General features: G+C 41.0%; 1 protein-coding gene across 2 annotated transcripts; it reads right to left on the bottom strand.

The window, feature by feature from the left end:
- Window positions 1–19871: 19871 nt before the first annotated feature.
- LOC124862227 (collagen alpha-1(I) chain-like) lies at window positions 19872–48320 on the bottom strand. 2 transcript variants are annotated; one of them, XM_047356041.1, is made up of 49 exons: window positions 48069–48318; window positions 46335–46526; window positions 46052–46074; window positions 45676–45711; window positions 44349–44432; window positions 43107–43175; window positions 42972–43016; window positions 42355–42408; window positions 42227–42280; window positions 42066–42119; window positions 41915–41968; window positions 41768–41821; window positions 36659–36703; window positions 36505–36558; window positions 36372–36416; window positions 35866–35919; window positions 35592–35690; window positions 35379–35423; window positions 35101–35199; window positions 34894–34947; window positions 34704–34811; window positions 34219–34272; window positions 34010–34108; window positions 33854–33907; window positions 33679–33777; window positions 33508–33561; window positions 33377–33430; window positions 33172–33279; window positions 33046–33090; window positions 32666–32764; window positions 32461–32568; window positions 26825–26986; window positions 26675–26728; window positions 26465–26572; window positions 26323–26376; window positions 26128–26181; window positions 25865–26026; window positions 25579–25686; window positions 25240–25347; window positions 25069–25122; window positions 24727–24834; window positions 24534–24587; window positions 24343–24450; window positions 24192–24245; window positions 22797–22904; window positions 22420–22693; window positions 22090–22280; window positions 21511–21753; window positions 19872–21385 (listed from the first exon to the last, which is right to left on the bottom strand). In XM_047356041.1, the coding sequence occupies exons 1-49, from the start codon at window positions 48148–48150 to the stop codon at window positions 21239–21241; spliced, it is 4329 nt and encodes a 1442-aa protein (XP_047211997.1). In that variant the 5' UTR covers window positions 48151–48318; the 3' UTR covers window positions 19872–21238. The 2 variants fall into 2 exon arrangements, with proteins under 2 accessions (XP_047211997.1, XP_047211998.1); XM_047356042.1 differs by lacking the exons at window positions 24343–24450; window positions 24534–24587; window positions 24727–24834; ... (3 more) ...; window positions 25865–26026; window positions 26128–26181 and having other exon boundaries at window positions 48069–48320.
- Between the last annotated feature and the right edge of the window lie 23769 nt (window positions 48321–72089).

Raw genomic sequence — 72089 nt, 5'->3', positions numbered from 1 at the left:
GGTGAGCAGGAAGCCTGACTGGAAGACATCGAAGCGGTTGGTCGTTGTTAGGAAGTTGTTTAACTGCTGAAACGCAGCTTTTTCAATTATCTTTCTGATGAAGGGGAGGTTTGATATAGGCCTGTAGTTCTGTAGTAGCAGCTTGTCCAAGTTGCTCTTTTTCAATAGAGGTTTGATAATTGCTGTTTTTAGGGCCTGGGGGAAAACACCTAACAAAAGGGACGTGTTTATTATTTGTGTTAAATCAGATGTTATTACAGGCAAAACTTTCTTAATGAAAGCTGTGGGTAAAACATTGAGACAGCAGGAAGAAGAGCTTAGTTGCATTACGATTTCTTCTAAGTTTTTGTCGTTTATTTGGTGAAATTGGGAAATTTTGTCAAAATCAGTTCTAGTTGGAGACAACTTTGGTACTGGAGTTGATGTGGATGTGCTGACTGCCCCTCTGATCTTTTGATTATTTTCAGTGAAGAAGTTAGAATATTCATTGCAGGCCCTGGTAGAGTGGAGTGTTAAACTACGACCCTGCTTCCTGGTCTGAACCCTGGGTTGTCAGAGTTTTGGAAAACTAATAAATTTGGCCAGATTCCTAGAAAGAAGAGCTGCTCCATCCAAAGTGGGGTGGATGCCGTCTCTCTGGATCAGACCAGGTTTACCCCAAAATGTTCGCCAATTAGAAATGTAGCCCACATCGTTTTCTGGAACCCACCTAGACAGCCAGTGGTCGAATGACAGCATGCGGCTAAACATGTCGTCACTGGTCAGATCAGGGAGTGGACCAGAGAAAATTACGGAAGCAACACTAACTTTGGTGACCTCCGACTGGCGTAACCGGGTGTCATTACCGCCAGCGTGAATAACAATCTTACTGTATTGCTTAGCCAGCAGTTTCAGGTAGGATTTGATGTCGCCCGTTCTGGCCCCTGGCAGCCATTTGACAATGGTCGCTGGTGTCTCTAGTGCCACGTTTCTCACTATGGAGCCGCCAATTACCAGAGTTAGGTTTCTCAGCGGGTGTGTCGCTGAGCAGGGAAAATCTGTTAGAAACGCAGATGGGTTGGTGGTGACCTGTGGGCTGGGATCTAGGACTATGCTTTTCTACGTACCAAACAGAGAGTCTCCAAACGTTAAATGCAGCAACAGAAAGTATGTGTTTTAACGTGCTTATGTATTAGAACAAGTCAGAGATATCACAGTAGAGAGAAATCAGATCAAACGAGACAGCCTTCACACACCAAACAATCCACTGAGTGCAACAGTGAAAACAGGAAGTGACAAATACGCCTTCCCACGCCTGCAGCTTCCACTCCCAAGTCACTGACTCGATGCTATGTGTTGGGTTTCCTTAGATAGAAAAACAATTTGAATAAATACCTGAATCTGACTGCACTGTTCGATAGTTAGGATTAATTGGAATGTATGTACCTGACTTGAAATCTGTATGATTCGAATGAATTGCTTTGTGAAGTGTCTTGAGAAGACATGTGTTGTGAATTGGCGCTATATAAATAAAACTGAATTGAATTATTGAACTAGCATAGAACACATTGCATTTAGGAAAAGAAGACATTTAAACAGAGGTGGGTAATAAATTAGTTACATTTACTCAGTTACATGTACTTGAGTAACACTATTGTTAGGTTGTTTAAACAAAATGCTTAATGTGACACTTATGTTAAAGTGAGACTGTTGTTTGAACACAATCCTTGATATTTAAATTCCTGAAAATGATTAAATGTTGAGTATGTCTAAGCAGGACGGAAGTTGTTTAAAGAATTTATTGAAAAAACAACTTAATGTACGCATTCAATACTAGGATCTATCACAGATATGTATCCAGAAAATATCCTAAACTAGAATTTGTGATAGATGTGTATTCAGATACCAGATCTCTCATAGATATGTATGCAGAAGAGATACAATACTAAGATCTATCACAGATTTTTTTCCGATGAATATCCTACAAGGATTTGCTAGGGATGTGTATACGGAGGGTTTCCTATTCTAGGATCTGTTACAGCTTTGATCTTTCCGTATACCCCTGGAAACATGTTGGACATGTGGCAGATACGTAAACTTGCCTATTGTGGGATCTCTCCGGATTACTAGGACTTTTTGTCCAGTGCTTGAACACATTGTTGGTCTCAAAGGCCCACTTCTATCATGATCTACATCTTATCTTTCTGACAGGTCCTTTGCTGTGTTTAAGGGGGAATATTATTCTTTCACATAACCTATTTGTTGTGGAGTACCTTAAGGGTTTATTTTGGGCCCTGTTCTGTTTTCATTAAATATTCTGCCTGTGGGTCCCTTTTTAGAAAGCATTATATTTCCTTTCATTGCTATGCTGATTATGTCCAAATACATCACCCTTTTAATCTGGATGATTCTGACCCACTTCAGGCCCTGTTTAGGTGTCTCAGAGATGTGAAAGACTGGCTGGCTCAGAATTGTCTGATCCTGAACGAAAACAAAACAGAAGTTACTATGTTTGGTGATCTTACTCCTCTTAGTGAGTCACCTGATATCTTTGGCCCTCTTGCTCCTAATTTCTGCTCCACTGTCAGGAATCTAGGAGTGTTTTTAATTCAATTCAGTTTTATTTGTACAGGTCCTTCTCAAAATATTAGCATATTGTGATAAAGTTCATTATTTTCCATAATGTCATGATGAAAATTTAACATTCATATATTTTAGATTCATTGCACACTAACTGAAATATTTCAGGTCTTTTATTGTCTTAATACGGATGATTTTGGCATACAGCTCATGAAAACCCAAAATTCCTATCTCACACTATTGACACGCTCAAGCAAGAGGGTAAGACACAGAAAGAAATTTCTGAACGAATAGGCTGTTCCCAGAGTGCTGTATCAAGGCACCTCAGTGGGAAGTCTGTGGGAAGGAAAAAGTGTGGCAGAAAACGCTGCACAACGAGAAGAGGTGACCGGACCCTGAGGAAGATTGTGGAGAAGGGCCGATTCCAGACCTTGGGGGACCTGCGGAAGCAGTGGACTGAGTCTGGAGTAGAAACATTCAGAGCCACCGTGCACAGGCGTGTGCAGGAAATGGGCTACAGGTGCCACATTCCCCAGGTCAAGCCACTTTTGAACCAGAAACAGCGGCAGAAGCGCCTGACCTGGGCTACAGAGAAGCAGCACTGGACTGTTGCTCAGTGGTCCAAAGTACTTTTTTCGGATGAAAGCAAATTCTGCATGTCATTCGGAAATCAAGGTGCCAGAGTCTGGAGGAAGACTGGGGAGAAGGAAATGCCAAAATGCCAGAAGTCCAGTGTCAAGTACCCACAGTCAATGATGGTCTGGGGTGCCGTGTCAGCTGCTGGTGTTGGTCCACTGTGTTTTATCAAGGGCAGGGTCAATGCAGCTAGCTATCAGGAGATTTTGGAGCACTTCATGCTTCCATGTGCTGAAAAGCTTTATGGAGATGAACATTTCATTTTTCAGCACGACCTGGCACCTGCTCACAGTGCCAAAACCACTGGTAAATGGTTTACTGACCATGGTATCACTGTGCTCAATTGGCCTGCCAACTCTCCTGACCTGAACCCCATAGAGAATCTGTGGGATATTGTGAAGAGAACGTTGAGAGACTCAAGACCCAACACTCTGGATGAGCTAAAGGCCGCTATCGAAGCATCCAGGCCTCCATAAGACCTCAGCAGTGCCACAGGCTGATTGCCTCCATGCCACGCCGCATTGAAGCAGTCATTTCTGCAAAAGGATTCCCAACCAAGTATTGAGTGCATAACTGTACATGATTATTTGAAGGTTGACGTTTTTTGTATTAAAAACACTTTTCTTTGATTGGTCGGATGAAATATGCTAATTTTGTGAGATAGGAATTTTGGGTTTTCATGAGCTGTATGCCAAAATCATCCGTATTAAGACAATAAAAGACCTGAAATATTTCAGTTAGTGTGCAATGAATCTAAAATATATGAATGTTAAATTTTCATCATTACATTATGGAAAATAATGGACTTTATCACAATATGCTAATATTTTGAGAAGGACCTGTATAGCGCTAATTCACAACACATGTCATCTCAAGGCACTTCACAAAGGGTTTAGACAGTTCTTTTAAATTTGAGGAGCAAGTGTCCACAGTTGTTTTGTTTTTATCAAGTACTTCAAATAGCCTAAGCTAAATCTTACATTCACCTAAAGACCCCAATATTTCTGTCCATGCCTTTATTGCCTTTAGATTAAACTACAGAAACTCCTTATATTTTGGAATTGAGAAATCATCTCTCCATGGTCTGCAGTTAGTCCAGAACCCTGCTGCATGTCTGCCAACAGTTACCAAAAGGCATAACCACATCACTACCAGGTTAAGCAGTTTTACACTGGCTGCCTGTATAAACTCACTGGTCACTTTATTAGGTACACCTAGCTAGTACTGGGTTAGACCCCCTTTTACCTTCAGAACTGCCTCAATCCTTAGTGGCATAGATTCAACAAGGAACTGGAAACATTCCTTAGAGAGTTTGGTCCATATTGACATGATAGCATCACACAGATGCTGCATTTGTTGGCTGCACATCCATGATGGGAATCTCCCGTTTCACCACATCCCAAATGTGCTCTATTGGATTGAGATCTGGTGACTATGGAGGCCATTTGAGACAGTGTCGGCTGGAGCTCTGGGTAACGTCATTTCCTGTTTTGGCTAATGCACTTGATGAATTGTTTGGTGTGTGAAGGCTCTCTCGTTTGATCTGATTTCTCTCTACTATAATATCTCTTACTTGTTATAATACATAAGCACGTTAAAACACATACTTTCTGTTGCTGTATTTAACGTTTGGGGACTCTCCGTGTCTAACACGGTTTCTCTAGTAGTGGTAAGGGGTTGCTAGCTTAGTGTTAGTTTTAGCTCCACCATGGCTACCCGTTCTGCTGTTTCTCTCTCTGAGTCTCCTCCTCTCTCCTGCTCTCTGTGTCAGATGTTCAGTTACTCCTCTGCCTCCTTTAGTGATAATTGGACGTGTAATAAATGTTGCATTTTTGTAGCTTTGGAGGCGAGGGTGTCGGAATTGGAGGCCCGGCTCCGCGCTGTTGAAAAACCAGCAGATAGCCGAGGCCCCTTAGCCAGCGAGGGTAGCTCCCCATAGCAGTCCTCCAGCAGAGCCCGCGCAGCCAGGGCCTCAGGCCGGCTGGGTGACGGTACGTAGAAAGCATAGTCCTAGATCACAGGTCACCACCAAACCGTCTGCGTTTCTAACAAATTTTCCCCGGTCAGCGACACACCCGCTAAGAAGCCAACTCTGGTAATTGGCAGCTCCATAGTCAGAAACGTGGCACTAGAGACACCAGCGACCATAGTCAAATGTCTGCCAGGGGCCAGAAAAGGCAACATCCAATCCTACCTGAAACTGCTGGCTAAGGATAAGCGTAAATACAGTAAGATTGTTATTCACGCTGGCGGTAATGACACCCGGTTACGTCAATCGGAGGTCACCAAAGTTAGTGTTGCTTCGGTGTGTAAGTTTGCCAAAACAATGTCGGACTCCATAATTTTCTCTGGTCCCCTTCCTGATGTGACCAGTGACGACATGTTTAGCTGCATGCTGTCATTCAACCGCTGGCTGTCTAGGTGGTGTCCAGAAAACAATGTGGGTTACATTGATAACTGGCGAACATTTTGGGGAAAACCTGGTCTGATCCGGAGAGACGGCATCCATCCCACTTTGGATGGAGCAGCTCTTCTTTCTAGGAATCTGGCCGAATTTATTAGTTCTCCAAAACTCCGACAACCCAGGGTTCAGACCAGGAAGCAGGGTCGTAGTTTAACACTCCTCTCTGCAGCTTCTGTACTGCTACCCACTCATTACCCTATTAAGACAGTGTCTCGCCCACGGCCAAAATTGAATAGGTTAAAAAATAATCTAAAAGGAGGAAATCATGGAAATCTCATAAAAATAAACACAACTCAGACTAAAAATAAAAATAAAACAATTAAATGTGGCTTACTGAACATAAGATCTCTCTCTTCAAAAACTTTGCTAGTTAGTGACCTGATTTGTGACAATCAGATTGATTTATTTTGCCTCACAGAAACCTGGCTGCAGCAAGAAGATTATGTTACTATAAATGAGTCAACTCCTAATAATTATTTAAATTTTCACATTCCTCGAAATACTGGGCGAGGAGGAGTAGCAACCATCTTTCAGTCCGATTTATTGATTAGTCCCAGACTAATCAATAGCTACAACTCTTTTGAATATTTAATCCTTAGTTTTCCTCATCCAAATTGCAAAGCACTGAAACTACTTCTGTTTGTTGTTTTGTACCGTCCACCAGGCCCTTACTCTCAATTTTTAGATCAGTTTTCAGACCTTTTATCTAATTTAGTGTTAAATACAGATAAAGTTATTATAGTGGGGGATTTTAACATTCATGTAGACGCTGAAAGTGATAGCCTAAATATAGCTTTTAATGCTATTTTAGACTCATTTGGCTTTGCTCAAAACATTAACAAACCTACCCACCTTTGTCTTCATTCTCTGGACCTTGTGCTGACATATGGCATTGAGTGTAAAGAAATAACAATATTTCCTCATAACCATGTCCTGTCTGACCATTTCTTAATAACCTTTGAGTTTAATTTAACCGAGTACTACACACCTGAAAGAAAATGTCATTATAGTAGACCATTATCAGACAATGCTGTAACAACCTTTAAAGAATCTGTTCCACTTTCAATTTCCTCATTATCACAGAAAAGCACAGTGGAGGGCAATAATTCTGTTTCTTCCCCTTCACAAATTGATTATCTTGTTCATAGTGTTACTTCATCATTGCGTGATGCATTAGACAATGCAGCCACCTTGAAAAAGAAGGTAATTATTCACAGGAGGCAGGCTCCTTGGTTTAATTCAGAGCTGCATACTTTAAAGCACAATGTTAGAAAATTGGAGAGAAAATGGCGCTCTACACACCTAGAGGATTCCTACTTAATCTGGAAAAATAGCCTACTGTTGTATAAAAAGACACTTCACCAAGCTAGAACAGCTTATTTCTCATCATTAATAGAAGAGAACAAGAATAATCCTAGGTTTCTCTTTAGTACAGTTGCTAAACTTACACAGAGTCATAGCTCTGTTGAGCCATCCATTCCCTTAGCTCTTAGCAGTCATGACTTTATGGGATTCTTCTTAAATAAAATTGATTCTATTAAAAAGAAAATCTTTGACATACTCCTGAAGATGATTACTTCATCCTCAGCAAGTGAGACAACATTGGAAATAACTGCAGAACCAGATTTGTGTTTGGACTGTTCTGATCCTGTGAAGCTTCCTGAGTTATCAGAAATATTAGCTTCATCTAAACCTTCAACTTGTATGTTAGACCCAATCCCAACCAAATTATTTAAGGAAGTGTTCCCTCTGATTACCAGCCCCATTTTGGATATGATTAATCTATCTTTAGTAAATAGATCAGAACCACAAGCTTTTAAGTTAGCTGTAATTAAACCTTTACTTAAGAAACCTTCGCTTGATCGAGATGATTTAATAAATTACAGACCTATATCCAATCTTCCATTCTTCTCTAAAATTCTTGAGAAAATAGTTGTTAATCAAATGTGTGAACATTTATACGGCAATGACCTGTTTGAAGAGTTTCAGTCAGGTTTCAGAGCTCATCATAGCACTGAAACAGCTCTGCTGAAAGTCACTAATGATATTCTTATGGCCTCAGATAATGGACTTGTGTCTGTTCTGGTTCTGTTAGATCTCAGTGCTGCATTTGATCCAGTCGACCATAATATTCTCTTAAAAAGGCTGGAATATGTTGTAGGGATCAGGGGAACAGCGCTAGGCTGGTTTAAGTCTTATCTGTCTGACAGATTCCAGTTTGTTCATGTAAATGATAAATCATCTTTAAACTCCAGGGTTAATTGTGGAGTACCACAGGGTTCAGTACTTGGGCCAATTCTCTTTACTATATATATGCTTCCAATAGGTCAAATTAGCAGGCAGCATAGAATAAATGTTCACTGTTACGCTGATGATACTCAGCTTTACTTATCCATGAATCCTGACGAGCCCAACCAGTTAGATAGACTACAAGCATGTCTTGAAGATATAAAAACTTGGATGACTTTAAATTTTCTGCTTCTAAATTCAGACAAGACAGAAGTTGTCGTCTTTGGACCGGAGTCTTCAAAAAAGAAACTACTTAGTCAATCACTTCACCTGGATGGCATTAAATTGACCTCCGGTAATAAAGTAAAAAACCTTGGTGTTACTTTTGACCAGGACATGTAATTTAAATCCCATATTAAACAGGTTTCTAGGATTTCCTTCTTTCACCTCCGGAACATTGCCAAAATTAGAAATATCCTATCTAGGAGTGACGCTGAAAAACTAGTCCATGCATTTATTACTTCAAGGCTGGGCTATTGTAATTCTTTACTATCAGGATGTCCACAAAATGCAGTTAAAAGCCTTCAGCTGATTCAAAATGCTGCAGCAAGAGTTCTGATGAAAATTAAAAAAGAGATCATATTTCTCCTATCTTAGCTTCCCTTCATTGGCTCCCTGTTAAATCCAGAATAGAATTTAAAATTATCTTCCTCACATATAAAGCCCTTAATGATCTAGCTCCATCATACATCAGAGATCTGATTAGTCCATATGTTCCTAACAGAGCACTTTGTTCTCAGACTGCAGGTTTACTGGTGGTTCCTAGAGTCTCTAGAAGTAGAATGGGAGGCAGATCCTTTAGTTATCAGGCTCCTCTCCTGTGGAACCAGCTCCCAGTTTTAGTCCGTGAGGCAGACACCCTCTCTACTTTTAAGGCTAGGCTTAAAACTTTCCTTTTTGATAAAATTTATAGTTAGAGTGGCTTAGTTTATCAGGGAGGGAGCCTTCCTCCCTCCCTGTTGGATGGAGTAAGGGGGAGTCAGGTTATCCTTAACCGGCTCAGTTATGGTTGAGGTGCAAACACACCCTCCATTTCTGCTACCTGTCTGACCCCTTCTCTTTTACGATGGTTGTGATCAGTCTGACAGAGAGAGGTATCCCAATCCTTGTGGTTTTTAGTATAACAGTCGCTACATGCATGCTCAGTATGAGGGATTGCTGCAAAGTCAACACCAGTGACTGTCCACTGTCTCTACATGCTCATCCAGGAGGAGTGAATGCTGCAAGTCACTGACTGGATGCAATCTGCTGGGCTTCCTTAGATAGAAACACTTTTTATCCAATTTGAATAAATAACTAACTTTGACTGAACTGTTCAATTGTTAGGATTAATTGGAATGTATGTACCTGACTCTTGTGCAGTGCCTTGAGAACATTTGTTGTGAATTGACGCTATATAAATTAACTGAATTGAATTGAATTTGAGTAAAGTGAACTCATTGTCATGTTCAAGAAACCAGTCTGAGATGATATGTGCTTCATGACATGGCACGTTTTCCTGCTGGAAGTAACCATCAGAAGATGGGAACACTGTGGTCATAAAGGTATGGACATAGTCACCAACAATACTCAGGTAGGCTGTGGCTTTGACACAATGCTCAGTTGGTACTAAGGGGCCCAAAGTGTGCCGAGGAAATATCCCCCACACCATTACACCACCACCATCAGCCTGAACCGTTGATACAAGGCAGGATGGATGCATGCTTTCATGTTCACGCCAAATTCTGACCCTACCATAGAGGCTCTTAGTCAAGACAATGGCCAGATTAAGGCTTGTGCTGTGGCAGCTTCCAGTCTCTGGAACAAACTGCCCCTTGATATTTGTAACGCAGAGTCTGAACAGTATTTGAAATCCCTCCTGAAAACCTTTCACATCGGCTTTTAACTTAAGTTCAGTTTGAGTTCCATCAGAGCAGTTAAGTTGTGATATTTATATATTTTAGCTTTCTTTTTATCCTATGTTATTGTATTTGTTACTTTTATGCCTGTCTTTAGAATTTATTTTGTTTATATTTACCTTTATGTGAATCATCTTGGTCAACTTTGTGTTGTTAAATGTGCTATATAAATAACATTGAAATTTATATTGACATTTCGGTCCAGGTCTCTTTTTTTCCACTTCCATTTATAAGGCTTTATCCCATCATCACATCCTATGTATCCAGATCAAATGTCTCATTGGGATTAAAATCTCTTCTTTAACTTATTTAGAATAGGAGAAGGGCCTCTCACCACATGCCTGCAGAGCAAAGAAGGTTTTCTCTGAGGAAACAGAGCCTCCTCTGTTGCTTGAAACTGAAGAGGTTAGCATTCCTCTCTCCATGTCTCAAGTAAAGTCCACAAGCATTGCAGAAATAATCCAGGTTCCCACAGTGAGTGCAAACCTGTGTGTTGGAGCTGGGTAGCTGCTTCCTTCAAAGTGAACAATCTGTGTCTTTGTGAAGCCCAGTGAATGCAGGTTCCACCCATTTCCATCTTGGTGCTGCAGCATGCAGATGATTTGATCGGCATCGCAGAAACAGTGCAGATCAGCATGGCATCTAAAGATGGACACATTCCCTTCATGTATTCTGGGTATTTCTGGATCTCCATGTTTTCTCATAGCAAACCGGCTATGGAAATTTGCTTCTCTATATAGAATTTAATGAAACTTGCGTGCTGTTTGGGAATATATCACAAGAATTCTCCAGCAAAAGGTAGGCCATGTCAGCTTGAAAACATTTTTAAATCCCATATATGAACAAAATGTAAATACAATAGATAAAATATGGCACTGTTTTTTAATATGCTTTTTACTATCAATCAAAAGGGAATTACAATTTTTAATTGTGTTAAAATTGAGCTACAGCATGCTTTATTCTGCTACATTTCCCCCTGCACGGGAGAGGCATTGATAGGATCCTGAAGCATGAGGGGGCTTAGTCTCTCGCTGAAATATATTTTCACAGCATTGAAGCATCATTCTTGAGGAAATTCAGCTAAGATAACATTGAACATGTTGTACCAGTTCTCTGCCTTTGTTGGGGTTTTGAATCAATGTAAATTAAACAAGAAATGTGTAAATTAATTTTAAATAGCCATTTTATATTATAAGCAGCAGAAGTAAAGCACTTTTAAAAACTTTGGAAAAATTAGTTTTAAGGAAAAATATACAAAATTTGGTAATGACAACATTTGTACTCTTTTTAGACATTCTTGAACTGAGGGAAAATGACTTTGCTCTGTCTTATAAGTATGATCCTCTCATCATCTCCATGTGTTATGTGCTATCTAAGTTTTTACCTTCTCAGCCTCCACATTGCTGTGAAAAGGTGATAAGTTATAAGTAAGTTATAAATATGGCTTTGTAACCCTTTCCAGACTGACTTGTTAGTGTTTGTTTATCTGTTCTCATCTGTTCTTGAATTCCTTTAGATAAGGTAACGATGTGTTACAGGTTCTAAAATGTTTTTTAAGTGATTCTTTGATTCTACAGACCAAGCAGTAATCAGTCACTAGAAAAAGTAGTTCATCAGTTATTGTTTTTATTTAACAATGGGGCAGGGGGGCAATTACGGTTTACATAGGGACAGGTTAGTGTGGACATTCTTTTCTCATCCTTAATAAATGAAATCTTTTGAAAACTGCATGTTGTATTTACTCCACTAATCTTTGCCTGATGTTAAAGTTTACTCGATTTAAAACATTCTGATGTGACAAAAAGTAAAAACACAGGAAATCTGTGTAGAGGCAAATACGTTTTCAATGCTCAGAATGTTCCTGCTTTCAACAAATACAAAGAGAAGAGTCATAAAGTAATCAAACTGATTGTATGTACACTACTTGAAATAGTATGAAAATGTAGCAGAGAGTGACAGTAGTCATTATGTCCTCCAGCAGTCTAAGCCTATAGCAGCATAACTACAGAGATAGATCAGGATAACCTAAGCCACTCTAACTATAAGCTTTATCAAAAAGGAACGTTTTAAGCCTAGCCTTAAAAGTAGACAGGGTGTCTGCCTCACAGACTAAAACTGGGAGCTGGTTCCACAGGAGAGGAGCCTGATAACTAAAGGATCTGCCTCCCATTCTACTTCTAGAGACTCTAGGAACCACCAGTAAACCTGCAGTCTGAGAACAAAGTGCTCTGTTAGGAACATATGGACCAATCAGATCTCTGATGTATGATGGAGCTAGATCATTAAGGGCTTTATATGTGAGGAGGAGAATTTTAAATTCTATTCTGGATTTAACAGGGAGCCAATGAAGGGAAGCTAAGATAGGAGAAATATGATCTCTTTTTAATTTTCATCAGAAATCTTGCTGCAGCATTTTGAATCAGCTGAAGGCTTTTAACTGCATTTTGTGGACATCCTGATAGTAAAGAATTACAATAGTCCAGCCTTGATGTAACAAATGCATGAACTAGTTTTTCAGCGTCACTCCTGGACAGGATATTTCTAATTTTGGCAATGTTCTGGAAGTGAAAGAAGGAAATCCTAGAAACCTGTTTATTATGGGATTTAAATTACATGTCCTGGTTTTTTACTTTATTATCAGAGGTCAATTTAATGCCATCCGTATTAGTTGATTGACTAAGCAGTTTCTTTTTCAAAGACTCTGGTGAAAAGATGACAACTTCTGTTTTTATCAGCATAACAGTGAAAATATTGCCTGATAGTTTTACCTAAAAAAGCATATATATAGTAAAGAGAATTGGCCCAAGTACTGAACTCTGTGGTACTCCACAATTAACCCTGTAGTTTAAAGATTATTTATCATTTACATGAACAAACTGGAATCTGTCAGACAAATAAGATTTAAACCAGCCTAGTGCTGTTCCCCTGATCCCTACAGCATATTCCAGCCTTTTTATGTTATGGTTTGTGAGATATAGGACCCCAGAATGCAGACCAGAAGGCAGCATGACGGTAAGTACAAAAGATTTAATAACAAAAAACTCACTCACTACAGGAGGCAGGAACAAAACGGGCAGGCAAGACAGGCATGGCATGATCAAAAAGACAAGACTTGGTTAGAGAACAAGACATGAGCATGAGAAATGTTTCCGCGACGACTAACTGAACAGGTGTGTATAAATGGAGCATGGTACAGGTGGAAAACAAAACTGATTAACATGGTGCAGGTGAACCGAATAAACTTAATTGACATAAAGAACAAAATGTGGCTGCGGCAAAAACAGAAACTCTAATATACAAACAAAACTTGACAAAACATGAACAAGACTAAAACATGACCAGAAAAATAATAAACAAAAGCATGATTCAAAACTTGAGCAGTGAAAAACATATAAGGAAAAAACCAGAAACCAAAAAACCCCAAATCATAACAGAACCCCCTCCTTAAGGGCGGATACCAGACGCCCACAAGAGTCCAAAATCAACCCAAACAGGGTGGGCGGTGGGGGCCTCGGCAGGAGTGCCAAAAACAGAGTTCAGGCGGGCGAGCAGGAGGTCGTCCCCAGCAGGCACAGAGTTCAGGCGGGCGACCAGGAGGTCGTCCCGAGCAGGCACAGATTTTGAGCAGGCACAGAGTTCAGGCGGGCGACCGGACCTGCACCAAAGACGTGGAGGCCGACAGAAGCGTAGAGACCGTGGCGGCCTGCGACGGGAAACTGCTGGTAGATCAGGAGGCCGACTGAGCAGAGTAGAGGACCTCCTAGAAACTCTGTGGAACTCCGGAGGCGTGGAGCCTGGCGAACCCTCAGAGGCTGAAGCAGAGCCTGGCGAACCCTCAGTGGCGTGAGCAGGAGCTGAGGCGACGCCTAGACCCTCAGTGGCGTGAGCAGAGGCTGAGGCGTCAGCTAGACCCTCAGTGGCGTGAGCAGAGGCTGAGGCATCAGCTAGACCCTCAGTGGCGTGAGCAGAGGCGTTGCCGGGGCCCCCGATGACTTGAGCCGGGGCGTCCCTCTTACGACGTCCTCTGCGCCATGTGGAGGGGGTTGAGGCTGACTTAGGGTCAGGCGTCATCCCAGGCTGTGGTGTGTCTGGCCTGGAGTCAGGCTGTGGTCCTGGCGTGGGCTGCTCTGCAGCAGCAGCACTCTGGAGACTTGACGTGTGCAAAGGTGGGCGGCAGTAAACCAGCCTTACTGCAGTCTCATAGCCCCTCTCCACCTGCCTAATTCTCTCCATCAACTCCGGAGAGGAATACATGAGGCTGGTCTTTCTTAAGCTCTTTATATGGCGAGCAAAAAATCTTAACCGCTGCTCCAGCTTGTCAGGTATTGCCTCAGAACACCGAGCTGGAGCGAGCAAAGACGGCATGGGCGGAGCTGCCGAACCACAGGAAGGCGCTCTGCGCCGACGTCTCTCGCGGCGGGAGGAAGCCGAAGACTTCACTGCTGGACCAGAGTGCGCAGCCAGGGGAGCAGGTGGAGAACGACGCTGAACCACCTCACGCTCCATCTGCTCCAGCAGCAGTGGAGAGGGTAGAACCTCCAGGTCGGTCGGCAGATTCCTCATTGCCTCCTCCTTCTGCCGTTCAACCCAGCGATCCAAGGCTTCTGCCTTCAGCGTGTCCGCGGGGTCCGTGGTTGGCGGAAACATTCTGTTATGGTTTGTAAGATATAGGACCCCAGAATGCAGACCAGAAGGCAGCATGACGGTAAGTACAAAAGATTTAATAACAAAAAACTCACTCACTACAGGAGGCAGGAACAAAACGGGCAGGCAAGACAGGCATGGCATGATCAAAAAGACAAGACTTGGTTAGAGAACAAGACATGAGCATGAGAAATGTTTCCGCGACGACTAACTGAACAGGTGTGTATAAATGGAGCATGGTACAGGTGGAAAACAAAACTGATTAACATGGTGCAGGAAAAAACCTGAAACCAAAAAACCCCAAATCATAACTTTTTAAGAGAATATTGTGATTGACTGTATGAAATGCAGCACTGAGATCTAACAGAACCAGTACAGACACAAGTCCATTATCTGAGGTCATAAGAATATCATTAGTGACTTTCAGCAGAGCTATTTCAGTGCTATGATGAGCTCTGAAACCTGACTGAAACTCTTCAAACAGGTCATTGCTGTATAAATGTTCACACATTTGATTAGCAACTATTTTCTCAAGAATTTTAGATAAGAATGGAGGATTGGTTATACAGGTCCTTCTCAAAATATTAGCATATTGTGATAAAGTTCATTATTTTCTATAATGTAATGATGAAAATTTAACATTCATATATTTTAGATTCATTGCACACTAACTGAAATATTTCAGGTCTTTTATTGTCTTAATATGGATGATTTTGGCATACAGCTCATGAAAACCCAAAATTCCTATCTCACAAAATTAGCATATTTCATCCGACCAATCAAAGAAAAGTGTTTTTAATACAAAAAACATCAACCGTCAAATAATCATGTACAGTTATGCACTCAATACTTGGTCGGGAATCCTTTGGCAGAAATGACTGCTTCAATGCGGCGTGGCATGGAGGCAATCAGCCTGTGGCACTGCTGAGGTCTTATGGAGGCCCAGGATGCTTCGATAGCGGCCTTTAGCTCATCCAGAGTGTTGGGTCTTGAGTCTCTCAACGTTCTCTTCACAATATCCCACAGATTCTCTATGGGGTTCAGGTCAGGAGAGTTGGCAGGCCAATTGAGCACAGTGATACCATGGTCAGTAAACCATTTACCAGTGGTTTTGGCACTGTGAGCAGGTGCCAGGTCGTGCTGAAAAATAAAATCTTCATCTCCATAAAGCTTTTCAGCAGATGGAAGCATGAAGTGCTCCAAAATCTCCTGATAGCTAGCTGCATTGACCCGGCCCTTGATAAAACACAGTGGACCAACACCAGCAGCTGACACGGCACCCCAGACCATCATTGACTGTGGGTACTTGACACTGGACTTCTGGCATTTTGGCATTTCCTTCTCCCCAGTCTTCCTCCAGACTCTGGCACCTTGATTTCCGAATGACATGCAGAATTTGCTTTCATCCGAAAAAAGTACTTTGGACCACTGAGCAACAGTCCAGTGCTGCTTCTCTGTAGCCCAGGTCAGGCGCTTCTGCCGCTGTTTCTGGTTCAAAAGTGGCTTGACCTGGGGAATGCGGCACCTGTAGCCCATTTCCTGCACACGCCTGTGCACGGTGGCTCTGGATGTTTCTACTCCAGACTCAGTCCACTGCTTCCGCAGGTCCCCCAAGGTCTGGAATCGGCCCTTCTCCACAATCTTCCTCAGGGTCCGGTCACCTCTTCTCGTTGTGCAGCGTTTTCTGCCACACTTTTTCCTTCCCACAGACTTCCCATTGAGGTGCCTTGATACAGCACTCTGGGAACAGCCTATTCGTTCAGAAATTTATTTCTGTGTCTTACCCTCTTGCTTGAGGGTGTCAATAGTGGCCTTCTGGACAGCAGTCAGGTCGGCAGTCTTACCCATGATTGGGGTTTTGAGTGATGAACCAGGCTGGGAGTTTTAAAGGCCTCAGGAATCTTTTGCAGGTATTTAGAGTTAACTCGTTGATTCAGATGATTCGGTTCATTGCTCGTTTAGAGACCCTTTTAATGATATGCTAATTTTGTGAGATAGGAATTTTGGGTTTTCATGAGCTGTATGCTAAAATCATCTGTATTAAGACAATAAAATACCTGAAATATTTCAGTTAGTGTGCAATGAATCTAAAATATATGAATGTTAAATTTTCATCATGACATTATGGAAAATAATGAACTTTATCACAATATGCTAATATTTTGAGAAGGACCTGTAGGTCTGTAATTTTAGTAAACCACCTTGATCAAGCAAAGGTTTCTTAAGTAAAGGTTTAATTACAGCTACCTCAGGAAGCCCCACTGGATCAAAGCAGTCCAAACACAACTCAAACTCTACAGTTACCTCCAATGCTGTCTCACTTACTGAGGATGAAGTAATCATGTTTGGGAGTATCTCAATGATTTTGTTTGATCAATTTTATTTGAAAAGAATCCCATAAAGTCATGACTGCTGAGAGCTAAGGGAATGGATGGCTCAACAGAGCTATGACTCGGCGTAAGTTTAGCAACTGTACTAAAGAGAAACCTAGGATTATTCTTGTTCTCTTCTATTAATGATGTGAAATAAGCTGTTCTAGCTTGCTGAAGTGTAGGAATCCTTTAGGTGTGCAGAGCGCCATTTTCTCTCCAATTTTCTAACATTGTGCTTTAAACTATGCAGCTCTGAATTAAATCAAGGAGCCTGCCTCCTATGAATGATTTTCTTCTTTTTCAATGGGGTTGCATTGTCTAATGCATCACGCAATGATGAAGAAACACTATGAACAAGAGAATCAATTGTTGAAGGGCAAGAAACCAAATTATTGCCCTCATCTGTTTTTTCTGTGATAATGGAGAAAATAAAAATGGAAAAGATTCTTTAACGGTTGTTATAGCATTGTCTGATAATGATCTACTATAAAGAAATTTTATTTCAGGTGTGGATTACTCAGTTAAACTAAACTCAAAGGTTTTTCAATAGAATTCCTTCACTTGGTGACAAAGGTTTGATTTATTTTCATTACATTGATTTTATGCTGTGCAAAATGGTACGTTTTGAAGATACACAGGGTAAATATCATGACCAAATGCTATGTCATATGCAGAAAGAGTCCTAGTATGGAAATTAGAACTTTTATTTGACCAGATTCCCCTTTATGAAGTGAAAACACATTTGGCTAAATGCCTCACACATTGCCCTCTAAAACTTTTGAGGAACAAATATGCTTTAACTTATTGAGTCCAAATTTGCAGCAGTTATAGTCCAGATGTTGATCAGTACAATGTGAGGCTTGTCCTAAGATTTCAAAAGGCTTTTCATGGTGTTTTGCAATTTTAATTTACTAAAGCATTTCGGCGGGGCTCGAAGGATTTGATTTTTCCTTTGTTTAACCACAACCTAATCAGACATCATAACAGTTACAATAATGGTTCCACTGGAAAAATATCCTTTTATGTCTTACCTTTATACATTTACAGTACAGACCAAAAGTTTGGACACACCTTCTCATTGAAAGAGTTTTCTTTATTTTCATGACTATGAATATTGTAGCTTCACACTGAAGGCATCAAAACTATGAATTAACACATGTGGAATTATATACTGAACAAAAAAGTGTGAAACAACTGAAAATATGTCTTATATTCTAGGTTCTTCAAAGTAGCCACCTTTTGCTTTGATTACTGCTCCACACACTCTTGGTATTCTGTTGATGAGCTTCAAGAGGTAGTCACCTGAAATGGTTTTCCAACAGTCTTGAAGGAGTTCCCAGAGATGCTTAGCACTTGTTGGCCCTTTTGCCTTCACTCTGCGGTCCAGCTCACCCCAAACCATCTGTGGAGGCCAGGTCATCTGGCGCAGCACCCCATCACTCTCCTTCTTGGTCAAATAGCCCTTACACAGCCTGGAGGTGTGTTTGGAGTCATTGTCCTGTTGAAAAATAAATGATGGTCCAACTAAACGCAAACCGGATGGAATAGCATGCCGCTGCAAGATGCTGTGGTAGCCATGCTGGTTCAGTATGCCTTCAATTTTGAATAAATTCCCAACAGTGTCACCAGCAAAGCACCCCCACACCATCACACCTCCTCCTCCATGCTTCACAGTGGGAACCAGGCATGTAGAGTCCATCCGTTCACCTCTTCTGCGCCGCACAAAGACACGGTGGTTGGAACCAAAGATCTCAAACTTGGACTCATCAGACCAAAGCACAGATTTCCACTGGTCTAATGTCCATTCCTTGTGTTCTTTAACCCAAACAAGTCTCTTCTGTGGTTTCCTAGCAGCTATTTTACCATGAAGGCCTGATTCACACAGTCTCCTCTCAACAGTTGTTCTAGAGATGTGTCTGCTGCTAGAACTCTGTGTGGCATTGACCTGTTCTCTAATCTGAGCTGCTGTTAACCTGCGATTTCTGAGGGTGGTGACTCGGATGAACTTATCGTCCGCAGCAGAGGTGACTCTTGGTCTTCCTTTCCTGGGGCGGTCCTCATGTGAGCCAGTTTCTTTGTAGCACTTGATGGTTTTTGCGACTTCACTTGGGGACACTTTCAAAGTTTTCCCAATTGTTCGGACTGACTGACCTTCATTTCTTAAAGTAATGATGGCCACTCAGTTTTCTTTACTTAGCTCTTTTTTCTTGCCATAATACAAATTCTAACAGTCTATTCAGTTGGACTATCAGCTGTGTACTGTATCCACCTCCTGCAAAACACAACTGATGGTCCCAACCCCATTTATAAGGCTTGAAATCCCACTTATTAAACCTGACAGGGCACACCTGTGAAGTGAAAACCATTTCAGGTGACTACCTCTTGAAGCTCATCAACAGAATGCCAAGAGTGTGCGGAGCAGTAATCAAAGCAAAAGATGGCTACTTTGAAGAACCTAGAAAATAAGACATATTTTCAGTTGTTTCACACTTTTTTGTTCAGTATATAATTCCACATGTGTTAATTCATAGTTTTGATGCCTTCAGTGTGAAGCTACAATATTCATAGTCATGATAATAAAGAAAACTCTTTGAATTAGAAGGTGTGTCCAAATTTTTGGTCTGTACTGTATGTACCAAAAGTTTATATTTAGCCTTCATAACTGTGGAGCTCTTAAACCCTTAGGGCTTAACGATTAAAGACGTGGTAAATCAGATTTTAACAAATGATATAAAAAGAAGGACAATTACTTTTTTACTTAAAGAACTGTCAGGTTGGTTTGGGAATCTTTCTTCCTTTAATGAATGAGATAATAATTCAAAAACTGCTGTGTGCAATTATTTAGGTTTTGTTTTTCTTATATTAAAATTAGGTTGATCTGAAAACATTGTGACAAAACAGCAAAAACAAAAGAAACCTGTATGGGCACAGCACTGTAAAGAAGTTCACTTCAATTGGCATAATGGTGGCAGTCAGTGAGTCAGTCAAGGAATTAGACAGGATTCAATGTTAGACCACTTAACATGCTTTATTTTAGCATTCAAAATAATTAAAAACATCTCAATTTATTATACATATACAAAATAGGTACAGATCTGATCAATCCCCATAGATGTGTCTTTCAAACAAACTTTTTTCTTTTGCCTTTATTTCTGGGGACTGTTTAAAATCTATGATTCTAATTTGTTGTTGAGGAAGGTCACCTGTTCCACAAGAGAAGAAGAAACAGAGTACAACAAATGCATTAATGAATGAATGAATTTATGAAACGTTGGAGTAAAAAGAAAAAAATTAAGTTTTAATGCCACCATGAGCAGGCAGAAGAGGTCCGTCTCATTCTGGACACCAATAATTATAGCTCTGGTTTCAGTTTTAGCACCGAGAGGGAGCTGTCATGCTAGGACAACGGTAACACTACATAACAGTGGAGTGATACTGGACAGCTAACAGACCTCAAAAGAAAAAATAGCACCTTAAGTTTCTAAGTTCTGATTCTGTTAAAAGTGTCAGTCAACCTCAACTGCCCCACAGATTGCCACAATGATCACAGGCTTCATTTTAAATACTCTGGGCCCTTTAAAATGTTGGAATTTGTTTTATTTCTGAGGTAGCCGTGATATTTTGTCCTGTCATAAAAGAGGTTTAAACCCATCTTTCTCTGCTGGTGTTTATAATGCAATGCTTTAAAAAGAAATTAAGATAATAACAGAAACCAGAAACAGAAATCCACCACAAAAACAAATCACAACAGGGTTGGGGGTGGGCGGGAGTCTGCAGGTGGAACAGAGAAGGCCAGAACAACAAAGACAAAGATGGCTGTCAGTTTCACCGTTTATTCATCAACACCTGAAACATGGTACAAAGCAATTAGATTCTGCCTGTTGCAACTGTCCTTTCATTCCTCAGAGCAGAGAGGTGTATAAAATACAAAAGTCACTTGAGCATTTCTGTGAAATCTGGAGAGGCCCGGCGTGGCCTGGTTTTGTTTTGAAATAAGAGGGGAGGTTGTTGTTTTTTTACACTTTACAGAGGCATATATTATTTTCTTGTTGCCAAAAAAAATCTCTTCTCTACAGGATCCTTGGTGTTGGTGATGGCATAAAAAAAGGAGAAAAAGTAAAAAAAAAAAGAAAATAGTGGTCCCAAACACAGTGATGCAGATGCCATAACACCGCCACTGTCTTGTTTTTGTTCAAGTGCGGGTTTTAGGCAAACTGGACCTTTGGAAACAACGGCCGAGTGGAGATTTTTCAGGCAAATGACATTGGAAGAATCTTTTGGTTTCTTTTTTGGGGAGAGATGACTGCTAGAAAAAAAATAAAACACACACACGCACACACACACACAACAACACTTTAAAGTCCAGATTTCTCTTTTTACAAGAAACAGACAGGTCCAACTTCAAGGCCAAACTCTTGGTCTGGAGCACCAACGTCCATAGGAGCAATATCAATGATGGGGAGGCGAGATGTTTTCGTCGTCTTGTAGTCAATGACTGTCTTGCCCCATGTTCCGGTGTGTGACTGTAAGAAAAGATGCAGAGATGGTGATTAATTTTAAAATATTAAAATAGCTTAAAAATACACCTAGATATTCTTTCTGCTGTTCTTATTCAATAGCTAGCATTGAAAAGGACAGGGTTTCTCACCGTGCAACCATCTTCCAGGACACTGTAGGTGAAACGGCTGTTGCCCTCGGCTCTGATTTCAATCTCGTTGGAGCCCTGGAGAAGGAGGGATTTCTTCAGGTTGCCAGCAGCAGCGTCCATGTAGCCGATGCTGTTCTTGCAGTAATAGGTGATGTTCTGGGATGCCTCAGTGGACATTAGACGCAGGAAGGTCAGCTGAATATTGACATCATCTGGCAGAGAACCTTCACTGCCATACTCGAACTGGGCAGGAAAAAGGAAAAAGGCTTACTGACGTCTGCCGGCTAACTGACTTACCAACTGGATTTGCAAAAGGAAAGATGGAGTGATGTAAGAATGAAAAAGAACTGGTAAGAAAAGTGTAACTGAGAATGTGCAGTGATGAAAATTAGGGAAGAGGTCCTAAGAAGGGATTCAAAAACATAGAAGAGTTAGTGTTACGAAGGAAAGAAGAAACCCCAGATGAGGTTTTGGACTACAATTTAGGGGATTGTGGATGTAAAGTAGAAACAAAATAGATGAAACAAACAGACGAAAAAAGATTGTGAGTTTAGAGACATTTGCAGCCTAGGGTTTTACCTGGAAGCCGTCATTCATAGCCTCTCCGAACCAGATGTGTTTTTTCTCCTTGATGTTTTTGCTTATGTACCAATTCTTCTTGACAACCTCAGGCTGAGTTGGTGACAAGCAGGTTTCTCCGGTGTCCATGTTGCAATAGACCTTGATGGCATCCTGAGTGCAGCCCTGGTCCGGGTCAATCCAGTACTCACCTGAATGGCAGAAAAACTAATTTCAGAGAACTTTGTCTTCTAGACCATCTTGTTTTACAAAAGAACTAGAGTCTGCATATGTATGTTATGCTCAAAAGAAACACTAGTATTCCACCCTTATCCAGCTATAGACACACACCACTCTTCCAGTCTGGGTGGCACATCTTGAGGTCTCTGCAGGTTCTGGCAGGGTTCTTTCTGGTTCCATCAGGGCTGCGGATATGTTCGATCTGTTGACTAAGGCTCTTTAGGGTGCTGTCCACCTCCAGGTCACGGTCACGGAGAACATTAGCGTCATCAGCACGGAACATGCGGAAGGGATCAGGGGCCTTCTCCTGGGTAATGAAACCAATGTCGAATCCACCACCAGGGGCACCAGGAGGTCCTGGGGGTCCAGGGGGTCCAGGAGGACCCTAACAGAAATAAAGAAAGATTTGGTTAGTTAGTTCGTAACTGCCAAGTCCTACTTTTGAGAAATAAAAAAAAGAGTAATAAGACAAATTCAATGATACTTACAGCAGGTCCCATCTCTCCAGAACGTCCACGGGGTCCAGGTGGTCCAGTAGGTCCAGGAAGACCAGACATACCATCCTTACCAGAAGCACCAGCAGATCCGGCAGGGCCCTACAAAAAGCAAGGAAAATTAGGAAAATCTAATTCTACAAAAAAATAAAGCAAATATACACTGCCTGGCCAAAAAAAAACCTCGCCACCAAAAAAACAAGGTCACACACTAATATTTCGTTGGACCGCTTTTAGCTTTGATTATGGCACGTATTCGCTGTGGCTTTGTTTCGATAAGCTTCTGCAATTTCACCAGATTTATTTCCACCCAGTGTTGCATGAATGTGTCAACAAGATCTTGCATTGATGATAGCTGCGCAAAGCCTTCTCCAGCACATCCGAAAGATTCTCAATGGGGTTAAGGTCTGGACTCTGTGGTGGCCAATCAATATGGGAGAATGATGTCTCATGCTCCCTGAACCACTCTTTCACAATTCGAGCCTGATGAATCCTGGCATTGTCATCCTGGAATATGCCCATGCCATCAGGGAAGAAAAGATCCATTGATGGAATAACCTGGTCATTCAGTATATTCAGGTAGTCAGCTGACCTCATTCTTTGAACACATAACTGTTGCTGAATCCAGACTTGACCCCAGATCATAGCACTGCCCCACTGGCTGGTACAGTAGGCACTAGGCATGATGGGTGGATCACTTCACCTGCCTCTCTTCTTACCCTGATGCGCCCATCACTCTGGAACACGGTAAATCTGGACTCATCAGACCATATGACCTTCTTCCATTGCTCCAGAATCCAATCTTTATGCTCCCTAGCAAATTGAAGACTTTTTTTTCCCAGTTAGCCTCACTGATTAGTGGTGTCCTTAAGGCTACACAGCTGTTCTGTCCTAATCCCTTGAGGTTCCTTTGCATTGTGTGTGTGAAAAAATTACTTTCACTATTAAACATAGCCTGGAGTTCTACTGTTGTTTTTGTTCAATTTGATTTCCCCACACATTTAAGTGATTGCCCATCATGATCATTCAGGATTTTTTGCCAGCCACATTTCTTCCATGACGACAATGGGCCCCCACTATCCTTCCAGTTTTTAATAATGCGTTGGACAGTTCTTAACCCAATTTCAGTAGTTTCTGCAATCTCCTTAGATGTTTTCTCTGCTTGATGCATGCCAATGATTTGACCCTTCTGAAATAGACTGACATCTTTTCAACGACCACGGGATGTGTCGTTCAAAAACCAGTTGGGGTTAAATAACTTGCCAGCTGAACCATAATTGCCCATGCAGTAATTCTCCAATGGACTCATACATATTTTCTTAGTTAAATCCAGATGGCAACTTTTTTTGGGCCAGGCAGTGTATTAAAGGCATAACAGTCACAACTCACTCTGGGTCCAGCAGGACCAGCAGCACCAGCAGGTCCAGCCTCTCCTGAGGGTCCCTAGGAGTTTATAGAAAAAGAATGCGACTCAGAAACTGATTCTGTTATTGGATACCATGAGTCTAGTATATATAAACTACACAGAAAAGTAACATACAGGAGGTCCAGGAGGTCCCTGTTGACCAGTGAATCCTCTGTGTCCCTTCATGCCTCTCTCTCCAGCCTCTCCGGTCTCTCCCTTGTCTCCACGAGCTCCAGCAGGTCCCTGTAAGGATGGAGAATTATAATTTTACTTTTTCTTTGCCTTTATATAATTCATTTGTTAATCTTGTTGCAAATGGTCCTTACAGCAGGGCCACGAGGTCCAGCAGGGCCAGCAGGGCCAGCGGGGCCAGCGGGTCCCTGAAAAACAGAAACCTCAATTTAACCTAGAGGCAGATAAATGCTGTATGTGTATGCATGTATAACATGAAAAAAATAATAAAAAGCAATTAGAATTAGAATAATAATGACTAGTATACATTGCACAATTTTCACTCACAGTCTCTCCACGGTCACCGGTCTTTCCAGCGGGTCCGACAGGTCCAGGGGCACCAGGGGGTCCAGGGGCACCGGGGGCTCCAGCAGCGCCACTCTCTCCACGGTCTCCCTAAGGCACAACATAAAATCAATTTACCTGGTCATTTTTATCAACCAAAATAAAACATCTGCCCCTCAAGACAGGATTTATCAAAAACCCCAATAACCCGGGTAACCCGATGACCTCAATCCGGGTTATCAAATAACCCGGATTGGTATGAGTTGAATTTGGACCTATTTAACTGGATATGAATTTGATGAATATTGTGACAGTTTAATTGTCTAATATTTATCATAAACATACCTTGGGCCCAGGGGCTCCATCACGTCCAGCTGGTCCTTCATTACCAGGGGTTCCCTGTAATGCAAACAAAGCCACCTTACAATGAGCTGAACGCTTAACTCAAGCATGTGTTATAATATTATAATATCAAAAGGCCTAAAGCATTGCTGTGATCTTGGGACTTCATCACACCTCACGTCCAGGCTCTCCAGGGGCACCAGCAAGACCATGGGGTCCCATTGGTCCAGGAGGTCCACGCTCACCACCAGGGCCAGCAGGTCCGGGCTTTCCAACTTCTCCCTGTTTAAGAAACAATAGTAGAAGCAAATTACCTTTTGCTTTATACTGGCAGAATGAAATTTTACTTGTATTTTTGAAGATTGTTACATTACTGGAACCTTAAGATGTGGAAATTAGGATAAATCTTGTGAAACTTTCTGAAATTGCTTGAAAATGTGTGTTTAAGTTCTGCAAAATGGTCTGTGTGTCTGTGAAGCAGATATTTTAGTGTGAAGATCAAGAATAACTCACAGCAGGTCCAGGAAGACCAGGGAAACCTCTCTCTCCTCTCTGTCCAGGCAGACCAACAATACCACGCTGTCCAGCAATACCTTGGGGTCCAGGAAGACCAGCAGCTCCCTGCAGGTTAAAGCAAGAAGAAAGAGAGAGATGGAAGTTAGAAATGGAAAGTCAACAGTGAACAAATTGTTTATGCAGCTAAACACATGGATATTTTATGTAGTCATTTTGATTTATTAGTTTAATCTGAAGATATTTCTGGTGGTTTTGAAAGCCTGTTCTGGAGAAGCTTACTTACAGCAGCACCATCTGAACCAGGGCTACCCTTCTCTCCAGGGGTTCCAGGGGGTCCAGCAGCACCAACCTCACCAGGGCGACCAGCAGGTCCAGTCTCACCACGGTTTCCTTTAGGTCCCTCCTTGCCGGCTGGTCCAGGAGGTCCGGGAGGTCCAGAGTTTCCCTACACAGTAGGAAAAGTGGGCAACTGTACCAATGCAGGAAAACCTGGACTTTTCACTCTCAGGAGAAAAAAAATAAAAATAAAGTCTGACAAAGCCTTACTGATGGGCCAGGAGGTCCAACTCGGCCAGCGGCACCAGGGAAACCTGTTGCACCCTAAGAAGAAGGAGGACCATTAGTTAACAGGAATTTGGGGAAAGACTGTATTAAGTCAGTGCATATGAAATATGCAACTAAAGCTAATGTTGGGCAAAAAAAAAAAAAGATTTACAGAGTGAAACAAAAGTAGTGACTTACAGGAGGTCCAGCTGCTCCACGGGCTCCCTTAGGACCATTGTTTCCAATGGGACCCTAAAAAAACACAGCAAAACCTCATTCTAAACTGAGGAGTCTTTGGTAGATAACTACTACAAACCACATATTAATTAGTGTTCAAAACCTGAGGTCCAGGAGCACCAGTTGGTCCGGCAGGGCCTGGAGGACCAGCATCTCCCTTAGCACCATTATCTCCAGGCTCTCCCTTAGCACCTGGCTGTCCATCAGCACCCTGAGGTTGAATGGTGGTGATTTAACAAATAAAAAAAATTCATTAGAATAGTTCAGAGTAAATTTTTAAAGTGTAAATAAAAAGTGACAGAAAAAGAATTACAGGGGGTCCAGCAAATCCAGCAGGTCCAGGTGGTCCGGCTTCACCACGCTCACCCTGTTACAGAGGAAGACTTATCAATCAAGGTTTTTAAGGTTCACGGATTAGTAGATAGTGGTCCAGTGTTTTAGGAGACAAACAGAATTTACTCACAGGGGCTCCGCGTGCTCCAGCAGGTCCAACAGGTCCAGGGGCTCCATTCTCTCCCTTGTCTCCAGGTGGTCCTGCAGGTCCAGGAATTCCAATTGGTCCAGTCAAGCCACGGGGGCCATCTTTACCTGGTGCTCCATCAGCACCCTTAGCTCCTTGGTCACCCTTGATTATTGAATGAAGGGAATATGTTACATGTCCTGATAAGTGTGCTTGCTATCACATCACAAAAAACATCAATAGTAGTGCCATACATCAATCAATACCTGTTAGTAACAGATTAGGAAAATAACTTCTGGTTATGATGACACCAGTCGAAGGGTTGGTGTTCACTGGGCATCAAGTGAACAATGTGTTCTCAAAGTTGATGTGTTAGGAACAGGAAAAATTGACAAATGTAATGAGTGTGACAAGCGAGTGTGACAACAACCATATTTGCAACTGGAACAGATCGTTTTCAAAACGGGAGCTTTTCTGGGGTGTACTCTCAAACATGGTCCAAGGAAGAAATTGCAGTGAACCTGTGAACACCGTCTGATGCACTTGGGAAGAAAAGGCTGGCCCATTGATATACAGGTCCTTCTCAAAATATTAGCAAATTGTGATAAAGCTCATTATTTTCCATAATGTCATGATGAAAATTTAACATTCATATATTTTAGATTCATTGCACACTAACTGAAATATTTCAGGTCTTTTATTGTCTTAATACGGATGATTTTGGCATACAGCTCATGAAAACCCAAAATTCCTGTCTCACAAAATTAGCATATCATTAAAAGGGTCTCTAAACGAGCTATGAACCTAATCATCTGAATCAACGAGTTAACTCTAAACACCTGCAAAAGATTCCTGAGGCCTTTAAAACTCCCAGCCTGGTTCATCACTCAAAAGCCCAATCATGGGTAAGACTGCCGACCTGACTGCTGTCCAGAAGGCCACTATTGACACCCTCAAGCAAGAGGGTAAGATACAGAAAGAAATTTCTGAACGAATAGGCTGTTCCCAGAGTGCTGTATCAAGGCACCTCAGTGGGAAGTCTGTGGGAAGGAAAAAGTGTGGCGGAAAACGCTGCACAACGAGAAGAGGTGACCGGACCCTGAGGAAGATTGTGGAGAAGGGCCGATTCCAGACCTTGGGGGACCTGCGGAAGCAGTGGACTGAGTCTGGAGTAGAAACATCCAGAGCCACCGTGCTCAGGCGTGTGCAGGAAATGGGCTACAGGTGCCGCATTCCCCAGGTCAAGCCACTTTTGAACCAGAAACAGCGGCAGAAGCGCCTGACCTGGGCTACAGAGAAGCAGCTCTGGACTGTTGCTCAGTGGTCCAAAGTACTTTTTTCGGATGAAAGCAAATTCTGCATGTCATTCGGAAATCAAGGTGCCAGAGTCTGGAGGAAGACTGGGGAGAAGGAAATGCCAAAATGCCAGAAGTCCAGTGTCAAGTACCCACAGTCAGTGATGGTCTGGGGTGCCGTGTCAGCTGCTGGTGTTGGTCCACTGTGTTTTATCAAGGGCAGGGTCAATGCAGCTAGCTATCAGGAGATTTTGGAGCACTTCATGCTTCCATCTGCTGAAAAGCTTTATGGAGATGAAGATTTCATTTTTCAGCACGACCTGGCACCTGCTCACAGTGACAAAACCACTGGTAAATGGTTTACTGACCATGGTATCACTGTGCTCAATTGGCCTGCCAACTCTCCTGACCTGAACCCCATAGAGAATCTGTGGGATATTGTGAAGAGAACGTTGAGAGACTCAAGACCCAACACTCTGGATGAGCTAAAGCCGCTATCGAAGCATCCTGGGCCTCCATAAGACCTCAGCAGTGCCACAGGCTGATTGCCTCCATGCCACGCCGCATTGAAGCAGTCATTTCTGCCAAAGGATTCCCGACCAAGTATTGAGTGCATAACTGTACTTGATTATTTGAAGGTTGACGTTTTTTGTATTAAAAACACTTTTCTTTGATTGGTCGGATGAAATATGCTAATTTTGTGAGATAGGAATTTTGGGTTTTCATGAGCTGTATGCCAAAATCATCCGTATTAAGACAATAAAAGACCTGAAATATTTCAGTTAGTGTGCAATGAATCTAAAATATATGAATGTTAAATTTTCATCATGACATTATGGAAAATAATGAGCTTTATCACAATATGTTAATATTTTGAGAAGGACCTGTACATTACTGGATTAGACAGTACCAATTAGCCACTATAGATTGTGATGTGTGCATGCAGGTACTATTGCTATCCATTCAGTCATGTCAACAAAACCATGCTGTTCTGAAGCGGCATGAGCATGCATCTGTCACAAAATGATTGTAGTGCCCTCATTTCTTACCGAATGTTTTATAAAATATGACTGAAATTAATTTGAGAAAATTGTTGATTTTATAAAACATAGAAATTTGTTCTCTCCCTAAACATAAATCTATCAGCATTGTGGGAACTGTGTATTATAGTACCTAATGTGGTATAAGGATAGCCAAACTCTGGCCAAACTGTCAATTGACTTTTTTACATAGTTGTGATTATTGTATCACAGTTTGTTGTTTTCTGGCATTGATACTGGAATTTCCAAACTGATATATTAAAAGAGGGTTCATGTGACTCCTGTCACCTAGGCCAAGGGGCGAACTGGACATTGGGAGCACTGGGACATCTCCTGGTGGCCTGGACTCTGGCCTGGCCTGCTATTGCTGAGGGGTAGGACCAAAGGCTCCGTTTGGGTCAGGCTGGATTTTTTTAATACTGTCCATGTCGTTTCCGCAGCTCACTTAGACGGCTCACTCGAACTGAAGTGGCTAGATGGCCCCTCCTTTCTTTTCTGAGGCTGTCTGTCATAGCAGCACAGAGACAGCCAAAGTGGAAAGGAGGATCAGAAAGGGAGAGGATAAAAAATAAGAAAGCACTGGCCACCGATGCAGCAAAGTGCTATAACTTAATATTTGTTCGTAAGGGAGCAGACATAGTCACTAGTGGCGAAGAGTGAAAATGCTAGCATAGCCTATTCAGCAGAACTAGCTTAATCTGGAAGTTAGTTCCAACCTAAAGGGGCCGAAACAAAATTAATAAAACAAATGTTACGCTTCTACAATTGATAGTGCAAATTAGAAAATTGTTAGCTAAACACAATCTGGGAAAAAAAAAAAAAAAATATATATATATATATATATATATATATATATATTTGTTTAATGCTAAAATGTCCAGAAATTCAGATTCTGTTTACCCTACATCAACTCCCCTAATAGAGATATCCCCCTTAGAGATTACTCTTGCTCTCGGTGGAAGACACACGCGTTCTCTCTCCCTCCCTCCCTGCTGATCCCTGCTTCTGCTTTTGTCTGTATTTTTCTCAGAGCCTCGCTTTGCATATCCTCCAAACTTGTAAATTATGGATTTGGTCAGCTGGACTCCCCAAAGTAATTGATCAAATTTTTTTTTTTTCTCGACGGAAAGACAGGTTAAAGGAGAACCCACTTTTCCAGACGGGACGTTCTTCTCTGGATACACAATGGATTCTTGGCAGCATTGGAACATCGTGTGCTTGACTACGATGTCAGTCGAGGACATAGAAAATGTGTACATATTTGGTCTTTTGATAACAGGATTTCTGCTTTTTTGAGTTGGTGGTTACCTGGCTTATGGAGTGATTCGCAAAACGTGGGCGGCTGTTCAAAGCGTTCCAAAGCTGCTTGTGATGTTGGATGGAATCTTTAGAGCGATCAACACTCAGACTGAAATGTTAAGAGAGCACAATTGCAAGCTGGACACGAGCCTGAACCACAACATTTATTGTTTTTGTAAATGTGGCTCCCCAATATTGCCTTATCAACTTCTGCTAACTGGCTATCGACAAAATATCTCCTGGATGTTATATAAACACGACGTTCTTCCCCGGCACTCCCCTACCAGCTGTGTGCTGATAGGACTATGTGGCCGATTGATAAAACTTCCACCTCTCTTCTCAAGGACAATGGCGCTTCTATCAGCGTTGACAGACTAATTCTTGCAAACACACTCAGACTTATATATATTCGCACCCTCAAGATTCCACAATACCCTGGATAAATCTTTACTTATGTATGTGTTGCTTACCCCTGCTGAGGTTTTTTGTACAGACTCTATTCTGCTAAGAATAGAGTCTGAAATATGATTTTATTTTCCCCACGTATCTTACTTTACCTAAATGTGTGATTTCATTACTTTTCATAGATGTTCAGATTTCTCAGAAGGATTATGAGCAAAAGCCAATTATTATTAGTATTTGAAGATTTTACTACAGCTGTTTTTACTCAATGACCAGATATTTTTAGATTTCTTAGAAGGATTGTATTACAACACTTTCATACCAGTGAAAGCCAAACATTATTAGCATTTAAAAAGTTTGGACCTACCAGTGACCCAGCTTCTCTACGTAGACTTCAGTGAGTCCCATGACTGTTACTATTTGAATAATGGGACCACAGCTGTCTCATACCAGCGACCTCAAGGATTAATATCATTTTTCTTCTAGCACAGGATGAATTCCTTACCACAGAGGACTTAATTAGCTAATTACCTCTATTGGAAAGATTGGATTAGAACCAGCTCTTACCAGTAAACCTCCAAGGATTATTACGGTCATTTGATTTGTTTTCTGTGTTTGATTTTCTGTATTATTGTAATGGATTTCCTCGTGTACAGCGCTTTGAGTGCCTTGTTGCTGAAAAGCGCTATATAAATAAACTTGACTTGACTTAATAAATAACTGCATATGAATATTGAAATTTCTGTATCATATTATTTTATAAAATTTTTATTTAACCAGGTAAAATGTCAGTCAGTCAGTCATTTTCTACCACTTATTCCATAGTGGGTTGCGGGGAAGCTGGTGCCTATCTCCAGCAGTCTATGGGCGAGAGGCGGGGTACACCCTGAACAGGTCACCAGTCCATCGTAGGGCAACACACAAACAACCAAGCACCTAAGGGCAATTTAGAGAGACCAATTAACCTAACAGGCATGTCTTTGGACTGTGGGAGGAAGCCGGAATACCTGGTGAGAACCCACACATGCACGGGGAGAACATGCAAACTCCATGCAGAAAGATCCCCGGCTGAGAATCGAACCCAGGACCTTCTTGCTGCAAGGCAACAGTGCTACCAACTGCACCACCGTGCAGCAAAATGTAAAATGTTGTGTATTAGTATTTTACTTTTCATTGCATAGCTGTGTATGTCATCTATTTTTTCTAGAATTTCCCGCAAATTAAATTTCATGTCAATTATATCTCAATTCAAGTCAAACTGTCAAAGCAATATGTCATCTACTCCTAGAACTTTACTGACCTTAAAAATGACCCTGTTGTGTGTTTCTGTTGGTGGTTCTGCAGCAGCTCTGACTTAATGCATAGCAACCGGGCCTATGTGTCATGCGATAGTCATGTTATGTCCAGTCCAGTATTATAAATCAGTAGGCTGGCCCATGTGGTCAAGTCCAACTGATGAGCTACTGCAGCTTATACTACTGAAGCATTTAACTCTAATTTTTAAAGAAAGATTACATTTTTCTTCAGAACACAAACTGCATTCAAGTTTGTGGCATACATACATAGCTCCAAGTTATGGAGGAATACGGTTGTGATGACTCACTCTGTCTCCTCTCAGTCCTGGAAGACCAGCAGCCCCGCGCTCACCTGGCATTCCCTGCAGTCCAGGAGGACCCTGAGCTCCGGGAGCACCTGGAGCTCCGGGTTCTCCCTGAAGATAAATGAAGGAGATTAAAGAATGATTGATATGTACTTGAACTTAATTTTGCATAAAATCCCGAATTTATGAAATTATTCTGAGCCTTTACCTTAGCACCATCATTACCAGGAGAACCAGGAGATCCACGAGCACCAGCAGGTCCAATGGGGCCAGGGGCACCACGCTCACCAGGGAATCCTCTGTCGCCCTGAGGAGAATGGGGGGCGAAAGGTTAGGTAAGTTTAACAAAATGAGTAGTGTGGCTGTTTTTAGGGAACATTTGCTTTTGCTTAAAAAAGAAAAAGCCTACTAGTTAACAAGCTAACAAATGCTAGCTTACAAGAGTAATCTTTTAAGTCAACAATTTTGTTTAAGAACAGATGTGAAAAAACAAATATCTCTAAAGATCCTATATTATCCCTCCAACACATGATACTCCTGGGGGAATATTATTGGTTATGGAAACAACATTGATCAAAAGCAGCTTACTCTTGCTCCAGCAGGTCCTGCAGCTCCAGGCTCACCGGGCAGACCCTGGACAAAAAGATAGCTATGAGGAAGAAGCACTTTTGCTTAGGAAAATGTATTAAAGTTACCTAATATCTCATTATGCACCTGCTCTCCAGACTTGCCACTCTCACCAATAGCACCCTGAGGTCCAGGAAGTCCTTGGAATCCAGGTGCTCCAGCAGGTCCTGCCTCTCCTCTCTCACCAGTAGGACCCTGGGGATGCGCAAATAGACATTGATGCAACATTTAATAATGTGCAATGATGATTGAAGGGTAGTGCAATATGCTGGTTTAGGGGTGTGTCACTCACAGCTGGTCCTGGAGGACCTTGAGGACCAACATCACCATCCTTTCCAGCAGCTCCCTAAAGTCAAAGATGGTAGGTTTTCAAAAAGACAGATACTGGCAAGAGTGAAAGATGAGAAAATGTTGGCATCTTACAGCAGGGCCAGTGGGTCCCATGACTCCTCTCTCACCAGGCTTTCCAGCCTCACCCTAGATACAGACAAATAAAAGAAGCAATGTGGAGAACATATATTAGCGGAATAGTCTTCAGAAGACCCCAATCTGTAATAAGCAGATTTACAGAATATCTTTTAAAATTATACTCACAGCAGCTCCCTTTGGTCCAGGGAAACCCATGACTCCGGGCTGACCCCTTGCTCCAACAGGGCCAGGGGGTCCGGGGCGTCCATCTTGTCCAGGGGCTCCCTGTGAGGAAGGTTTGATCATGAATTAACTTTACTTCAGAGGCAAGATGTAGATGGTTTGATGAGAATACACTTACAGCAGATCCCATTTTGCCATCAGGTCCAGGGCTGCCTGGGCTACCAGTCATACCCTACAGAGCAAGGATTGGAGAGCAAATGAGACAAACATGTGGTGAATGTACCATACTGGTGACAAAAAAGCCAAGACAATAATATATCTGATATATCTGTACCTTTGCTCCAGGAAGACCAGGCTCACCAGTGCGACCAGACTCACCGGTGGAACCTTTAGGTCCAACAAGACCAGGAGCACCACGCTCACCAGGGGCACCCTAGAATAGCAGGTAGGAGGAGAAATGGAACAGTGAAAAATAGTAATTGCCAGTTGCAATTATTAAGATATCAGTAGGTGTCCAGTTGAGTGTTTTGTTGTTTCTTTTACTTTGGCTCCAGCAGGGCCATCAGAACCAGGGAACCCACGACCACCAGGGGCACCCTGTAGGGAGAATTAAAAACATAAACTTAGCCTGGTATAATTTCTTCCTTGTTTTGCTTTAATATCTGAATAAAAAGCAAGACACATGCCATTCAGGTGTACAGCTTGTATCCATTATTGCTTATATTAAGCAATACTGAATACCGAGCTGTACCCAAAGCAGCTTTTACATTAACAAAGTAACCTCCTCTATAGAGGGGACATTTTTGTGACAGCTTGTAAACATAAGGTTGAAAAGCCATTTCACCCATCATATACTATAGAGATATTTGATTTGGTTCAGTCTACCAAGATTGTGGATTTTTTAATAAAAATTTATTGTAGCTGCACAAAACTTATCTTAATATCTTAAATAGATTCTCCTTTTTGAGACATTTCAAATTAATCTGAAAATAAACATTGTTAAAATAAAAAATAGAAGAAATGCATACACGCTCCCCAGGGGCTCCACGGGCACCTGCAGCACCGGGTTCTCCTCTGGTTCCTCTTTTGCCCTCTTCACCAGGAGGTCCTGGGGGTCCCTGAACACCTGGAGCACCCTGGTAAAATCAATAAATCAACTTGCATTAAAGGCTAAATGCATGGAGTACAAGTTAAAAATGTTACTCATGGTGAACTTACAGCCTCGCCCTTGGCACCGGGCTCTCCCTTGAATCCTGGGGCACCAACCTCACCCTGAAAGACACATTCAAATTTGAAGGACATATATATGCATATATATATACATATATATATATATATATATATATATATATATATATATATGTAATTTATAAATATATATATCATTTATATATATTTGATTTATTTCTTAAAAACTGTACTCACAGTGTTACCCTTGGGTCCAGGGGCACCAGCTGCTCCCTGAGGTCCTGGGGGTCCACGTGGTCCAGGGAAACCAGGAGCTCCAGCAACACCAGGGGCACCCTGCAGGGAGCAGCACACAGCAACAAAATACAGTCACAACTTCTTCAGGTATGGATATACTGAAGCTATTGTTAAAACTATATAGCAATGGGAGGTTTTTGGGGCCCCTTGCTAAATTTTTGAAGCACAAATTAAATGCTTATGGACAACTTTTTTTCTATTTTTAGAAATACACTTACAGGGCCTCCCTTAGCACCGGGGGCTCCATCTGCTCCAGGGTTTCCCTGAAAAGAAAAACAATAATTTAAACCCATTTAGATTAACAAAATTTTAATAAAATTTAGCTTTTCTTGTCATTTTCTTTTAAATACGCACTGGAAATTTGTCCTGTTTGAAATGTTTCCATAACTTATTTTTAACCTCATGTTGTAAAGTTAGGGATTCATACTTACAGAAGGTCCAGCTGGGCCAGCAGGTCCAGGGTTACCAGGTTCTCCACGAGCTCCAGCAGGTCCTTCAGGTCCACGTGCACCCTGTGCTCCAACTTCACCCTAAATAGACAGAAAACAAAAACCAGGACTTAGTTGGACAATGAAAGCTTTTGTTATCCATTAGCACTAAAATCTGAAACATTACTATAATTTTGTTTATTTAGGTAGACTTTGGAATGAACCACTGTTCATATTTGATCATTACTGGTGTGGAACATACTGGGTATTATTTTACCTTGGGTCCGGGGCCACCAGGGAATCCAGGGGGTCCAGCAGGGCCAGTGGGACCCTGAGAGCAAACAAACAGAGATTCAGACAAAAGCAGCTCATAATTTTAGTTTATGTGACCATACCTCATACAGTAAAGCTTCTTTTTAATGGTAAATTAACCTAACAGAGCAAAATAGAAACATAATGGTCTTGTTTGCAGAAAGTATTTTATTGTGGCAGAAAATGCTAATTGCAATTGGTCTAAAACCCCCAAATAAATCTAAATTATGGCAAATAATGTGAAAGGTCTTCTTAAAAGATAAAAGTGTCCCTTCTGGTTTACTGTTGAAACATATCTTAGAATAGAAATGACTACAGAATACATTTTTTTGTGTGATTGTAAATACTGAGAATATGGCTGTAATGTAATGTCAGTAGTATAGTTTTACTACTATGGTCCAATTTGTATTATCAAATTGTAGCTTTATTTAAAAAAAATACCAAACCAATTTTTACTAATCAAGGGCATACCGGAGGTCCAGCAGCACCAGCAGCACCATCGTTACCACGTGCTCCCTGCAGGAGACAGACAAATACAATTGGTTGGTGTGTGTTGATGAATCGATCAACCATTATAGCTGAGAGTGTGTCTGCGTGGACTCACAGCAGCACCAGGAGGACCAGCTCGACCTCTCTCACCAGGCAGACCACGAGGTCCCTAAAGGAAGAAAATGCAACATGCATTTACTTGTTATTAGTTAAAGCAAAAAGGTCAAGCCCAATTAGCATTTGTATGAAAAGGGTCATTTTTTCCTTACCATAGCACCAGGAGTTCCATTCTCACCAGGGGCACCAGCCTCTCCCTATCATGAGGCCAGAGACAGACAAGTGAGGATGTGAAATGAGATAAACAGAACAGTGAATCTTAATACAAAAACAATCTGACCAATGTAACTACTACTAACCAGTATGTATTTCAAGCAGGCTGCTATAGCTACCCAATATAACTGCTTCTAGAATTCTTGTGCTTGGTAACCTTAGTCCTTAGTAACCTTGAGCCAAAATTCAGTTTTGTCTTTCTTGGCACATATGTTGGGTAACATCTTTATTGATGGAGCCCGAAGGCTGCGACTCTGCAAAATCTTTCATTAGCAGCTATGTAAAGAATCTTATGTTACAGTTAAAAAGTACTGAGCTATCTCTATGTCTCTTATATATTGTTTCCAACAGGGCCAAACGTCTCCTTCCTTACTATGATAGGTTGGACAGTAAGGAGGGAGAAAAAGATTTATACAGGTTTGTGAGGCAGAGAGACAAAGATGGGAAGGATGTTCAGCAGGTTTGGGTGATTAAGGATCGAGATAGAAATGCAATGACAAGTGCAACAAGAGTTGATGAATCAGGAAATTGAGAACAAAGAGGACTACACTTTATTCCACTACAGAGGAATAAAGTTGATGAGTCATACAATGAAACTATGGAAAAGAATAGTTGGAGCTAAACTGAGGACAGAAGTGAGCATCTGTGAGCAGTATGATTTCATGTCAAGAAAAAGTACTACAGATGCAATATTTGTTTTGAGGATGTTGATAAAGAAGTACAGAGAAAGTCTGACGGACCTTCTTTTTGTAGATCTAGAAAAAGTATATGACAGATCTAGAGACAGCATATGAGTGCCGAGAGAGGAGATGTAGTATTGTATGAGGAAATCTGGAGTAGCAGAGAAGGATGTTGGAGTGGTGCAGGACATGGATGAGAGCTGTAAGACAGTGGTGAGGTGTGACTGAAGAATTGAAGGTGGAAGTGAGACTGCATCAAAGATTGACTCTGAGCCTCTTCTTGTTTGCTGTGGTGATGGACAAGTTGAAGACAGATGAAGTTTGACAGGAATCTCCATAGGCTATGATGTTTGCAGATGACATTGTGACCTGTAGTGAGAGCAGGGAACAAGTGGAGAAAAAAAAATCTACAGAGATGGAGGTTTGCCCTGGAAAGGAGAGGAATGAAGGTTAACCAGAGCAAGACAGAATACGTGTGTGAATCAGAGGGAGCCAAGTGGAGCCGTGAGGTTACAGGGAACAGAGATAAAGAAGGCTAAGGCTTTTCAGTACTTAGGGTAAGCAGTCCAGTGCAATGGTGAGTGTGAAAAAGAGGTGAAGAAATGTGTCCAAGCAGGTTGGAATGGGTGGAGAAAAGTGTCAGGTGTGTTGTGTGATAAGAGTATCAACAAAAATGAAAGGAAATGTGTACAAGAAGTGAAAGAGGAAATGAAGGTAGTAAGTGTGAAAGAAGACAGTGCAGAAGATAAGGTTGGATGGTGACAGGTGAATCGCTGTGTCGACCGCTGAAAGGTAAAAGCTGAAAGAAAAATAAGTGCCGAACTTTTTCTGTTCTCTTTTGAACAAACGTTTGAACAAACGTTTTCCTTTGGACATATGCTGCTTTTTTATTCATTGGGCGAGGATAGTTCATTGCTATAAAGCCACTTAACTATGACCTATGAGTGAATCACAGATAAAAAGGTCCTAAAGTATGAACCACAATTAAATTATTTTACAGATTCCCCCTAGGTAAATCTCCATTGAATGGGGAAAAAAGACAACTTAACATCCTGTACAAACAGAAAAAAAGGAAAGTTAAATTATTATAAGGCTTTTGATATCTAAATGTGGTTGGGGTTGATCATATGATGGGCTAACCAAAGCCGACAGAATGTGTTTGTTAAGGCTAACCTTGGACAGGACCTCTAGGTTATTCAAATTCAATTTCTAACATACTTTATTAGTGATACAAAAGACAAGGACTGACCAACCTTAAACATCTATGAAAAAGAAGACTGATGAAGTTCAATATTTGTAGGGTCATTTATATGTTTTAGCTCAGTTTGTAAAACTGACCAGAAATAACAGGATTTGTCAAAGAAAAATCACATTGTAGCAATGTAAAAACATTGTAGCATTGTAACAAGGTAACTCCTAAAGTGCTGTTAGCTGAAACCTTGGGTTACAGTAAAAATATATGTATACAGTAAATTACCAACTAAAAGATGATGCATATCTCTGATCCTGTGACAGGTCTTTTTTCCTATTTTAGGGCCAACCTTAAGATAATATAAATCTACTTTGTGCAGATAAGCACACTCATAATAAGGTAGAAGAATTTGGCAGAAAATTAGCATAAAAGCAGCCAGAAGCTACAGAAAACGTTTTTAGCCTTATTGATTCAGACCCCTTAAAAAGACTGCAAGCAGCAATTGCTTACTTGACGGTATTAGATTGTGTAGAATTAGAACATGTTGTAAGACATCCTGATACTGTATGGAATCTCTCCACTGTTCTTTAATGCTCTTATGGAGAAAAACATTTTTCCTTAGCTTCAAAAACTAACTTTTCTGTAACAAGAGGATAGTTTACCTTCTCTCTTTAATGTTTTTAATTATGTGCTATGGTTTTAGGAGGGTTTATTAAATAACGATAGGGCTTTAAGGTGAAAAAAAAACATTGCCAGATATTTCTGTAATTTTGCTGCCCTAAATGCTAAAAAAAAAATGGTAGATTCCTTGCAAAGAAGGTCTGAAGAGATTGTAAGGAAATAAGGTTTATTTATAAAGAACCTTTCACAGACACAAAGTTACAAAACACTGTTCAAGAAAATCACATTAGATTCTACATAAAAATCACAATAAAATCATGACATAAAAGCCTGGTGGAACAAAACAGTTTTCAATTAGTTTTTAAAAATCTCTACAGATTCAGCAAAGCTAAGCTGAGGTGGTAAACTGTTCCACAGTTTAGGAGCTGAAAAACCTTGTCCCCCTTGGTTGTCAGCCTAGTAAGAGGGACATCCAGGAGAGAGTGTTTAGTCAAAAGCTGATACAAATAGTTAGGAGTCTGGCCTTTTAGAGCCCCGTAGGTGAGGACAAGAATTTTTCGTAAGAAGTCTGGCTGCTGAGTTCTGAATGTCTTGGAGTTGTAAAGTTGAAAATCTGTTCAGACCACTAAACAGCGCATTACAGTAGTCTAAACAGGATTAAACAAATAATGTTTTCTAGTTCTGCTCGAAAGACCATGCGACATATGTTTTTTAAATGAAAGAAACAAAAATGAGAAATAGATGTGTGAATCACACCCTAATGAAGTGTCACATGTAACTCCTAGGTGTCTTAGTGTACTTTTGCTTGCCTGGACAAAGAGAAGCAACAGTATGATTGATTTTAGCACACAGATGGCCAAATGGCTAAATTATTAAGGTTTCTGTCTCATCTGTGTTTAGGACCAGATCATTGTTAGCAAGCCAGTCATTGACCCAAGGTAAGCCTTGCATAACAGTGGACAGCCCACACAGCTTGTAAGATTTAAAACAAACAGCTGGATGTCATCTGCATAGATGTGATAAGACCTGATGCAGAATGTCGTTTTAGACACATAAAAGGAAAACCAATCCAATTCAGACCCAGAAACCCGAGTCTACACAAGGTTGTGTTCAACAGTATCAAAATCAGCTCTGTGATCCAGCAGGATCAACACCGAACATTTCCCTGCATCCGCAGCCATTAAAAGATCATTATGAACTTTCAATAAAGCCGTCTCAGTGGAGTGCTGCTTTAGAAAGCCAGACTGAAAAGGATCAGAAATATGTTACATACGAAACCATGATCTAAGCTGGATTTCAACCACTTTCTCTAATGATTAATTGAGAAAAGGCAGCTTAGATATAGGACAAAAGTTACAGGTCGAGCTATCATCAAGATTGGGTTTCTTTAGGACAGGGGTCACTTTAGTCATTTTGAAGTAGGATGATATATAATCCTGTCTTAAGGAGGTGTTAATTATTGACAATACTTATGGACCAATGCAGGTAAGCGACTGAACAAATAGGGAAGGGGGTAGGACATCAAATGAACAAGCAGAAGATTTGATCTTTCCTGTTGGAGAGATTAGGTCCTTAAATGACATGGGAACAAAAGAGGTAAATGACTGAACACAGTGTGGCTTATTTTTGTTGATGGAAGAGCTTGGGGAAATGTTCAATTTCAGATCATTCACATTCTTTGTGAAAAATAAATAAATCTGTTACAGTCATCTCCTGAATTTAACAAAGCATACTGCTTTGGGTTGGACCCAATGTTGTTAATAGTTTCAAAAAACAAATTGGGGGTCTTCCAAACTTTTATACAATACTGTATATAGCCACATTAGCTATGCTTTAGGGCACAGAATTCTGAATATCTCTGGCTCATCTACAGCTTTGGTTTTAGCCATTTCTATGAAAATGGATTTCTTGTATAACTAAATCTAAATCACTAAATCTAAATCACTAAAGACCCATGATATATTGGCATCAACATTGGTATTAGCCAATGTTGGTAATTTTTTAGCATAGTGGTGTCTGTCCAATAAGTAGAACTGGGCCGATATTAACAGCAAATGTTTATTTTTTATCTTCTTGTTGTCATTTGTGTATGTATTTTCAGGGGGAGGGGGTTGGATAGATGGTATTTGTTTGGGCATGTAACACTGATGCAGGACTGGATTGTGGGGTGTTCAACTAAACACAATTGTTCAAGGTGTTTTTTATGATTTGAATATGAACAACAATTTTACTGTCCGATATCAATATCAGCTCAATTTTTTATATTGGTGCATTTCCACTAATCACCCTAAGGAGCCTTATTAAAGTGTAAAACTAACCATTTGAGAACCCCACAATTACTAAGACTAGTTATTTCTGCAAGGCTTTCTTCTGCTGGAATTACTCCTGGAGAACAAGTTACCAATGTAAGTGCCACTATATTTACTAGTTTGTTGCTAACATTAGCTCTGTTTCCAATCATGCACCCATGCATCAGTACAAGTCATGCAAAAATTGTTTCAAATGAAAATTTGGACATTATGTGAAGGAAAGCGACATTTAAAACTTTTTGTCACCTTGGGTCCAGCAGGGCCAGTGTCTCCCTTAGCACCATCCAAACCGCTGAACCCCTGAACAGATAAATAGACACATGAGGATGAGGTTTCAGTTCATGAGACGCTATAGCTGTGGATGATGGGAAATAGACAAAGGCTTTGGCTCACTCTGTGACCCTTGATGCCAGGAAGTCCAGGAGTTCCTGGGAAACCACGAGCACCCTGGAAAAAAAAAGAAAGAAAAGACAGGGACAGTCTAATGTTAACTCTGTTGTGCTATTGGTTTTGATTAAAAAAACATGTTTGGCCAGTAATGTACCTGTGGGCCAGAAGGTCCACGCTCACCGGGACGACCAGGTTTCCCAGCCTCACCCTGACATACGAGATTGATATATGATTACTAATCAGGACAATTTATTATGCTTTTTGATTCCAAATTATGTTTTCTTGAAAACTGAAATATACAAGCAGACAACTTACATCCTCTCCATTCTTTCCAGAAGGTCCTGCAGGTCCACGTGGACCCATGGGGCCCTGAAGAGAAGACAGAGTTATGCTGACTACGGATGAGTTACGTGTAGAGATATGGATTTATTTTCAACACTCACGGTAGCTCCAGCCTCTCCAGGCTCACCAGGAAGGCCATTGGGTCCCGGAGGTCCCTGTAGGTGGAGAGAGACACCCCTACATCATTACAAATTTATTGAGCGTTTTTCTTGAATGTTGCTGATCTGAATTCTATAGGCTATGAAAAGACACACTTATTGGGACTTAATAAGAAAATAATTCCTTTTTATACAAAACAGTCCTGAATATCTTCAAATGCTTTAACACCATGTGTATTTGTATAGTTTTCTTCAATTCTTCATGATATCGCCATCAAGTGATCGAAAGGTTTAAAATGACAGAATGAACTGTGCTGCTTCAAACTGATTAGGATTTTAGTGAAGTTAAATCTGAATAGATTAATAGGGAAATGTCTAACAGGGAGAGCCATTAAAAAGTCATGTGTTAGTATTTCTTACTTTGGGTTGGCATGGGTTAAAGTACATACATTAAAAATGACAAATTTCCAGGCTGAATTTGCTAGAACAGGCTAGACAAATGTAGTTTATGAATGATGAGGAAGGATAAGTAATCAAAACTAGTAACAGGCCAATGCAATAAGGCCATTGGTATTAACATTACGATCATGTCCATTGAAGGAAGGAAATAATGTACATACACTAGGACCAGGAGCTCCTGTAGATCCACGGGGTCCCATTGGGCCCTGTTAGTCAAACATGGGCAGAGATCAAAAACATCATAATTTTAAATCACAGGGAAATAATAGGAATATAAATGGGTGTGCATTTCCTACCATTGGTCCAGGCACAGGCATAGCAGGGGATTTCTCATCATAGCCACCAGACATCTGAGGGGAGAAGTTCTAAAGCACAAAAAGAAAACAGAGATGTTCTTCAAGAGATCTTTATCCAGCAATACCAAAAAAAACCACAAAACAAATACTATAAAAATACTATAAATTTTGACTATTGAGGGTGAGTATGACTCTTGAGAATTATTCAAACAAGAGATGTTAGCTGTTAGCTTGGCTTAGTATGATTTATTAGAATAAAAGAATGCTTAAGGTTAATGAAAGTTAATACTGTATTGGTTCCTAAACATGTCCAAAATTAGCAAAGTAGGTCAAAGTCAATGTACATTCTAATTAGATTAAGCTAGCAATGTCATCTAAATAATATTATTTTGCTAAACCTAGCAACTGTGTGAGGTAAGTAAAAAAAGGGTTCCAAACAAGTATAGTGTAGCATGTCACTGAAAATTTAATTAGCTGAAGGACATTATCTCATAATTCTAAACTTAAATAAAAATCAATGGTTTGGTAAATTGGCATGGACCTTAAGGATCAAATTCTAATTTAAAACAAGATTGTACAATTTGCCTAGCAGCCTATAGATTCATATAGCTTTGTAATGTCTTCTTTGTGTTGCTTGTGCTTTTTCTTTTATGCTTTTGTAGAGGGTTCAGAATATACTTGAAAATGAAGCATGCACAGAAAAATAAATAACAATAATAATAATATAATAAAAAGTATAATAACAATAAATAATAATCATAATAGTGTGGAAAAAGCATTCAGAGCATCTTTAGATAACTTCCTGACAAATTACATCCACCATGGCATCATCTGAAGCATCATTTGACATGAGACATTAACCTTTTGAGCCCAGTTTAAATTCAAACTTCAAGTTTCCAAAACCCAATAATAAAATTTTATGTGAAAGTTGATATTATGGTAAACCACAGAGTTGGTTGAATACCCACATTTTACCAAGAAAATTACTTTTTCTGAAACTATAGGGCTGCTTAAATATTTTTCACAGGAGTACATGCCATTTTGACAACGTGGCATCATGCCCAATTGGATGTAAAGATGTTTTTATGTAAAAGCAGATGAAGATTTATGTTTGCTGTTATTAGTAACATCACATAAACATATCATGTGACTGGTGCCCCCTGCCCTGATTGGTTCATAGCTCTACAATCTCAACCCAAAACTAGCCAAATACAGAAAATTGTGTAAGAGTTGACAACTTACACCACCAAGGCCAGGGGGTCCAGGAGGTCCTGGGAGTCCAGGCTGGCCGTCGAGACCATCTCTACCAGGGGGACCAGGAGGACCCTAGAAATAAAGAAAGAAGGGTCGAGAGTAAATGCAGGTGTGTCACTCAAATTTGTTGCATTGATGCCACCATCCCCTTATGGAAAAAAAAACCAAGCACAGTTTTTCTGCCACAGCTGCCTGAAGACTCATTATTGGCACTACTCTTTTAATATTCTTTATTGGGTTGTATAGTGTAAAAGCCTGTGTAATCTCTTATCTTTTGTATCATCACAGAGGACATCTAGTCAAAGAAAAAAAGCATTAGACATCCTAAAATTGGACTTTACTTCTCAACACTAATGACCGTAGAACCGGACACAAAAAGACAAGCAGTGGTCATGTGACATCAGAATACAGGCCGTGGATACACTGACTCTGCACAAAAATGTAAAAATTTCCATGTAAGGATTCAGTTTAATATTTATATTTATGATCCACATCAAAGAGTAAAGAAAAACAACTACAGCAATATAGACCAATTCATCAAACTAACATAAATTACACATTGTGTTGATTCAGATTAAGTTTCTTTCAGACACATGCCACTAGCCTCACTAGCTGCTTAGCAGGCCACAAAGCTAGTTGTGCATTAAAGTCAATATAATTATAATATTATAATTATTTTAATATAATTATTATAAATAATATTAATTGTAATCTAATATAACTTAATCTAAGGTTTTATAAGTGCATGCAAGAGCCCATTATATATATTATATACTGTTATAATGGGCTCCAAGTCAAATTTGCTGTAACCTTTAGGGTGTATAATAAATTCTGATGACTTAACATTTGGGAACAAAACATTGTTATTCTTAAAATCCTTAAAAACAAGTCCAAGTAAAAATTACCTCAAGTGGTTTTTGAAAAAACTGACAAACATCTACCTCGTGTGCTAATACTTTTGTTAACCCAACCCAAAAACAAGGGAATCTGACTCCTTCCTGTAAAAATGAAATTACAGCTTTTTGTGCAGGTTTCCGAAGGCACAATAAATACTGGTATTTTTCAACCTGATATATTAAAAAAGGAGCTACAGCCACCAATTGACCAAAAGTTGCGCCGCATAGAATTCATAAATGTCCTCACATTTTTACAACTTTTCTTAATCTGCTTGAACTACAACACATGTAGAGACTTCTTTTTCTGTCAGTAAAGTCTTTTTAGCTCCAACATAAACACACTGAAATGCCAGAACAAACTGATAAAATTTAATTTATCCAGCAAGCACATCTAAAAAAGAAAAAAGATGTGAACAAACCCTCTCTCCCTTGGGTCCACGGTCTCCCTTGGGTCCCTTGGGCAAAACATCAAAAATAGTCTCAATGTAATTATAAAAGTATTGATATAATCACATTAGCATTCATGTGTACTGTCTTGTTGCTGTTCTTCTACACATCTTCCAGTACAAAAAGTATAGACAGAATTTACATAACTTGTATTTTATACCTACTAATCATAAGCTCAGTTCAGTTTACTTCAGTTTACTTCAGTTCAATTCAGTAAAATCAGTTGACAACAAAAGGCTTCTCATGGCGCCTAATAGACCAAACAAATATTTAAAATACCTACAGGTTTTATAAAATTTAATCTTTAAAATTGAATTTAATGTTCCCAGTGTAAAAGAAAATACTTACCTCAACCTGAGCAGACTGGTATCCTGAAAAGGAGAAACACACAATTTAAAATATATGGTAAAAATTAAATAAAAGAAAAATGATAAATGTGTAGCAAAACGTATAGATATGTAGAGATAGGTGGGGGTGAGTTAAAGGTAAGGAAAGTTTTGTTTTTAAATATTAGTATTAGTAATATGTATTTTGGACCTTTGCAATGATGCAATGCAAAAATTTAAAGTAAAAAAATTTGATGTGTATTTTAAAAAAAAAAAGCAAAGCAGAAGATGTAAAGGTATAATACCATCGTCGGGGCAAATGGCGCAGCACTCGCCCTGGGGGACGATGGGGTTGGGGCAGTCTGTTGGCTCTTCGCAGAGAACCTCATCGCACAACACAGTTCCGCTGTCGCACACACAGATTTGACATGGCTCTGGTTTCCACACGTCCCGGTCCGCAAAGACCTGGCCTTCAAGGGTGCAGCTGGCCCCTGTGCCTGTGGGAGGCAACAGAAAGAGAGGGCAGATGTCAAATCTGTTATGAGTATAGATTTATTGTACAAATTATAGTCATTTGTCACTGGAAAATAGCTTATATGTTAAGATTAATTTAGACTTGGATTAATTTGAATATATTGAGACATCTGAGCCATCAATGCCTTGTAGTTTCTGTATCCATATATTCAAGTAAAATGTTTAAAATAAAAATAAAAATTTCACTTTTTGGATAAAATCTATGTTAAGCAAAATGTTATTGTTTGCAGGAGAGATCTGAAAAGGAAGTGACCCAGGGATCGCGGTTGACTGTGAGGGTACCATCTGCTTATGGAGGCAGATCTTACAAAAATAAACAGACAAAGAAGTGTTCAAAGATTAAACACCTTGAAGTGACTTTTATCTTAACTGAACAGCAAGTCAGTCACAACTTTCACACTGTACACTACCAAGCATAATGTCAACCCTAACTCTCCTTTTAGACTGCATATAAATCTTGCAGCGTGTCAGAGCTCTGAGCTCAGAAAAGGGAAAAGCAGCAGTGCAGCAGACTCATGGTTTGGCAGCAGCGGGTGGAAACTCTGCACATGTGTTTGCAGTTAAGGGAAATCAGACAAAAAAAGAGTGGAAAGAAAGTGAAGAAGACAAGAAGGGTGTAAGGGGGGACGGACGTGGCAGCCAGATGTTACTGTAGTCACAGAGAGAAGCCTCTGGGTGTCGCTGTCAGATCGCTCATGGTGTCAAACCACATCTGGTTCAAATAGACAGCTGAGTCCTTTCCAAATAAGAGGAAAATCTTGAAAAACTGAATATCACCTCCATAGTTGCTGTACCTACAGTTGATTTGGTTTTATTTGTCTTTTCAGAAGATGAAACTTCTTATGGTCCTCCATAATGCCTTTTCAGTGCCAAAGCAGCGCTGTAGAATAGGAATATGTTTTTATCTATCATGCAGGCAAGACTAAACCTGGTTCTCCCTTCCTGATTTTCCTTTGGGAATATTCTCATTAGGTGTCTCACTTAAAACTTGGCCTCAGTCTGTAAATAACATTGCCACATCATTCTGGCCTTAGACAGGCTTCACATCTCTGACAAACATCTAATTAAAATCAAGCAGCAAAGTGAAACTGTTCTAAGGGGAAAAACCAAAAAGCATTTTGTGTGTCTTGCAAATATTCATCTTTAAAGGTTCTGTACATGTAATCTGTGCATTGGGTTGTCTTCTTAGAAAGCATGGCCTGGAGAAAAGTCTGCGAAAAACTCGCAGCAACTTGCTTTGCATGCACTTTGGGAAGGTGGGGGAGCGCTAGACTAGAACAAAGAGAAGGAGAGAGTAGGGCCTTCTTGAGATGCCCATTGGATTACTCACACCCTGTTCGGTCTATCTTAAAGACAACCTTCAGAAATCAAATTTCTACAGTATTTTGCTTTCTCCTCTTCTCTTTCAAAGATCTCAGCAGCTGTTCGGCCATTAAGACAAAATCCATCCTTTTTAAAAAAGAGAGAAAAGTGCTCAGAAGCTCCAATAAACTGGTGAAACTTACGGTCGTCCTCGCCCTGCCCCCTGATAAGAAGCACTGTGACGCTGAGCAGCAGTGCCTGCCGCAAATCCACAAAGCTGAACATGTCTAGATGCCACCAGACATGTAGACTCTTTGAGGCAATAGAGGAAAAAAAAAGTTGGGGATGTTTTCTCTTTTTCTGCTACACTCCACTCATACAGGGGTGTCTGGGGCAGGATCCGTGTGTCTGTCCAAAGTCCTCCTGACCCCAGCAGAAAACTCCCTACTGCCTGCACTCATTTTCCACCAGGGCTTTTATATGGCAGCCCATAGAACTGGGAGGTACTGGGACTAGACCGACTAAGGGGGGACGCACCCTTATTATCCTGTTGCTGCTGCTGCTCATGTTTAGGGTAGACAAGAAAGGACACCTCCTTCAAAGAAAAAAAAAGACAGAGGGAAAAACAGCAGGTCCCTCCTTCCATAATTGCATAGCATGTCAGGATCTAAGGAAGTGGGGTCGGTTGGGGGGGGTGCATCTGAGCAGGGGGAAACTTGAGCCATATGAGCACTGGAGGGTTAGAGGAAGACTTCCATCTTCAGCAACCCAGCATTCAATCCAGGTTTCTTTTGTGTTGCAGTCCACTGATTTACTAAGATTTTACCCATTTTTCAATTTGGATTGTCTTGTAGGTTATCTCTCTGAGTTCAAACTCCTATATAAGTGTGGTTTCAGTTGTCACTGTGTTAGCATGCCCTGAACATTGCTGCAGATTTACTAATATTTGAATGAGACTGAAGGAACTTGTGTTTCTCTGTCTAATTTCTTATAAGTTTTCACTTCAGGGGGAAGTCACATTACCTGAATTCACTGTTTATAACAACCATCATGTTACACTTATGCTGAACATGAAATAAACATTTGTATTCTCAGCCTACAAACCTGCTCATACAGTAAATGGTTGATGTCCCACTAAAACCATAAATCTCAAAATTTGATTGTTGGGGAGTAATACAAATCCCTGCTCATTTGAGCAACTGTGGGTGTTGAAATTGTAAGGTTGTTAGCTCTTTTTTTGTCATCCTAATTTTAACATCAAAAACTTGGTTTGTAGCAAGCAGACTACTTTAAAATTACACCCTGGCAATAGCAGGTCCTTAAGGGCATTTCATCTGTATCTGATATTCAGTTTGTCAGTTCTCTAACTTCAATAAAGGACAGCACAACATTTCTTGAAATGCATCAAAAAGGTTAATTTGCAACAGTCTATTGACCATTAAGAGATAGATGTTTTAAGGTTTGGTGGTATTGAGAAGTTGAGTTTCAATTTTAAAATTTTTTGGAAAACTAAGAATCAAAAATGTATTCACAAATGGAGTGATGCCCTCAAGTATTCCAAACATTAAATTCCAGGCATTAAAACATTTTCAGTATAGAATTATCCATGTCAGGTTTGATCAGTCTAAGTTGTTCAAAACGTAGTAGAGGTGGACAACTGCAATCCGAATTGACCAGAAATTGTGAAGTGGTACTTTAAGTTAGTGCCATTGGAAGGCTGGGATGGCTGGATGAATGGTTAGTGCCTTGCTCACTTGGCCTAGAACCTGTTCTTATCGTATCTGTCACTGTTATTTCTTTTCTGCAGGGTACCCAAAATGCTTTAAAAGGTGTGGGGGCATCTTCAATATGTTTGTAACCAAGTTTCTCAACTTGTCCTACATGCAGTCTTTCTTAGTCTATGCCATCAAAATAAATGAGTCACAAGCACAGATATAGGATGTCCAGCTTACAGCACTCACCTTTATATCTGGAGCTAAAATTAATTGAACATGAATTCTGGATAGTTAACATAAAAGTAATTCATGATTTACAACACATCTGCTATTAAAATGCTGAACAATCAAATCTAAGTTACCTACTTTAAATGTAAACAAACATATTCAAACATTTAATGATCTTATTATTAAAAACAATCATAATATATACAATTATTTAGGCCATAACACTACTGATGAGCTTAATCATGCAGCCTAACAAACCAGTATGACTAAACTAAATGAAAAGTAATTAATTACCTTTAATCTTCATAAAGTTCACAGTCAGCACAAATTCAGTGATGATTTTAATCAGTTAAACAACACAGTGTTCCGTTGCTCTAAGCACCTTTTTGTGTAGAACATACATTACCCGATTAAGACAGAGTCTTGCCCAAGGCCAAAATAAAAAAAAAAGATTAAAGATTAAAAGATAATCTAAAAGGAGGAAACCATGAAAATCTCACGAAAACAAACATAATTTAGACTAAAAATGAAAATAAAACAATTAAATGTGGGCTTCTTAAACACAAGATCTCTCTCTTCAAAGACTTTGTTAGTTTTTGACTTGATTTGTGACAATCAGGAATTGACTCATTTATAGTAACACAATCGTCTTGCAGCAACCAGGTTTCTGTGAGACAAAATAAGTCGCTCTGATTAAATTTTCACATACCTCAATTTTTACATCAGTTCTCAAACTTCTTATCTGATTTAGTGTTAAATACAGATAAGGTCATTATAGTTGGGGATTTTAACATCCATGTTGACACTCAAAGTGATACCCTTAATATAACCTTTAATGCTCTCTTAGAATCAATTGGTTTTGCTCAAAACACGCTTCTACACCTGCAGAAACATATGTAATAACAGCATTGTTACCAAAACGTGCCCGGTACTTATGAATGTAAGATGTATTTAGTGGTAATTGCAGCTCAATATATAACATTTGTGTATCTGTTAACACCTGAATCTAAACACCTTTGGGTCTGAGTGTGAGCTCGCTTGTGTATATAAGGTTTTTCCATATAATTTCTCATCATTAATAGAAGAGAACAAGAATAATCCTAGGTTTCTCTTTAGTACAGTTGCTAAACTTACACAGAGTCATAGCTCTGTTGAGCCATCCATTCCCTTAGCTCTTAGCAGTCATGACTTTATGGGATTCTTCTTAAATAAAATTGATTCTATTAAACATAAAATCTTTGACATACTCCTGAAGATGATTACTTCATCCTCAGCAAGTGAGACAACATTGGAAATAACTGCAGAACCAGATTTGTGTTTGGACTGTTCTGATCCTGTGAAGCTTCCTGAGTTATCAGAAATATTAGCTTCATCTAAACCTTCAACTTGTATGTTAGACCCAATCCCAACCAAATTATTTAAGGAAGTGTTCCCTCTGATTACCAGCCCCATTTTGGATATGATTAATCTATCTTTAGTAAATAGATCAGAACCACAAGCTTTTAAGTTAGCTGTAATTAAACATTTGCTCAAGAAACCTTCGCTTGATCGAGATGACTTGAAACATTACAGACCTATATCCAATCTTCCATTCTTATCTAAAATTCTTGAGAAAATAGTTGCTAATCAAATGTGTGAACATTTATACAGCAATGACCTGTTTGAAGAGTTTCAGTCAGGTTTCAGAGCTCATCATAGCACTGAAACAGCTCTGCTGAAAGTCACTAATGATATTCTTATGGCCTCAGATAATGGACTTGTGTCTGTTCTGGTTCTGTTAGATCTCAGTGCTGCATTTGATCCAGTCGACCATAATATTCTCTTAGAAAGGCTGGAATATGCTGTAGGGATCAGGGGAACAGCGCTAGGCTGGTTTAAATCTTATCTGTCTGACAGATTCCAGTTTGTTCATGTAAATGATAAATCATCTTTAAACTCCAGGGTTAATTGTGGAGTACCACAGGGTTCAGTACTTGGGCCAATTCTCTTTACAATAAATTTGCTTCCAAAAGGTCAAATTATCAAATTATTGAGCCTTCAGCTGATTCAAAATGCTGCAACAAGAGTTCTGATGAAAATTAAATAGAGAGATCATATTTCTCCTATTTTACCTTCCCTTCACTGTCTCCCTGTTAAATCCAGAATAGAATTTAAAATTTTCCTCGTCACATATAAAGCCCTTAATGATCTAGCTTCATCATACATCAGAGATCTGATTGGTCCATATGTTCCTAACAGAGCACTTCATTCTCAGACTGCAGGTTTACTGGTGGTTCCTAGAGTCTCTAGAAGTAGAATGGGAGGCAGATCTTTTAGTTATCAAATCAAATCAATTCAATTCAGTTTTATTTATATAGCACCAATTCACAACATATGTCGTCTCAAGGTTCTTCACAACAGTCAGGTTCATACATTCCAATTAATCCTAACCATTGAACAGTGCAGTCGGAGTTAGCTTTTTATTCAAATTGGATAAAACGTTTTTCTGTCTAAGGAAACCCAGCAGATTGCATCCAGTCAGTGACTTGCAGCATTCACTCCTCCTGGATGAGCATGTAGAGACAGTGGACAGTCACTGGTGTTGACGTTGCAGCAATCCCTTATACTGAGCATGCATGTAGCGACAGTGGAGAGGAAAAACTCCCTTTTAACAGGAAGAAACCTCCAGCAGAACCAGAACCAGGCTCAGTGTGAGCGGCCATCTGCCACGACCAACTGGAGGTTTGAGAGAACAGAGCAGAGACACAAAGAGAACAAAGAAGCACTGATCCAGGAGTACTTTCTATGGGAAGGAAAAGTAAATGTTAATGGATGTAGCTCCTTTAGTCGTTTCACCTAGAAAGAAAGAACAGATAAACTCTGAGCCAGTTTTCAAGGTTAGAGTCTGAAAGAGAGCACATAGAGTTAGTCACAGTAGAAGCTCAGTCAGTAGTCATGTCTAGGAGAGAGAAAGGGTTAAACACTGAAAGACAGGGCCATGTGGATCATCTGTAGAAGGTGAGCATTAAGTTGTTGCCAGCAGAAGCTCAGACGATGCTCCTCTCCAGAAAGGTGTCACAGGTAGACACAGAGTCAGGCCAGGTGTAGCTTCTAGGAAGAGAAAATAGAGAACATAAAGTTAAAAGCTGAAATAACAGCAAATAATGCAAAATTGGAGAGTAGTGTGAGAATGTAGCGAAGAGGATGAAAGTGGTCATTATGTCCTCCAGCAGCCTAAGCCTATAGCAGCATAACTACACAGATAGTTTCAGTTCAGATTATTTAGTTAAACGGCGCTTATTTACAACAATGTCGTCTCAAGGCACCCCACAAAGGGTCCCACTGATGGTCATTGTTATACTAAAAACCACAAGGATTGGGATACCTCCCTCTGTCAGACTAATAATAACCATTGGAAAAGAGAAGGGGTCATACAGGTAGCAGAAATGGAGGGTGTGTTTGCACCTCAACCATAACTGAGCCGGTTTAGGCTAAACCTGACTCCCCCTTACTCCAACCAAAAGGGAGGGAGGAAGGCTCCCTCCCTTTTGGTTGCATAAATCATGTAGCCTTAAAAGTAGACAGGGTATCTGCCTCACGGACTAAAGCTGGGAGCTGGTTCCACAGGAGAGGAGCCTGATAACTAAAGGATCTTCCTCCCATTCTACAGGTCCTTCTCAAAATATTAGCATATTGTGATATACAGTTATATACAGTTATCTAAATAACCTTTCAGGCATTTATAGAACATCTGCTTTTATACTTTGATTTAATTTCACGCTTAAAATTATATTTGATTCAACCAAATTACAGAGAGAAAGAACTGTTGGTTTAAGAGAAAGAAGAATTTAAATAAGCAGCACTTGTGGAATGTAAGACATTGTTCAGATAATTACATAACATCACAGTTATGATGCTTTCTCTAATATCAGATAAAATGTAAGTTAGGCTGTAATTTAATTCCCATTCATAAACCTGTAGCAGTCTAAATTGCTCCAATGTCAGAAATATTTGAGCACATATTCTTAAAGCTTAAATCCAGTTTTTTGTCACTCGTCAACATTAATAAAGCATGTTAAAAAACTATGTCACCTGACACAAGGTGAAACCACTCTTTTAAGTAATGGCTTTCTCCCTGCCCCTTTTCCATGAAGGCCAGATTCTCCCAAATGAGCAGGTGATCTATACAGCTCCTCCAGACTTATTATTGGTGTGACGGCTGCTTATCTAATCTAAGTTGCGTTCCTTGCCTAACCAGTAACTTCAGGGGGAAAACCACGTCTTAGTTGGCTGGCTTCTGCTATACATTTTCAGATGATGAATTGAATGGGGTCTGTCAAACGTATGAACCTATCCCTTCTTTATACTTCAACTAATCCTTACCCATGACCTGTCTGCATACTTACCTATCTGCTGTGTGACAGACAGATAGAGAAATAGACAGACAGAAAGCGTAGCTGATTGTATAAAAAACAAAAAACTATTAAGAGCAAACCAGATGTTAACATTTTGTATGCATTTCTGATACTGCCTTCTTCAGAAAAACTGGCACATTTGAGGGGTTGGCTAATGTTATAATAATTATTTGCTCTATATAATAAAAGGCCCTTTTTAGCTGCTTCACCTTTTCCCCCGGTGATACTCAAGGTTTATATGGGCAAAAAATTTGCACCCACACCCATAACTTTGTGTGCAGCGCCTGGCTGGCTGCAGGTGAGCTGTAATTAAGCAGAAAGCAGACATTATGGAGCAGATGATCTGCAGAGAGAAACACAACAGCAGCTTTCTACCATCTGATCCTACAGCAGCAGACACGTAGCACAGTCTGACGCTGGCCAAGTAAGCCTCTAATTCACTCCTCCTCTTTTTCTTTCTTTCTCTCTCTCTCGCACGCACACACACATTAGATACATTCACATTACCCATGTGTCTGTCTGCCTTTTCTTTTTTTCTACACAGAAGATAGTGGAATGCAGTCTGTCTGTCAGGGAAAAAGAGAAGTAGGAAAAATGAAGAAAAAGCATGCCACCTCATCATTTTCTGAATCATCTTCCAGTTCTAATCCAATCAACAAAACGTCATGAACCCTAGAACACACATCAAAAATCGTCAAAAAGCACACAACGTTTCATCTGTTCCGTGTACTTTGTTTCCAGTAGGAAAAAAACATATGAAAATTTAAAACATCTCAACCAAAGTTTTGCTTTTTTTTTTTTAGAAAACATGATATGTCTATTCAAGAATGATTTACACCAAGTATATGAAAAACATGACATTACAATATCAACATTATTTTCAAGCTGGAATGTTGGAAACTGCATTCAGTATTTAAACATTAATGCATGCCTTTCAACTTGCTGAGTTGGATTCTGAAGGAAAACTATGGAGATATTTCTGCTGTAGGGCATTGTAACTGTGAACTTGAAGTCACAAAGAAAAATGCCACAGGAGTTAAGGAATTGTAGATGTTTTTTTCTGTCTTTCACAAATACAAAAAAAAACAGTTACACCTCTTCAAATTCTATGTAAAGTACATAAATTGCATTGTATGAGTCACGCACCAGAAACCTCATATTCAAAGTTTTGTTCCAATTGATTTTTTTTTCTTTTGTAACCGTGTCCTGTCCAGCAGAGTAGGGCTCAGAATTGTTGTCTGAAGTGCCAAGAAAAAGCCCGACAGATTTACTTTCCCAAGTAGAGAATTACAGCTAACGCTTTAAAGCTGTGCTTGATATTTATAAAATAAACTTTATTAGAAAATGCTTTCAGATTATTTCAATTGTTACCGACACAGAGACAGAAATAAAAACAAATTGGAAATAAGAAGCACAAAAGAGAGAGAGGTGGGGCAAAAAGGAAAAGGGTAGAGAAGGAGAAAAGAATGACGGAAAGAAAAAAGGATGAAGATGCTTGCTTCTACACCTGCAAAAACAATCATATTGATAACTTTTTTACCAAGGTCGTCTCAAGGCACCCCACAAAGGGTCCCACTGATGGTCATTGTTATACTAAAAACCACAAGGATTGGGATACCTCTCTCTGTCAGACTGATTATAACCATTGGAAAAGAGAAGGGGTCATACAGGTACCAGAAATGGAGGGTGTGTTTGCACCTCAACCATAACTGAGCCGGTTTAGGCTAAACCTGACTCCCCCTTACTCGGTCCAACAGGGAGGGAGGAAGGCAGAGGTAAAAATAATTGGAGAATGTTGTTTCCTGTTACATTGTGTGAAAGGTGGGTAACTTTAAAATGGGCTAAGTCAATTCAATCGAATCATACAGATTTCAAGTCAGGCACATGCATTCCAATTAATAACAAATCATTGAACAGCGCAGTCAGATTCAGTTATTTATTCAATTGGATAAAAAGTTTTTCTATCTAAGGAAACCCAGCAGATTGCATCCAGTCAGTGACTTGCAGCATTCACTCCTCCTGGATGAGCATGTAGAGACAGTGGACAGTCACTGGTGTTGACTTTGCAGCAATCCCTCATACTGAGCATGCATGTAGAGACAGTGGACAGTCACTGGTGTTGACCTTGCAGCAATCCCTCACACTGAGCATGCATGTAGTGACAGTGGAGAGGAAAAACTCCCTTTTAACAGGAAGAAACCTCCAGCAGAACCAGACTCCGTGTGAGCGGCCATCCGCCACGACCGACGGGGGGTTGAGAGAACAGAGCAGAGACGGAAAAAGAACACAGAAGCACGGATCCAGGAGTACTTTCTATAGGAAGGAAAAGTAAACGTTAATGGATGTAGCTCCTTTAGTTGTTTCATCTAGGAAGAAAGAACAGATGTACACATATACAAAACATCATGCAGGGGATCCACTCCAGTGAAGGTGGTGTGAAGGGGTAAATATGTTTATCTTGAGCATGTGTGTGTGTGTGCATGTGAGTGTGTTCAAGCTAGTCTGTGAAGCACTGTCACAGAGGCCATTGTCCTTGATAGTACGATGGAGTGTTTATCAGCCGGCCTATTCTGTGAGCAGGTCCACAGATGTCCTCAGGGAAGGGAGGGGGCAAAGGGAGCAGAGCATTTTGTTTACATAACATCCAGGAGAAGTTGAAGATAGCTGGCCATCCAAGGCCATACAGGGGAGCCAGATTCAGATAACAATTGTTTGGGTCAGGCCGACTCTTAGTTCTTGGTTCTTAGTTCTTAGTTAGCGTCTGCCTTGAAAGTCTCGCTGGTGCTTCTCAAAGGCGAATCCAAACAGCCAAATTCCAGGTCCTTTCCGCTAGATCCGAGCGAACAGCTTTCTCCAAGATTTATCCCATTTCATCCCTGAGTCCAGGAACCGCAACCTGCATGCAATCCTGAGTAAGGATCACATCCAGTCTGTGATTCAGCTCACGTAACGTCTCAGTCTAAGTGTTGATCATTCTGCAGATGCCGTCATACATGCCAGGCAGCCTTACAATGGTCAGAACAGCTGCCGACATTTTCCGAATTTCTCGATATGCCAGGTAACCACCGACTCCAGAAAGTAGACATCCTGTTATCAAACATCCAATTGTGTACACATCTTCGACATCCTCGACTGACAATATCAACAGACACACAATCCTCCACTTCTGCCAGGAGTCCATAGTGTATCCGGAGAAAAATGTCCCGTCTGGACAAGAGGGTTTCCCTTCACCCTGTCTTCTCATTGAGAAAATTTGATCAATTGCATTGAGAGACCAGCTTACCAAATCCATTACTCAGAGTTTTAGAGGATATGCAAAGAGAGTCTCCAAAAAGAGACAAAACACAGAGCTAAGTAGTGCAGATATGGGAGGTTGCGGGAAAAAGAGAAAAAGCGTCCTCCTCCACCTAGAGCAGAAAAAGAAATGCGTACACATAAAAACACTCACACCCATACACCCAACACAAACAAGACAAACAATAATGGACATCGTACACTCACTCACACTCCCCATACATACTCTATATTCCAGGTCCAGGAGGCGATACCCCATAGGTATCAACCAGCCCCCAGACCGAGGAGGTGGTCCCCTTTCCTCCGGGTGTGGAGACAGGCAGACCACCTCACCACCCGAACCTGGGCTGGGGTAGCCTGGGCTGGGCTGGTCTGGTGCCTGAACCTGAGTGACCTCGGCCTGGACCCCAACCCCCCGCCCCGACACCAGTCCCCAATGACCCCCATCCTCATCCGGAGAGGGGGCCATGTACAAAAGAGGGGTTTGCATGGTCCAAACTAGCCCGCCAACCAGAGCCACCACAGGATGAAACAGTCCCAACCCCCCAATGAATTCCAATCCTAACCCCAAGAGCGCCCTCGCCCCAATGAACCCAAAGATGAATTTCCCCACATGGCCAGGACACAGATATTGAACACATGCCCCTGAACCCAAACGCCATTAATCTCCTCCCCACAGCACAAGGACATACCCCCACAGGTGAGCTCCATCCCCGAAAAGCCAAAGAAGCCACACCCACACAGTGCTAGTTCCACACACAGCTCCGCTCCAAGTACCCCCGCTGCATCCTGCCCCGCACCACACAGCGCGCCGCGATGGCAAGGCAAGGGCCCCGCAAAATGCTACCCCAGCCCCCACCCACAGGCACAACAGGGCAGACACCACCAAGCACTGCGCCCACAACAGAACCCCCAACCCCACACCAAGATGGGACAAACTCACCCAGCAAGAGGTCTCCGGCCAGCGGCAATCACTCTGGGCCGGAATCCCCCCTACACCCCCCGCAACCACATAAACACACTACATCAACGCCACTGCAACAATAGCCCAGGGAGAAACATTAGCACACTGTTATAATTAAGGGTGGAAATACATATTTCCAGTACTGTTTGGTGCATTCAACAGTGATCTGAAAGTAATTCTGTTTGTGCATGCACAGGGAGTACACTTTTGGAAGCGATTGAGCTAGCATCATTTTGGACTGTGTGCAAAATACACAATTAGCTAAACTGGAAACTAGCCTCCCACAGCTTGACTCCAAGGGAGCACACATGGTGGTGGAGTGTGTGTGTGTGGGGGGAGGATGTCCCCCTCAATATAACCTCCCAAATAAAATAACATCATTCTGATTTACAAATATATCCTGCATGAATAACTTGTTGATTTTCTTTTAGTTTCATTTGCCAGCAAAATAGCATCATCATCTAGTAATGTAACCCCCCCTCCTCCCAAAAACTTGGTGCTTCAGTCGCTGGTGAGAGTGGCTATACTGATTTGTTTTCTATGCTGCTCGCATATGCCTGTACACCCAAACCTGGACTTTTGGGACTGAAGCTCCAGTTGTTTTCGGAACAGCCCCGAATCTCATAAAAAAAGACATTTAGGAGTTCATGTCTGTTCAAAGGATGCATTAAGCCCCAAAATGACAGCCTATACATTTTCATTAAAAAAAATCTGATTTGTTTCTATTGTTTTCCATATAATCACTGCCCGCTCCACCTAACCTGAAAATGAGTCTAAAGGAAAAGAAGACAAAAAGTGGTTATTTGGATCTATGTGCACAGGCTCAGGCGGGCAGGTAATTTGTCCATTCTGGCGAAGTCTGTCGGAATTTTGGGAGTTTCTTTCTGTTCACCTGTTTTACCTGCTACTAACCCCATCCAACCTCTAGATGGCACCAGACGCACAGTAGGAGCTGAGTCCACAGGTGTTCTCCATCAGCCTCATCAGGAGAGGAGCTTAAGTACCTTAGAACCTGCAGTGGTAACTCTAGCTGGCCAAGACAAGTCCCCTTGTGATTCTTTACTGAGTATTTACCTTCTCGTGTCCTCCTTCCCAGGTTACCTCCTGTTCCGAGCTTCTTATCCAGTCTGCGTATGCAGAAAATCCATACTCTCTTTCCACAAGAGAACTTCACGGATTATCTTCTCAGTTACTGCAACGGCATCTTCACAGGTTTGCCAAAAAGTCGATCAGACAGCTGCAGTTGATCCAGAACGCTGCTGCCCCCTCACTAGAACTAAGAAAGTGGAGCACATTAGCCCAGTTCTAAAGTCCCTACACTGGCTCCCTGTAGCTCAGAGAATAGACTTTAAAATACTTCTGTTAGTCTATAAATCACTGAATGGCTTAGCACCAAAATACATTACAGACTCGTTGTCAGTGGATCAACCACCCAGACCTCTCAGGTCTTCTGGCTCACATCTACTCTGCATACCCAAAACCAGAACTAAACATGGAGAAGAAGCTTTTAGTTTTTATGTTCCACTAATCTGGAATAAACTCCCAGAAAACTGTAAAAGTGCCGAAACCCTAAATTCCTTTAAATTAAGATTAAAAACTTGTTTTTTTAGAGTGGCCTTTGACTGGGCCATCTAAAGATTATTAGTTAAGTTTTCAGTACAATTTTCCTTTCATTTTCTTATCCAAATAAAGAGAATAGAATGTCTCTTTATTTTACTTTTTTTTTTTATTACCTCTGTTGTTTGATTTTCTGTATCACTGTAATGTTTTTCCTTATGTACAGCGCCTTGAGTGCCTTTTTGCTGAAAACGCTATATAAATAAACTTGACTTGACAGTTGGCTGCATTCGGGTTTCAAGTCTCCTCTCGCTACCTGTGAACGAACCTGGCTTGCCCTCCACCGTGCTCCCCTCCTAGATCATTCACCTGGTGCCACCTCCACCTCAAGTGCAAGTAGAACAGAATGACCTAGACCTTTCACTTACCCGACTCGCTCCCGGAGTATCCATCATCTACCTTCTCCTCCCCCCTGGCGGATCTCCTAATCACCCTCTATAAGCAAAACATATCAAGATCAACAACCCAGAATTTGACCTTATTGTTATTGATCCCTTCTCCATAAAGAGGCGAGTTCCTGCTTCTTCAGCAATCGAAATATTTGTTCATAAACTTGTTAAAACTTTTCCTGTTTTCTAAACGATGACAGAACACTCAGGCCAATCTGACCCAGCAGATACACTCAGGAGGACTCTTTCAGATCATAGCTTCCAGATCCAGTCCCACGGAAACTCACTTCGATCACTCCTGGAACAACAACGCCACACAAACCAACAAATTGAACAGGTGTCTTCTTTACTCCAGCATGCTCTGAACAATCTAAGCCCTGGTGCTCCAGGGGGTGCTGCTGAGTCTGTCGTCTCACAGCAATTTCCCCATTCCCATGACGTCATTTCCCACAATCCGGAGAAGTTTTCCGGTGAGGTTGGTAGTTGTGGAAGTTTCCTCCTACAGTTCTCTCTAGTGTTTAATCGCTCTCCACAATCTTTTCCCATGATGACGTTAAAATTTCTTTTATTTTAGGACTCCTTTCTGGAAAGGTACTAAGATGGGCTGAGGCTCGCTTTACCGATCATAATCGCTTCGGCTGCCCTTATAATGATTTTATAAGTGAATTTAAGCAGATTTGTGACACTGAGTTAGACCAGACCAATACAGCCCGTCGCTTGTGGGTGTTAAAACAAAGAAATAAACCAATTTCTGAGTTTTCTATAGAATTTCGTACACTAGCTGCAGCTTCAAGTTGGGATACCTGCACTCTTATGACGCCTTTTTCCAATCCCTTGACGAATCTTTGAGGGATAAGTTAGATTTGCTAGATGAACCCAAGAATCTAAATGAATTTATAGCCCTAGCTACTCGAATTGAAAATAAATTGAGAGATAGAAGAAAATCATGTTTTGAAAGGCTTGCTGTGAGATCACGGGCACCTCAGAGCTCAGCTGCAGCACCTCGCCCTGAACCACTTACACCTTCCCCAGAACCCATGCAAATAGGTCGGACTTGGCTCTCCCCTGAGGAACATCAACAAAGATTAGAATCCAAACAGTGGCACACACGGACACTTCATCGCCTCTTGTCCAGTGAGACCAAAACAGAGGGTCCGCCAGTTGTAAAGGGGAACCTGACGGAGCACCATTTCACCCCTACCAATAATCGATTCACCATACCAGCTACCATCTTGTTCTTCCAAGACTCAATCAATTTATAAGCTCTCATTGACTCAGGAAGTGAGCAAAATTTAATCGACCAACGTCTGGTGGAACAGGCTCAGATCGACACTGAACTCCTTCCTATTCCTCACCTGGTTTCTGACATTAACGGTAAGAACCTTCAAGACATCACACACAAGACCAAACCTTTGGAATTAATAATCTCTGGCAATCATTGTGAACTGATATCCTTCTTCGTGTTTCCTGTATCTCAGAACCCCCTAGTGTTAGGTTTTCCCTTGCTCCAGAAGCACAATCCACTCCTTAACTGGTCAAACTGTCAAATTAGTTCCTGGTCCACTAACTGCCTCTCCTCCTGTTTACATTCAGCTGTCCTACCCAAACAACCAGAACCTTATCCTGGAACAGCAGAGTATCCTGACTTAACTTTAGTTCCCGAGGAGTATATGGATCTAAAACAGGTCTTCAGTAAGACTAAGGCTCTGTCTTTAACCCCCTCACAGGCCATACGACTGCGCCAATGACCTTCTCTCTGGGGCACCTCTGCCCTCCAGTTGAAAACCGCAGGACTGTTGCAACCCCTTTGTGTTCCTAAACGGCCATGGTCACATATAGCCCTTTACTCTGTCACCGGACTTCCCACTTCAAGAGGTATGACCAGCATACTCACTATTATCGACCGTTTCTCAAAGACCTGTCATCTCATTCCCTTCAGAAAACTACCCTCTGCCCTTCAGACAGCTCAACTTCTGGTGTAGCATTTTTTCAGACTCCATGGAAAACCTCTGGAGATCCTCTCAGACTGCGGACATCAGTTCACAGCTAAGGTTTGGAAACAATTCTGCTCACTGTTGGGAGCTAAAGTATCTCTAACCTCAGGAAATCACCCACAGTCCAATGGCCAAACGGAGAGGATGAATCAAGAACTGGAATCCATCCTCCATTGTTTAATATCAACTAACCCCACAGACTGGAGCCAGTTCCTACCATGGGTCGAGTACACTCATAATTCTCACACTTCTGCTGCCACAGGTTTCTCCCCTTTCGAAGCTTCTCTGGGCTACCAACCACCATTGTTTTCTGCGGACGAGAAAGAGATCTTTGTCATTTCTCTACATCATCACATCCGTAGATGCAAACACATCTGGACAGCCAACGCACAAGCCCTTCAACGCACCGTAGAACAGAACAAAAGGTATGCAGACAGGAAAAGGGTTCCAGCTCCCCAGTACCAGCCTGGTCAGAAGGTTTGGCACTCGTCACGTGACATCCCTCTAAAATCTATGTCCAAGAAACTCGCCCCCAGGTTCATTGGCCCGTATGAGTATTGTAAATATGAATCTGAGAATATTATTTAATATTTCATATTAATATTTTAATATTAATATTTTAATATTTTACCAAATAATATTTCGGTCTGTTAAGGATTGTCCTGTGAATACCAGCCCAGTAAGGTGATGGTATTAGGACAGAATAGAAAGGTGTGAGTCGAGCTCTGACATTATTGAACAGCATAAACTCTGCACATATATGGAATGAATTCACACAATTTCTTAAAATACAAGAATTTATTAACAAAAATAAGTCAACTCAAAGTCAAACATATTTCAATCAACAAACTCTTTACTATGCTAAAACAATCCAACTAAACTACCAAGCAGAATTAAAGAATAATGAAGAATAATGGCTATGTACAATATAAACAAGTTGATTAAAGATGATTAGAAATCATGACCAAAAAGAGTGATGCAACATTACCATACAATGTTTATGTTTGAGAACCAAGGATTATCTTGAAGAATCTGGAAATGAAGTTAAGTTAGTCTTGGAAGTAACTTAGGAAATAATCAGCAAACGTTTAGACAACCACTCACAATGCAAGATCAGATAAAATATTATTTTAATAAAATAATGTTTTAAATAATGATCTGCCGAATAAAACCAACCTCCTGGATGACTAATTCTCAACGGTGTCTAATTAACTGCTTTTATTTATTGAAATAATATTTGAAGAAATATTATTGAGTATTTTGGAAAAGAGCCAAATCTTTCTGGAGAAATGGGCTTAATGGTGTTTACTTAGTTATCAACTCTAGTAAATGATGTTCAGGGACTATTATTCACTAGCTTGAAAACCAACAACCTTTCTGTTGACTAGCCTTAATGTTAGCAGTTACCGTTAGCAGTTAAGCTAGCAAGAAGCGGATAGATTAGCACCAGAATCAACACATAACTTTAAAATACCAGGATTAATGAGAGGGTTAAAATGCATAAGCGCGGACGGCGCGTTATGAGCAGTGTCCTGGTTAAAACCACCCTTTAAATAAAGTTTATCTTAGCTTTAAAATATACAAAGAACACAGAACCGGCGCGTGCCGTAGCTAGCCTACTAGCGCTAAAGATCGCCAAGTTCCACAAAACAAACTTCATAACATGAAAACGTTTAGATCATTTCATCCTAAACCTATCTGTTAATCTGCTCAAACCTAACCTCTGACCATGGTGAGTAAACGTTGTCCAAGGGCCATGAAGTTCGAATAAACGTCCACAGTCAACAAGCGGTTGGTTTTCAGCTAACCTCTGCGTTCGCTCTGTGAGCAATAGCGTTAGCTCCGGAGGGCTGGGCGGCTGTTCGTTACCGTGACACGGTGGTGCAAGCCGTAGTCCGTCCTTGCGGCTCGGCTTGTAGAAACAGCTTCTCCACCAGGATCTCTCCTCGATTCAGTTTTGCTTCTGTGGGGCTTCGAAGAGAAAATGTAAGCAACTCTTACAGCTTAATTTCCCCGTTCATGAATGAAAATACCGGATACACAGACAGTATTTTATTCTACTTAACTTTGCATGTGATCGATGATCGTATGGCTTTGGATCCAGTTGAATTTATGTCTTTTTGCCAGCAAAAGACATCAGCGCGCTTTCCTCTCCTATCCGGTACCTCTGGAAGGCCGCGTGGAAGAGGAAGACTTGAGGAAAGGTGGGGGCTTTTATTTGGGTAATGGTGCCACAGGAAGTCCGCAGTTACCCCCCTTCCTGGCTGTGCTGGAAGAAGGTTAATGCACTTTATTTTGAAAAGTTCCAGGAAAGTATGTACCGGAGTTTTAGTGTTGAAACCCATGGCTGTGGTCCCAACATCCCCCCTTTTTAGTTCCGAAGAATGGGATGAAATCCAGTCTTTGGGGCTAACAATCCGTCCTCAGCCATGTGAAAAGAGTCACTGGGTTCCTGTAGCAAGGCAGAGTTCAACAGTTCATTTTGGTTCAGAGGTTAGTGTTTGGACAGGAGTGAGGCAGGCTTGGGCAGAGACTAACACTAATAAAATGTTTTAAAGAAAAAAAACAAAAATAAAAGTCTTGTAATAATTTTCACACCATAATAATACTGCTTTTAAACCTTACTTTCTGAAGTTCAAACCATAAGAAAGAAAAAGATTAAAACAGAATATAGGGTGTTGGAAATTATTTACCATCTTCATACCTTGTTTGATAGATTTTACAGGCTTGCCAGGTCTTTTAGGAACGCCGTTACCTCAGTTATAACACACCTGCAGATCATCTCAAACTCCTCCTCTGTGATGACATCTTTGGAGTGGCTCCACTCTTTACCACCAACCTTACAGTTCGATGTTGCACTGTGAAAAGGTGTTTGTCTTTTAACTGGTGGTTTGGGTTGTGGCTGATGCCAGTTACCACCCCCCTGGTTCTGTTGCATCACTTGGGGACTTACTTTGCACCTCTTCTTAGGCCTGTTCTCAGTTTGAATGTTTAACACTCTAACTTTGCCTTTTCCTGCTCTGTCTGAATGGACACATGTTTCCCACACAAGCTGAGTATATCTACGAGACTCCTGCATGGAAAGATTCTCTGTTATGCAATGCATGGTCACGTCATACTGCACGCTAACGTGGAGATTGTGAAGAAACAACGACTTAAAAGTGTGGTCTTCTTCAAGACCTGGAGCATAACATCCCTGAAAATAAGCTGTCTTTAAACGGTGGAAATATTCTCTGGGAGGTTCGAACTGTTTTTGCAAAACTGTCAAAGCATTAATAGTGGCAGCGGCTTCATCTCTGTAAACGTAGTACTCCTCTCTAAGAGCCTGGCAGAGAGCTGGATAACTGTCACTAATTTCTGGAGGAAGAGTCTTTATGAACACATGAACACTCTTAGCTGTTGTTTTCCAAATAAGCCCCTGCTTCTCACGATCAGAAGGAAAATGCAAGTCAAGAAGACAATGTTCAACCTCAAACAGGTAAGCATCAATATTTGACTCCTGGCTACCTGGATCAAAAACTTCTATGTCCTTAGCAAGTGATTCAAGCTGTTTGAAACGGACACCATGCTCCCAAGGTGGACCACGTCCATCTGAGAAGTCACGTTGGTTGGGTTCATGAAATGGTGGAAGATCATGATAAAACCTCTGGGGGAGGAAACAAGTTTTCTCATGATTTAAATGAGAGCTTTCTAATGAATGGACTCGTGCAAGTGGTGGGGGGTTAGGTTGGATTGAGTCACCTGAGAACCATGTGTTTCTCTCCTGGTCCCTAGGGGTCGACACAGAGTCAGAAAGGAGAGGGGTGCCGATCAGGCTGGAAGGGTGCTCCTCCCACTGAATCGGGCCACTTGTGCACGCCGAGTCCGGCATTTGGTCATCTTGGTGGTTGTTCACTGCAATGGAATTTGGCAGGAAACCACTGGAGACCATCTGACTTCCAACATTTCTGTTAAGGTCTGTGGAAGTAAGTTGGACACTTTGGCTAAATTTAGGAGGGGGAGACTCTGACCTAGGTGCTGGATGCCTGCTGTCTGAGTGTGCCCCCTGCTGTGGCTGCTGCAGCTGCTGTGAGTGAAAATGCAAATTGGGTACCTGAACAGTGGTGTTTATTCCTGCTTTTGGGATGAAGCTCTCTTGAGCTGATCTGCCTTCAGGTCCACTAACTTTGCTTCAGCTTTCTCCATCCTCTCCTCGGCTTTTGAGAGCTCAAACTTCACAGCATTCTCTCTTTGAAGGGCCATCTGATGGTCAGCCTGTAACTGAGAATATCTTTTAGCTTCCAGTTGTGATTTCTGCTGATACAACAAGGTAAGCCTACCAACAACATCTGAAATCAGAATCTCTCAAGTTGGATTTTCAATTAGGTCAAGTAATTCTTGAATCTTTTTATCACATGCAGCAAGGTCAAACTGATTTAAAACATCCCGCTCATCTGGAGACAAACGGATGAGATCAGCAACCACCACGTTCTGCATCTCCACGTCTGCTGAATTCATAATGGAGTGTGATTCCATCATTTTGGCAGACACTACAAAACAACAACAAAGTATGTACCGGAGTTTTAGTGTTGAAACCCATGGCTGTGGTCCCAACAGAGATTGAGCCAGTTATCAGTCCTTCAGCTGTCCGCCCAAAGCTTCCTACAAGTCTCCGCATTCATCCGATGTTCCATGTTTCTCAGATCAAACCTGTCACACAAGTCCTTCTTGCCCTCTGACAAACCCCCTCCACCCACCCAGGATGGATTGGGGCACCCAGTCTATGCGGTCCGACGGATTGTTGCCTCTCGTCGGTGGGGTCGTGGTTGGCAGTATCTCATCGACTGGGAGGGCTATGGTCCTGAGGACCGCACCTGGGTGCCCCAGTCTTTTATCTGCGACCCATCTCTCATCTCTGACTACCTCTCCTCCCTTCCTTCCATTTCTTCTGGGCTGCCAGGCGGCGACCGTTGAGGGGGGAGCAGGCAATTTGTCCATTGTGGAGAAGTCTGTCGGAGTTCTGGGAGTTTCTTTCTGTTCACCTATTTTACCTGCTACTAACCCCATCCAACCTCTAGATGGCACCAGACGCACAGTAGAAGCTGAGTCCACAGGGGTTCTCCATCAGCCTCATCAGAAGAGGAGCTTAAGTACCCAACGTTGCCAACACTCCGGTGCCTGAGTGTTGACCTGCAGTGGTAACTAGCTGGCCAAGACAAGTCTCCTTGTGATTCTTTACTGAGTACTTACCTTCTCGTGTCCTCCTTCCCAGGTTACCTCCAGTTCCGAGCTTCTTATCCAGTCTGCGTATGCAAAAAAGCCAGACTCTCTCTCCGCAAGAGAACTTCACAGATTATCTTCTCAGTTGGATGCATTCGGGTTTCAAGTCTCCTCTCGCTACCTGTGAACGAACCTGGCTCACCCTCCACCGTGCTCCCCTCCAAGATCATCCACCTGGTGCCACCTCCACCTCAAGTGCAAGTAGAACAGAATTACCTGGACCTTTCAATTACCCGACACGCTCCCGGAGTATCCATCATCTACCTTCTCCTCCCCCCTGGCGGATCTCCTAATCACCCTCTATAAGCAAAACATATCAAGATCAACAACCCAGAATTTGACCTTATAGTTATTGATCCCTTCTCCATAAAGAGGCGAGTTCCGGTTTCTCCAGCAATCAAAATATTTCTTAATAAACTTGTTAAAACTTTCCCTGTCTTCCTGAGTGTATTTCTGCATGTGGGTCAAAGCAGCTAGAAAACGATGACAAAGTCCAGAACAGCTGTTCAGTCCAGGACCGTTGACCTGCCTCATTAATTACCTGAAAGGTTACAATGTTCTCAACAAGGCTTCAATAGAGGAGACAGCTTATTTCAGAGCAGCCGTGGAGCATTCCAGAGAGTAGGAGCCTGGCAGGTGTGTGCGCCCTGGAACAGGTGGAAGAAGAGCTGCTTGACCCATTTTGAAGTTAGTGTCAAACCTGAGAGCTGGGTCAAAATGGGCTAATTGTAAGGTAGCGCTAATCACTTATTCACCCAGCAAGACATAAGGTGGAGGTTCACTAATGAGCATCATTAGGGTCATGATGAAAGACTTTCACCTGAGTTACAGGTAAAGTTAAATGGCCTGGACATGATAGAAAACAGTAGGAACCCGCTCTGTAAGCTTCTAGCTGGATCTGCATCATGATGTGAAAAATATCTGATCCTCTTCCTTTGTCAAAATTAAAGCACTTAATCCTATTGTTACTAAACACATTAAAATGTCCTTCAGATCACCACATTGCATCTCATGGCTGCAGCCGATCCTATAGTCCATTTTTATGTGTAGACAGAAACAGGTGTTGCTCAATAAACCAGGAAAACATCTCCTGGTGCCAGTAAGACATAGTAGAAAGAGCAAAAGTAAGCCTCCCTCTTCTCTTTCATATTTTCAACAGCTCTTGGTTGTTTTAAGGTGCAGAATTAATAAGAAATAAATCATAGTTAATCACAGGTAGACCATTAATTAGTTAACTGTTTTATTTTTCTGAATATTACTGATAATATGTAATATATAAGAGACATTAAGGACATCCTTCAATCAAACGAGGTGTGAAAATTTTGACAGGTGGGCGGGACTTCCGGTGGCTGGGACATCCTAGGGCGGGACTTCCGGTGGCTGGGGCTTCCTGTGATGTAACCGGATATCATCATTAATCGGATGTTGTCATTAGCCGGAAGTTATCATTACAAGGAAGCGAATCTTTCTAATTGTATGTTTTTAGATGTTTTTTACATCTAAAAACAAAACATGTAGTTTCTCCACTTTAAAAGGTCACTCAATTTAATGCAGGCACATCACATGAAATTCTGATAAAAAGAGAGAACCTGACAGATTGTAAATTCATTTTGTTTTAACACAGGGGGTTATTTAGATGCTATTTAGAAAAGAAGGATGAATTGGCTTCTGTTGTAGATGATCTAAAACAGAGAAACCAATGAACTGAAAAAAATTGTTATGAGTGCTCAGCATCCTGTTTCCAAATTAGAAATGGATTCTACAGCTAAAAGACTTTGTTTGGAATCATGAGAGACTCCATTTGGTAAAATGGATGATAATTTTACTTACCTTAAGCTTTTCTTTTTTTCATCTTAGAGCAATAGTTATTGATGATTTAGAGAAAACAGTTTTCTCCTCATTCCACGTGGAAGCCAGAGGTTGTAACCAGTATGTCTATGTAAAACGTAACAAGAAACTGAAAAAATAAAAAATAAAGGTTATAAAATCCTCAGACATGTCACTGTTTATTGAATTAAAGCAGACAACTTGTGTATTGTCTCAGACAGTCTTCACACCAACTGTAGTCAAAAGTAATTAAGAGGAAAATAGCACTTTCCTGGCTATAAGTCTGGAGCATTGTCTGACAATACACATCCACTGTTTAATGAATAGATGACCAGACCTCTGACACGTCACTGTTTGTTGAATTAAGTCGTCTGCGGTTTTGCGGAGCTGTGTGTATATTCTTTAATGCGAAAAAAACCAAAAAAAAAAAAAACCAGAGAGCAAAGTGTACCGGAGTCAAATTCCTTGTTTGTACATACGAACTTGGCAATAAAGCTGATTCTGATTCTGATTCTGATTAAGGGAATAGGAGAGAGGATTTGTCAGCTTAACTGTCAAATAACAAATATTTGAAATAAATGCATTTTTTCCTGCCTTTGTGTTAGGTTTAAACCCCAACACTCATTACAACATCTGCACAAAGAAAGACACAGAGAAGTTAGTTTGTTTTAACTTGCAAGGAGAGTGTCCCGGAGACTGTCTCAGTTACAATCCCCCAAACACACTCTAAAGACAGTCTCCGCTCTTCATGCTTTTATTAGAAAAGGAACGCCCTAGTTACATGAGATTTCAACTGCTGAGGGAGTTTATCTTTATGTGAAAACAGACTGTTCTCACATCCTGTGCTCATGTTGCAACATCATATTCCTCTATGCATATAAGGAGATAACAACCATTCTCAATCAGTAATATAAACAGCACATCTAGATAGTAAATAAGTAATGTAGAATGAAAACTGAATAATGTATGTACATTTATCTAACATTTCCCTCCTGTTTATTCAGTTTAGCATTATATCAATTTTAAACATCATTCAGTGACTACTTCTTTTCAGATTTTCAGTCATGAAATCATTGCAATGCTAAAAAGTTACACTCAGAGGACCTCCCTAATAACCATCAGGGTCTGGATACAAGTCTGGAAAATGCAGAGATGTCTCTTCATTGCTTGTCTCATCAGGGTCTTCATCTGAGTCCTCGTCTGGTCTTATAAGGGCATACATCTCTGAGAGCTCTGTTTTAACTGGTTGTATAGCAGAGGTGATTATTCGAGAACACAAGGCTCTTATACAAGGAATACAACAACATCCACATAAGGTGAGAATAGCTGCAAACACAGCAATAGACATTAATATTGAAAACACTAGTTGTTTATATTTTCCAAACATTTCCCCAAAACCATCCCACATTGAGGTGTCAACTCCAGAATGGTCTTTCATTTTGTTGTTGAGTGATCTAAGGCCTTCCAATGCTTTAGTCAGGCTTCCATCAGCTGCGGTGTTATTTGGTATAAAAGTGCAACACTGACCACCAAATATGGAACAAACACCTCCTTTCTCAGCTAAGAGCATGTCAACGGCGATTCTATTTTGGAAAGCCATAAGTGAGGTAGCTGACAGTTGTTCATGGATAGCGGAAAAACCTTCTTCAGTTTTGTTTCCTAATCTCTGCACATTATAATGGATGTAGTTGATTCTGTCTACATTTTTATTGATTGTACACCACCAACATATGGTGGATTCAAAGCCTGCTGCTACTTGATCTGCTAATTTATATTCATCAGGGACCCCTCTTGGTATTCCTATGCTGTCTATGTAAGTAGGGTCATCTTGATTGTTTCATACCACTACAATCTAGATACCAGTCATACCCATCCCAGCTGTTTGCCCCATAGCCCCCTATTTGCAAGTTTCGATCAAAGGGGAACACAGTCTGTGTTCTGTTAGTTTGATAGCAGAAATACAGTTCTTTTGTTCTACTGCTATCCCCATCTGTAGTATTACAGGGGTTTTTTAATATTTCATGTTGGATTCTGGATCGATTAGGATTATAGTACCCTGTTCTTCTTTTTTGCATTTTGTGATTTCTTTCCCATATTAACAGGGCACTTACAACTATGATTGAGATGATGCTCCCTATTATCAATATCTTTTTGTGTGTAGGGGTGAACATCTTTCTGTAGATTGGAGCCCTTCCTAAAAACCTGTAGCAGAGCTGTGGACAATCTTCACCGGTTTGAGACAACTGCAAACTATAATTGCAGCCCCCTTTGTAGCCGGACTACCTCTGAAGGTCAGATGAAGAGCTACAATGCTACAACAGATACCACAATGCTATTACTACAACACAAACAATGATAGTTAGGGTAAACACTGCTATTGAGAAATTTATTTTAGTTATGTTCTATTATTCTTTTACAATGTGTTAGATGGATCCATGAGTTCCTTTCTGCAATCTTAATCTCAGTTCCAGTAGTCAACAACACCTGATAGGGCCCTTCCCACTTAGGTGAATGCCAATGCTTCTTCTTTATGCTTTTTATCA

The sequence above is a fragment of the Girardinichthys multiradiatus genome, chromosome X, assembly GCF_021462225.1.
Source record: "Girardinichthys multiradiatus isolate DD_20200921_A chromosome X, DD_fGirMul_XY1, whole genome shotgun sequence".
Lineage (NCBI taxonomy): Eukaryota > Metazoa > Chordata > Actinopteri > Cyprinodontiformes > Goodeidae > Girardinichthys > Girardinichthys multiradiatus.
This window is presented reverse-complemented; position numbering and strand designations above follow the sequence as displayed.

Coding starts and splice junctions, on each gene's coding strand:
- LOC124862227 (XM_047356041.1), bottom strand. CDS start 48,150: ATGTTCAGCTTTGTGGATTTGCGGCAGGCACTGCTGCTCAGCGTCACA. Junction 34,273..34,703: donor GTGGAGCCCCTGGGGAGCGT/GTATGCATTTCT, acceptor TTCTCCCTACAG/GGTGCCCCTGGTGGTCGTGG. Junction 33,431..33,507: donor TGGGACCCACTGGCCCTGCT/GTAAGATGCCAA, acceptor CTTTGACTTTAG/GGAGCTGCTGGAAAGGATGG.